The sequence below is a fragment of the Euwallacea fornicatus genome, chromosome 26, assembly GCF_040115645.1.
Source record: "Euwallacea fornicatus isolate EFF26 chromosome 26, ASM4011564v1, whole genome shotgun sequence".
In the NCBI taxonomy this organism is placed as follows: Eukaryota; Metazoa; Arthropoda; class Insecta; order Coleoptera; family Curculionidae; genus Euwallacea; species Euwallacea fornicatus.
The window spans coordinates 1,255,993-1,313,243 of NC_089566.1; the positions used below are offsets into that span (position 1 = coordinate 1,255,993).

At 34.9% G+C, this 57,251-nt stretch overlaps 1 protein-coding gene and 1 long non-coding RNA gene across 3 annotated transcripts; one reads left to right on the top strand and one right to left on the bottom strand.

Annotated features, from left to right (window-relative positions):
* Positions 1–3,625: 3,625 nt before the first annotated feature.
* On the top strand, positions 3,626–34,974 carry LOC136347136 (REST corepressor 1-like). 2 transcript variants are annotated; one of them, XM_066296858.1, is made up of 10 exons: positions 3,626–3,965; positions 7,634–7,777; positions 7,876–8,090; positions 8,151–8,324; positions 8,823–8,906; positions 17,105–17,202; positions 21,048–21,246; positions 21,844–21,978; positions 23,207–23,343; positions 24,311–34,974. In XM_066296858.1, exons 1-10 carry the CDS (start codon positions 3,857–3,859, stop codon positions 24,447–24,449), a joined length of 1,434 nt encoding a protein of 477 aa, XP_066152955.1. In that variant the 5' UTR covers positions 3,626–3,856; the 3' UTR covers positions 24,450–34,974. The 2 variants fall into 2 exon arrangements, with proteins under 2 accessions (XP_066152955.1, XP_066152956.1); XM_066296859.1 differs by lacking the exon at positions 8,823–8,906 and having other exon boundaries at positions 3,627–3,965.
* LOC136347145 (uncharacterized) lies at positions 16,808–17,466 on the bottom strand. Its single transcript, XR_010733452.1, has 2 exons — positions 17,345–17,466; positions 16,808–17,220 (listed from the first exon to the last, which is right to left on the bottom strand). It is a non-coding gene; the product is annotated as an uncharacterized lncRNA (long non-coding RNA).
* Positions 34,975–57,251: the final 22,277 nt, after the last annotated feature.

Sequence of the window (57,251 nt, forward strand, 5' to 3'; positions counted from 1 at the left end):
CTGCGGCCATGGAGAAGCAATTTTAGGAACCTTTATTTTATAACATTCTCATAATTGTAAAAACTTAGTATTAATCTGACTCCATATCGCGGAAGCCAAAAGAGATGTTAAGATTTATGTAATATCATAAAGCACTTCTAAAGAATTAATTTGAGCTACTTTTTAAGGAAGTTTCTCTGCAAACTTCCGAAATATCGCAGTTTAAAATTTGAAAAGTGGCAAAAGGTAAGTACTTTCCTCCTCTGAAAATTTTTAGTAAAATGAAGGAGAAGATCAAACAGTGGAAATAATCATATTCCAGTTGATTACAGCAATGTGTTAAAAAGTTCGTTAACAATTTGAAAACTGATAGAAGTACTTTAAATTGTATTATAAACGTTGGTATTAAAACGAACAAAAATTATTTGAATAACATATCTATAAAGGAAAGAGCACATAAGGCCAAAATATATGTTTCAATGAAGAAGACAATTCAAAACATTATTTTAATTATATCTGCAAGAAAGGTGATCATGGTAAACTTTCGTAGTCACACCCTTGAAGGATTAAACGCATTCTGTATGTAAACCATTTCAACGTTTACTAAATGGTGTTACAGTATCAAATTCGAATGCAAAAAATCCCACAACGAAAAATATCTATGAGACTGCCGAACATTTAATTTAAGATAACGCGATTGCTTAGCAAATTTGTTAAAAACCCAGAATTTGCGAATAAGCTGTATATCATTGAATTTATGTACGAGTATAGAAACGTTGCTCAGATTACAAGTCGTGTCAAATTTCTATAAGAGGTCGGTCCGTCGAAACTTCTTCAATGAAAATAAAAATTCTTTCTGGTAGTTCCAAGTTGATGAACAAGTACGGTCGTCAAGAACCAAATGTTTTGTGCACCAAAACCTAGAATACCAATAATTTCAGATAATATTTCTCGAAATCGCTATTCCTTGCTGTGTTCACGAGACAAACTTATAGAAGATCAGAACATTTTGAAAGCCAAAATTTTGGAAAGTTCGATACGTGTTGAATATTGCGGGTCTAAATAAAAAGGTCCAAGAAGAAAGACACCAGATTTGGGAAAAAACAGGCTTAAACGCAATTTTTTCAGTTTTTATAGCAGTTTATAAAGAAACGATAATGTTGCAGTTATTTCATATAAAAGTGAAATTTATGAAATGATGAGTATCAAAAATGTGTGTCAAGATCAGCTTTTTTATTAGGACGAGCAATATGGAAGAAAGGTATTAAGGCCGATGGGATAAACACATGGCTAATTATTGATGGGGTATCATACGTGAGTATGTGAAAGAACCCCACTTGAAGGAATTACTGAAAGGATTTCTGTCAAGTAGATCTACGTACGTAAATTTATAAAAACGTACACCATTCAAACCACCATAGTGAATATTTTCAAAAACGGTGTCGGTTTTTTCGGCTCCAATTCCATTGTTATTCTGTTTATACATACTCCAGTAGACCATGTTATGAAATATTCTGATTTTATTCCAGACTTGTTTGAATATTTTGAATAAAACAGTTTAGAGAGATATGTCATTCTACAACAGTTTATTCGGACTTTTGGAGTGAGAGAGGTAACAAATTGTTTCTTGTGCCAAAAACGTAAAGAGCTTTATAATATTTTCAGTGTATTATTTCGAGTTAACGTTAACAATTGGAACCCCCTTAACGTTATGACCCCTATCTAATCAACGCTAAACATTGTATCAACACGAATTACTTCGATGTGGACCTTTACAAGTTTTATTTACAGAAGTAACAGGACCGTAGGTAAAAACGAGTATATAAAAATATCCCCTATCATTCTTTCATACGGCCTGTGGCCGCATAAATAAGTGTCAAAGGCGGGATTTGGCACGTGGACCATAGTTTGGGGTCTCTTGATCTATGGCCACATTTATTTGTTACATTTTTACACGCGTTATATTTGAGTTAACGTACAGTACATTTATAAGATCTCTAACTCACTTCAACCGTCTAATATGACAGGACGGACTACTTGTTGACAGTCCTCATATATTTTGTCTTTTGTTTTAGAGAGCCACATTATGGTGGGATTTTTACACGTTGGAACATGGGGCCCTTTTATTTAGGAATAAAGTGTCGTTAGAACAATTTCAGATGAATGACAATTCATTGAAAGATTTTCAACTTGGCACAAATACGCTTCTCCCTTAAACGGTCCTTTTCACATAATGGAAAAGGTGCTATGTTCATTCTGACAGATCAGTTCTCTTATATGTATGAACTGCCCGATCTTATTTATAAATTCTTGCGACTACATTAATATGACAATGTTACACGCAGTTTATTAATTCATAGAGCCAAAAAAATACGATTTACTTCAAATTTCGATATTTATTATCTTTTTATGAATTTTTTTCATTATCAATCAAATTTTCAGTATTAAATTAAAATTTATTGCATTTACAAAAATATAAAAATACAAGTATCGCATATTTGATGTCTCACAATAAGAATAAAATTCGTACAGCGTATGTTACAGATTTTGACAAATGGTTTAAGAGAGAAATAAATTATGAATATCAAAATATTGTATATTTTCTGTGAAAGAAAATGAAAATTTTAAATATTCCATATAAACAGGGTTGCAAAGTCATTTTCTAAATTTCTAATTTACCAATTTCGCTTCATAGGCATGAATTTATACATTTAAACAAAGTAAAGACATATATTTAATTGGTGCTGCATAAAATATGAAAAAGGTGAGTACATTTTGATCCTTTTGGCTCGTAAATACATTTAAAGACTGCAGTCAACTCGAAATTATTTTTGTTTTTGATGAAAATTAAAATATTTTTGTTCGAAACCGTATTTCCTGGTTTTGTAGGTAAAATTAAAAAACACATTGTTTTCTTTCATTTCACCCCCTTGAAGAGTGAAAATTGATTATACAGCACGGTTCAAAATATGTGTACATAAATGAAATATGTAATTCCTTGGCTCATTATGAGAAAAATAAGTTCTTGTAGATATTGACCTGCAAGCGGATCGCTTTAGAGGTACAGTGTGATTAAAATAGTTTTTTTTTAGTTCTTTTTTATAATATTTTAGAAACTGTTTGAAGTACAGAACTGAGCTTTAGTACACATATTATCGTTAGTATTAGCAAGTTTTAAGCTCTAATTCATTTTTTTAGAGCAGTCACGCACATTGTATTGTTTGTGTTAAATTTGTAATAATAGACAACAATTCATGTTGATATTATTGTTATTATTTTCGGAGGGGACATACGAGTGTAAAAGGTTAACTTCCTACGTATATATCATGGTAATTAAAAGTGTAAATTGTAAATTTGCAACATGATAAATTTCACTTAATGAACTTATTAATATCAGCCTCACTATTAGTTATGCCCTAAATATTACTCCCGTTCAGTGGTGAGAACGTCGACGTTGCTATTAGAGTCCACGTAGCACGTTACAACATAAACGCTGTTCTGACGTAACTCTGACAATATTTCAAAATATCGATATCGATATGAGTCTTTGATATTGTTCATATCAAGCCTCGATGTCATACGTCAAATTGTGCGCCATCTATGCCAGATTATCCGCAGTTGAATAATAACGACGGTCTTTCGATGTAAAAATTTTAGTTACAGCGCCAAATGACAGCAGAAAATATTGTCCCTATTTCTCTATCCTCTTATCCTCATCCTCTATCGGCATCCACTATTCACAGACCGTCGACGTTTCCGTTGTATTACGGAGGTTTTTGTTGTTGTTTTGTGCTCACTTGTGATGTTAGTTTTATTTTCAAATTAATTTGTGGAACCCTTAGTTAACCAAAAATTCAGGAATAACTTACTTATTATCATGGTGTTAGCCGAAAAGAATGAGAACTCCAGGAATGGGCGCAGGAGTCGGGGGCCCAGTCCCAATGGGCATGTACACGCCGAATCTACCAGCGAGGATGAAAGCACTGGTAATTTATTTTTTTTTTAACTAAATTGTTTAGTTAAATTGGAATCAGATTTTGCTCCCTTATCACGTTGTGGAAAGGGGCGTGTTGGTACCCCAAAGCCATACCCCAAAAAAGCAACTTTATAGTCGCGTTTGGGGACTGTTTGTGTGGAAACAAGCTTTGTTTTAACCAGAATGTTCAGCTAACTCCCACATGCTACCACAGTATTAACCCTTAATTGATTCAATTTCATGATATATAGAGCATGGTCCGAACCCCAAATGAGCACCAAACTACCACATGTCACCAAAATATTAACCTCTAACGGGTCCCACCTAACAGTACATAAAGCCCAAGCCAAACTTCCTTCTCAAAAGAAAACACTTTAAACTTGAATTCGAAGGTTATTTGTCTCAAAATAAGTATTTTTGCAATTAATATGTACTGTAAACCCTATATAAATATAATAAATCATTGGGTATACATAAAGCTTCTAGTTAGCTTTAAAAGTTGTCTTAATACAGTATCGATAATATTTTCCACTGTCAATTACAATTTTGCAAACTTTTAATTTAAAAATTGATAAATTACTTAAAAAACATAATCGACTTGAAATTGTTTGTGTGAACAGTTTGCTTTCGCAATTTTTTAACCATATAAAATTATTTCATAAATTAAGTCTTTCTATGTAACATGGTGTACATGTTGATAGTTAAATGAAATTTCCAATGCTATTAGTTTTTAAATTTTCTGCGCAGTGTGCAGAAGCTATCCGCAGTCAAAGAAACTTAAAAGTTTAATGAATTTCTAAACAAATACAGATTATTGTTTTAGCAAGGCTGATGTATTTAATTACAATATTAAGAGGTAGGTAAGGTTGAATTTTATTTGCCTCCAAAACATCACTGTTTTGAAAGTTTAAATTAGAAGTTGGTCAAATTAGAGTAAATGTGTCTAACTTAGGGCTCAGTCAAAATTCATAAACAGTGGTTGCTAATTTGTTTTTATTTACCCAGATACTGGAAAAAATCTCAAAAACGCCAAAATTTAATTTTTAAAATAAACAGAAAACTAAACATTTTTCAAAAAAACGTTTCATATAAAAATTTAACAGTTTTTTCAGATCTTGACGCGTGCGATTTTCAAGATTTTATATAAGATCTAGTTTTTGATACACTGACCTCAATTTAATATTTTTAAATACAGACCTTGATAAATTTTGGCATATTTTGAAAGTGTTCATTAAGGGCTTTTCAATGATATATCACATGCTAACATTTTCTAGCTTCTTGGTTTAAAAGAGACAATCATTACTTTTTTTATAATTGTGAACATTAACCAGTAAATGACAAATATAAAGCCTTAAAATAATAATAAGTTTCGTAATTTAACATGTGTTCAAAGTGTCCACTGTTTTCCCTAACACAAAGATTTCTTCATAAATTAATTTCATCTAGTGCTATTTGTATAGTGAGCTTTGGAGCAGTTTCGAAAGACATTTCCAACTTATTAACACAAACGTTTGACACTCTTTTTTACATACTACATATGTACTCTCTTTAGCGCATTTTGCAAACATATTTACAATGAAAAAAAAACCAAACGTGTACGACATTAACATTCGTGGTTATAGAAATTCTGTTTTGGCATCTCAGAATTATAAAAATCTATCCGGAAAGATAGCAACCTCACCGGACCATGTTTGCTAGAGTTTCAAGGAATTTAACTTTCATTGGAGCATTCAGGACATTACGAGGATCGTATCGAAAACAAATTAGTATTAATTAAATCCATGTGTTAACATTAGTCGCGATGAGTCTAGAAACTTACAGTAGACAAATTGACGAAGAATGCGGTATTCATTATTCTATTGTGAAGAAAATTATTAAAAACAAGTATTATGGACTATAAATTCAAACTCGTTCAAACGCCTCATCAAAGTGATAATGATAGAAGATTGGTGTTTTGCGATAGGTTTTGTCAAAAAATTCAACAAGATCAATATTTTGCCCGAAAAATTCTATCAAGGGATGAGTGTGCTTTCACTAACGTAGGAATGTTTGATAGAAGGAATTGCCATATATATAACTGTTATATTGTTCCCCTGAACACTGTTAAAATTACAATTGATAATTTTAGGTATGTAAAAGTAATGCAGATAAAGCTAATGAGAATTTTCTAAATTTTATTACATTTCAATTTCAAAATCTCAAACAGTATTTTACTGGTAAAAACGGAGTGTCTAAGAATTCGATAAACAAACAAGTAGTAAATGATCAAATTTCGATTGTCGATTAGAATTCCTGCTGATATGTTTTATTTCAAAAAATTGTTCTTTCGTTATTGTATGTTCGAGCTTAAGTTAGTGATTGTTCCCTGTGGCTAAAACTACAGACCTCAGACTCAAGAAACGAGTTGAAATCTCGTGTTTACGCGAAGGAGGGAAATCTTACGGAGTTATTGCGAAGAAGCTGAAATATTCAATTGTCACTGTTTTTATACCTTAAGACGTCTTTAAAAATATGGTACACAAAAGAACAGAAATCGAAATCAGGCCGCAAAAGGCTTACTACTCTTCGGGATGATCGCCATTTGATTCAAATGTCTTTGAGAAATCGTCAAAAAACATCTTCAGAGTTAGCGCTCAACGTTTCGGAACACGTTGTACGTACTGCATGGATCGGGATGATGAGAAGGTTAAACCAAGCAGGCCTGCGAGATTGTGAAGCCAGGAGACATCTCTGGCTTTCTAAAAAAAATCGGAAAGCAAGGTTTGGAATGGGTTCAAAAACATAAAAATTGGATAATTGCACATTGCAAAAATATCCTTTGGTCTGATGAATCAAGTTTTGAGATACGTTAATTAAATGTTGTAACTTATTTTTTCAATCTATTTTGATTTTTTATGTGGTTGAAAAAATAATTACAAGGCATTTTTTGTAAAGGCGGTTTTCTCATTTTTGAAGATTTTTTCAATTCCGGATGCCACGTTTGTTCGTCGACGAGTTAATGAAGAATTTCACTTCGAATGCATGGTTAGAATTGTTAAACAGGGAGGAGGAAGTATTATGATCGGGAGGGTGCATAGCTGTCAGTGACGTCGGGGATTTTTTTTTTATAAGGACATATGAATAGCGTGACAAACGTAAAAACTCTCGAAGCGACGCTTCAACTATCGTTCACGAAACTTTTTGATGACATCAATACGGAAGGTGTATAATTTCAACTGGATAACGAAACTGGTCGTAAATTGAAAGCCACTGTGAGGTGTCTGCAAGAATACAACATTCAATGTCTTCCATAGTTTATCCAATCACTAGATCGCAACCCTATTGAACATTTGTTGTTACATTTGAAGAAATGCATGCAGAAAATAAAGTAACTTTTAAACAAACTTTTTTTTTTGAAGTTTTGGAAGTAGAGTGAAAAAAGTTTCCCTAGAAATATGTTGCAAACTTGTAGTATCGATGCATCGAGGAAAGGACAACAAAATATTGATTTGCATTAATAAAAATAGTAATTTGTTCTGACGTTTCTTAGGTTTTATTTTAAATTGACATTTTATAGCGTTTTTATCAAATTCTTGAGGTGTTGAAATACTTTTGGCCAAGGCTGTATATCTTTATTTAATTTTATATTTACACTTCTTTCAGTATTAAAGATATTTACAATTTAACATTTTTTTGCAGTACCTGTTGATAAAATTCGAGTTGGTAGGGATTTTCAAGCTACATGTCCAGAACTCCAACCAGAAGCTCAAAGGAAACCAGAACTTTTGGCTGATAGAGCCTTACTTGTGTGGTCTCCTACAGAGGCAATAGCCGATTCAAAACGTAGGTTTTATACCACTGCATAATATAATGCCTGTCTTTTCATTAAAAAATTGGTAGGAAGCTGTTTTCAATTTGTAACCTGAGATTTTTTGATTTAGTGGAAGACTACATAGTGTTGGCGAAAGACAAATATGGTTACAATGGAGAACAGGCCCTGGGGATGCTTTTCTGGCATAAACACGACCTTGACAGGGCGGTGTTGGATCTTGCAAATTTCACTCCATTTCCTGATGAATGGTCTGTCGAGGATAAAGTGTTGTTTGAACAAGCTTTTCAATTTCATGGGAAGAGCTTCCATAGAATACGACAAATGGTAAGAGCAATTCACATTTGAGAAGTTTCAAGCAGTTGTAAATAAGTTTTTTTCTTTTAGTTACCAGATAAAAGTATAGCCAGCCTTGTAAAATATTACTACAGTTGGAAAAAAACTAGATCACGAACCAGCTTGATGGACAAGCAGGCTCGAAAGCTGAATGCCCCAAAAGAGGATGGAGCTGAGGAGGGTGAAGAACATGGTTCAAATGAAGAGTCAGATCATGATGAAAAGGTAAATTTTAGCGGGTGATAATTATTTAATTTATTTTTAAAGATGCGTTTTTATATTATTGCAATTATGGAATGTGGAACAGAAACAATTAGAGCTTTGAAAAAGTAGCCTCTATATAAAAAGACAAAAGAATGGAAAAGCCACGAAAGTATAATTTTGTTTCATTTCAGAACTCTAAGTTGTCTTCAATATAGCTTTCCTTCTCTCTCTCTTTTGTCTGTTCAGGTTAAATTGTTTTAGGGTGTGCCAATAGAGAGTTATTTCATTTAGTATTATAAAACACAAAAACTTTCCTATTCATAAAATACACAAAATTTTTTGTTTGAGAAAGCATGGAGGTGATACTCAAGGGCGTATTTTGAAATATAAAAGAAAATTGGGGTCGATTAACTCGATTAATGAAATTTTGATGATTATCCTATTAGCACACCTATATTTTTCCCCATCATGTGGATGCATATATTGGTTATGTTAAACATAATCAAAGATTTTTGACAGAGATGGACTTTTCACCGAGGAATAAATCGTAAAAGCGGCACTTCTAGTAGAGCAGGTCAATCTAGCCGAGATTCGGGCAACCAGGTAGATTTTCAAACCGTAAACCAAATACATAGTCGCAATGCACGAGACTCATTGTACAAGGTGGTTCATAAGTAACAGTAAACAAATTGGGAATTACGATTTCTGGATTAAAATATTGCGATTTAGTCGAACTTGCCTAATACGAAAATTGTAAAATTAATGACACCTGCAAGCTTTAAAAGAAGTAACACTAATATCTCGCTTGTTAACGAAGATGCACACTCATATCAAGAGATGTTACTTTTTTTTGTGTAACGATGATATGGCGGTATTAAGAGATCTGTTGGGGCTTTCTTTGTCCATGTAGAGGACCTTAAAACATGACTTTTTTTAGTATCCCGGTGCAGTGGGTTGCGTTGTCGTAAGAATGGGGTTGACACCATCCCGGCCTTTCCCATTGGTGCCTTAATGGCGGCATCTATTCGCTCATCCACATTACCATTTTCATCTCTAAATATATCGGCAAAAACCTGCGTAATATTGGGTAACTGCTCATTATCCATTTTTATTCAAGAATAAATACAGGTTGAATGAGTAGTTTGGTTAATTTATTTGATAAAGACAAATATTCTTTATAAATTATCACCAAGGGGTACCGCCTAGATTTTGTAAGTCTTTTGATGATTACTGTACGGATTAACATAGTAAACTTAAAAATTGTTTTTCTTTACAAGAACTTGAAACTAGTTACAAAACTCATAAAAATACAATTTCTTAATACTACCTAACTTAAACTAAAAACTAACCTTAATTGTCTTTTTCGTTGTCCTGGACGTAGTACTAATACGAGGTCTGTTCAAAAAATACGCGGACTGACGTCACAAAACAAAATGTAATTTATTTAGAAGTTAGATATCTGGGACCCTTTCGAAGTATTCTACTCCTCGACGCACCTATGGTGTTTTTATTTGTTAAAACAGTCCTAATATGCTTTTTTCGGAATATCCTTTAACTCCTTCGTCGCACTTGCCTTAATCTCGGGAATCGTCTTAAATCTTCCTTTCAAGGGTCTTAAGTTTGGGGAACAAAAAAAAATCATAAGGTAGAAGTTCAGGTCAGTAAGTGGGATGGGGAAAAAACAGTGATTGATTGTTTGACCAGAAACTGATGAGTTTTAATGGCTGAATGGGTTGAAGCGTTGTCGTGATGGAAAAACCAGTCGTTACTCCTCCACATTTCTAGCCTTTTGCTATGAATGGTGTCCCTCAGCCGTTTCAAAAGTTCAATGTAGTAAGTCAGATTCACGGTAGAGCCATGGGAGAGGTACTTGTGGTGAAAAATAGCCTTAGCATCAAAGAACACCGTCAGCATCACCTTGACATTGGATCGAACTTGGCGAGCTTTTTTCGGTCTGGGGGACGTTTTACCCACCCCCTACGACAATTGGACCTTTGTGTTAATGTCATAACCGTAAACCCATAATTCGTAGTTACTAGTTATGATCATTGACAAGAAGTTTTTATCTTGTTTTGAATGATTATGCAGTTCCTGCCAAACTGCACGCGATGCGCTTTTTGGTCGTCCGTTATCAGGCGCGGCACAAATTTCGCAGCAAGGCCGTGTATCTCAAGTTTTTCGCTCAAAACTTTGTGTTAAGATCCAACACTCTTCAGCAAGCTCCCTGATGGTCAGGCGACGATTTGTCTGTATCAGGGTGTTGATTTCGGCAACGTGAGGGTCGTCAGTTGACTTGCAAGGAAGTCCAGGCCGCTCGTCTTCAATCAACTGCTGACTATGCTTAAAACATTCATGTTACTTAAAACATGCTGTACGTTTCATAGCAACATTGCCGTAAGTAGTGTTGAACGTAGCAAATGTTTCAATCGCAGATTTTCCCAATTTTACACAAAACTTCACAGCAACTAGTTGCTTCTTTAGATAATTTATTTTGAAATCATCCAAACGAAAAAATTGCATTTCACTAAATACCCGGTAGCTACTCAATAAATGAAGATATGTATCTGCAATCGGGAAACGGCGTTATAATGAGCTGATATGTATGAACATAACGACACCAAGCACATTTCCCTGGAAGCAACCGAGCCCGCGGAATTTAAACAGTTCGCGTTTGAAATGAACAGACCTTGCATTTTTGGAACTTAACTGGAAGATTTTTTTTGACCACATACAGCTGGATTGTGTCTCTTTGTCCCGGATGTAGCAGTAGCACATCCAGGACTAGATTGGAAGGTGTTTCGGTTTTCTGCAGGTTGAGGTTTGGGTGGAAACACTCAATGGGAAACTGTGTCGTTAACTTTACCTACTGTTTAATATTAGAGTGGGGGTTGTGAATAGACCGGTGAAATGCTCACAATTTGCACTTGGAGTTACACTTTATACGTTTTTATATGTGAAGGACATTACATTAATATCCCTTTAATTACTAGAACCCTTGACAGTAACCTTTAGCCAATATGTTTCCTTTAACTAGCGGATTCAAATGAAAGATGGGTGTCCCTTTGACGAACTTCGAAAATTGTAATATCGCTTTATAGCAGAACTAACTTGAAAAGTAATTTCTCACGAGTGGGTGTTCTCGGGAAATTTTATTAAGCCCTCTGCAAAATACGACAGGTCTGAAAGGTTACTAAAAACTGTTGTTCGCTCGAAAAGTAGAGTTTTTATAGCTGTGCTGCAATGAAATCTAATAGAAATTGGCTGCTTTAAAATATTCGTTACGTAAATCAGAGAGATGTGAATAGATAAATAGACGCGACTTTTTCTATCACATTATGGGATTTTACTTTCAAGGCTCTATTTAGATGAAAGTAATTTTTGTATCGCGGCAGATTTTTAATATTTATAAATTTTGGATTATCGAGCATTGAATCATCGTATTTTGTTTATATAGGGTGTCTTAGATAATAAATATGTTCCTTTCTTTCTGTTTAAATACACACAAATGTGTGAGCAGATTTTGCTTTTTTTTTTTTTTTTTTAATCTCGAGTTAGTGAAAGATTGGCCTTCACAATTATGCTGCGAAACTTCGTTTACCCACAATGGGGTATCACCGCATTTCAGAATGGATGTTCGAGAATTTTTAAATTAAGTTTGCGCAAATAGATGGATAAATCATCGAAATAATTATACTCAAGGCTGATCACTACGATCGCCAAACTTAAATATACTTGTATGAGTTTCTTTCTCTGGTGATCTTTACAAGAATTTTTTGTATTTGTCACCGGTGCAAGTTGAGGCACATCTCTCAATTCCCGTTTTTGTTACCTTTCAATGCTCAAATATTGATAGAGTTAATCAGAATTTACTATTGAAAAAGTAAATTGTTTGTTTCTGCCCGATTTTATTGATTTTGACAAAACTTAATAAAGTAATTAAGTTTTTCGGTTATTCTAAATTGATGCATCAGTGGAACACTGAGTTTTATTAATTTTTTAAATATACGAGGCATGCTCACAAACTAAGTTCCGAGCGTAAACGTAAATATGTTTTAAGCATGTGATATTGAAGCAAATCTCGTGGGAAAAGCTTTTTTGACGAATTAAGAAGGCTTTGGAAAACAAATGACTCGTATGACTTTGACAGTAATCTTATTAGGTGCTGTCAACATGAACGAAGTTATAGATAATCTGTCCAGTGGGGAATGCGATCGGTGATTAAGGTTTAAACGCCAAAAATATTCGACGGGTGGGGACTATTCGAGAAATTTGTGATGTTAATGGCGAACACAATGACAAGTGAAGGTACGGTAAAAGGTGGTGTCGATAGTTCAACCACAGCAGGACAAACCTGCACGATGAAGAGTGAAGTGGGAGGTCATCTTGAGTCACGGAAAATTTGGGTTAATAGTGAACGAAAAAATTTGCGAGAACAGAAGGTTTACATCTATACAATTCCAATTTCGGAATTTGTTATTCGTTTTACACAAATTTGAAGGTCTGTCTTGCATCAAGTTATAAGAGAAACATTGCATTATCGCAAATTGTGGGCAAGAGCATAAGCTAAGGCGACTGATAGCGGTAATAACGTTTTTGGAGCGCCACTACGACGCTGGTGATAAATTCTTGAACCATGTCGTGAATGATGACGAAATCAGGATTGCTCATGTCAAAGAGTGGCGGCATAGTGGATCTCCAAAACCAAAGAAATTCAAACAGACGTTGTTCAACGGGAAGGTCATATGTACGGTTTTGGGATAGACACGGCATTTTGCTCGCATATTTCATGGAGCAACGAAAAACAATAAGCACAGCTATCTACTGTGTTATACTACAAAGGCTACTAAGGGCCGTAAAAAATAATCGTCCAAATTTTATTTTCGGAATTGTTTTGCTGCATGATTATGCACGATCGATTATGGAAGAAATTTACACGAGACGTTTTTGATCGTCCACCCTACAGCCCCGTTCTAGCGCCCATTGATTATCGTCCTTTCCTCTAGCTGAAATAATTTTTAGCAAGCCATCGATACAACACGGATAATGAAGTAAAACCAATGTTTACGTACTGGTTGAATACGTTGAACGCAAATTTTCTACATAGCGGAATACAAAAGCTCGTTACGCGCTACGAGAAACGTTTGAATCAAAATGGTGATTATGTTGAGAAATAGTTTAAGATATGTTTAAGTGAATTTCAATAAAGAAGGTAACACGAAAGATGTCTTGTAGTTGTTTTGACAAATCGGAAGTTAGTTTGAGGACATGCCTCGTAGCTTAAACCAATATATGAGTATTACACACATCTGGAAAATTCATTTAAAAATCGAAATGTTTTGACGTCCTCTACACGGATCCTTTTCTTGCATTGATTGTGTTGCGAATATATTTAGATTTTCTTTTTGACCATTTGAGCTTTGTGTCGCCTCCATAAATCGACGGTCTTTCAGATACGAAAAAAAGTGTTGAAACGGCAAGATCGCCTAAATATCGTAAAAATTTTAATTATGAAAAAGTAATATTACTTTGTACAATTACATATGGTTCCCTTGTATGCTTATTCACGCCACAGGTTTTGGTTACTTTTTCTGTTTATTTTAATTCTTATTTTGTCAGATCATTGTTAGACTTAGCATCGTATTATTTTGCCCATATTTTGCAATTTGCTGAATATTTTCCTACTTTTAGGTACTGGTTTTTAAAAGCATTTCAGTCGATACATCTGTAATCGAATAAATAATGATATTTCTGCGAAAATATAAGTTCTTTGAGCGATTTATTAAGTAAACTTGCGTTGTTCTTTTATAGACTCATCATCATCATTTGTCTCAATGTAGGTTTTCTAGTTTGCAGAATTATCGTTATCTTCTATCTGTTATAATTTAATTTATGCCACCAAATGCTTTGCAACTAATAGTGCTGATTAACAATTTAACTTATTCTGGAATATTCACTCTATCTACCTCGACCTTGTAGGGGTCATGCATGTTGCTCTACATCGACTATGTTTTCGTGAGGTATTGAACTCGAATTTAAACGCGAATCATCCTAGAAAGTTGAAATGAATTCCATCCCCGTGCTCATGGAATGTTGGACTTGGAAAGGTGAAATCAAAACTCAATACATCATGAAAACACGGTAGTTATTCATGTACCTAGAGAGGTTAAGTCAATGTATTTATCGTCGGTATGATTTGATTGGCAGATTTGTCCAATTTGTTGTTTCCTTGTAATAGTAGGTAATTAAGACTACGTACCTATTTACAAATGACCAGTTTCGAGAAGGTATTACGGCGCTTTGTGTCTCGTTAATCCTTAAATTATGTGAATTTTTCGCGTCCTCTACGAAACAAAGATACAAGATGAAATTGAGGAATTCATTCTAACAATCTGAGTCTATTCAGTAAGGTAACAGTTCACACATTGTCGGAGGACACGATCCCCAATCTTTGAACACTGAACAGTGTTAGGCACTCTTGAAAGTCAATTCTTATTATGGATTGACAATAACATTGGATCATGCACAGGCGAAGGAGAACGAAACGGCTGAACTTGAGTCAGCCTGGTAATGTCGCCCTTTCGGTTTTATGAAGGGTATTCCATAATTCACGCAAGATTTGAATTTCGCACCATTTATTCAATAAAACGTAAAAATAAACGAAAATGGATAGGTGACAGGTTGCGATTATTAAAAATGAAGCCACGTTCGAAGGAACAACGCATTTTTTTATTGTCGAGCGATATTTTAAAAATAATGAAGGTTTGCCAGCTTCAGTTCGCAATTTTCACAGAAAATATGATCGAAATAGTGATTTAAATTCATTAACTGTGAAGAGATTAATTTAAAAAAAAAAATAGGGAAGCTGGATCAATTAGTGATGGTAGACTCTGGCCGTCCTTCAACAAGTCGTTCGGCACAGAACATCGACGCAGTTCATGAAAGTGTTGCTCAGACTCCGGGAACTTCAATTCAACACCGTTGCCAATAATGGAACATTTCCAGAAACTCCGTACCGCGCATACTCGCGAGAGATTTGCATCTTCGTGCACACAAAGTTCAATTAACTCAAACCTCCAGATCACGCAGCGTGATGATAATTCGTAGGATGGATTATCTAACTTCCATAAGTGAATGTTGATACATCGAACAAAACCATTTTCATCCTGATGGCTTTATTAATCGCCAAAATTGTCGCATTTGGGGTTGAGAGGATCCGCGCGTTATTGCTGGAAGAAAAATACTTCCACAACGTGTTTGTTCGGTGCGCCTTTTGGCCCGGAGGTATCATCGGACCATTCTTCGTCGAAAACGCGGCTGATCAGAGGCAATAACTGTTATTAGTGCTGCCTATCGCGACATGGTAGTCCAGTTTGTAATGCCTAAATTGCAAAGTATGGATGTGGCTGGCATGTGATACCTTCAAGACGGGCCTACATGTCATACAGTCCGCGACAGAATTCGATTATTGCACGAGTCACTTCCGGGTTGTGTAACTTCCCAATTAGGCGATAAGAATTAATCGCCACGGTCACGTGGCTTAACACCCCCTGGACTTTTTCCTTTAGGTTTTTTTTGAAATCTACGCTCTATGCCAATAAGCCCACAACGACCCACGCATTGAAGGAGGGAATTAAGAGCGGTATCAAAGAAATTCAGCCACGTTCATGTAGAACGGTAATGGAAAATTTCATCAAAATAGTGCGCATGTGCCGTCAAAGCTGTGGAAGTCACTTACCCAATGTGGTATTCCCTACATAATCCTATCGAGCATATTTTGTGAATCAATTAACAATAGTCATGAATTAAAAACCAGTGTTTTCTAGCAAAATTACTTCTTGCGTGAATTTTGAGACGCTTGCTTGCTGAGACCCAAATTTTCTCCTGGACAATTATCAGAAAGAAGTTCAAAGATGATTGTATGTAGCTGATTGGAGGGCTAAAAATTGAAATTAAAGTCTCTGATACATAAATTGAATTTTAGCATATAGATCACTCTTTACAGTCTACACTATTACAGTTTAAAATGTAAAAAATAGTAATTTCACAATAGTCGACGATAGCATTGGGAAAACCTTTCTTTTTAACTTCAATGATTACTTAAATGCATTCACGCAAACTACACTTAAGTAGATGTAGATACCCTCTACATTCGGAAGTATCATACGAGTTTATTAAAAATGTGTCGGTATTTCAGGTTTTACTACAATAACAAACAATTTCGATTGTGATTCATAATAATAAACTTTATTACTTCTGTTGTAGTTTCATATTTAAATGTGATTATGGGAAAAACCGTTGAATTTAGTCAACAAACAATGTTAAATGAAAAATACTCAGAATTCGATGCATAATATGAATTTAATTTAAAAAATCAGCCATTCCGTTTTCAAAACTGGGTTTCACTGGGCAACTTTATATCGAACAACCGGGTGTGTGTGTGTGTGTGTGTGTGTGTGTGTGGGGGGGGGGTTCCTCTGTCGAATACTTAACTTGCTGCCAGAGCGAAAGAGTCAACAATGATTTTATTTCTGAAGATACTCACACTCCCATTTACAAACTGTCACTGGCCATTATACATAGGAAAAACATCTGCTTTACATAACGATACGAAATTATTTAATACATAAAAGTTGTAATAACACATAAATTGGACAAATTACCGTTGACAAGAATTCCGTCGGTAATACAATTTACTATGCCTTTCTAAATTTCATTATTCTTGGTGCTACAATTGTAACAGTTATTAACCTCACGGACGTGAATTTTTCTTGGTGTATGACGGTTTTAACGTGTGTATGCAGGGAGAGGGTGGCTCGTGCTCGAATTGCGGCGTTTTTTGCTCCATCACACACAGGAATCCAAAAGGACATCTGTGTACCAGCTGCTACCAGCACTGGAGGTAATAACTTGTGTCCATCTAAATTGATATTTTAAACTAAACTCTGGACAAATCAAACAAGACAAACGTTAGTTCATGAACTTCTACGTATTGTCGCTTAAAGTTATCCACACAAATACAGTTTCAGAAAATATTTCACTACCTCGTAACGGGGTGCCTCATAGACATCCGGGTATTCGTTGAAATCTCAAAACTTATAAGAGGTACAGAGCCGGTTAAATTGTGAAAAACAACATTCTCAGTGGCTTTTCAGATATCCAAAAAACGTTCTTGTGAAGTACAATAGATCCTTAACTTCGCGAGACCGAAAAATGTAAAATAACATGTCGATAGGACTGCAAACCTTCGGATTGAATCGTATATGAAGTGAAACCATGATTGAATGGTTTCTCTTAAGCATAAACGGTCCTTTAACGTACAAAAGCATAACGACGAAAAATCTGATCTCGAATAATCTTTTCGTCCATGTTGGCTCTAGATTAAATGCAATATATACAGGATGTCTCTAAAAAGTCTTTTCAACGCTCTACAATAGGTAGTTGAAGTCAAAATAAAACGATTTAACGATTTTAGCCTTAGTCCAAAAGGTGATAATAACCGAGCTACAGGGTGCCAAAGTTGAAATATAAAATTCAATTTTTAGCCATAATTATTAAATGCCAGGAGGAAGTCTTGAAATTTTCTACAAGGGGATTTTTCGGAATGAGGAATTCATATCTGCAAACGAAGTTTATGTAAATTGTAGAGGGCGCTATATACGGATTAGGTACTTGTTTAGGCTCTTCAAGTTTTTTTTGTTTACAACAGTAACCCGCTTTTTGGTGAAAAAACGTATTTGCGCGGTGTTTTTGCTTTAAAAAAAAAGTATACTTTAACCAAATATACAGGGTGAGTCGGGAGGAGCGTGTCGTACATGAAAAATAAATGTAAAAAAACTCAAATGTTGTTATCCGATTTTCGTTTGTTTACAAGTTATAGCGTAAATAAAATTAAAACATATATGTTGTATTATATATACATACACATACACATATATATACATATATGTGTATATGTTCAAATGTAAGCCATTTTAGTTGAGTAAGTTCGCCGTAATCATAAAATCGAATTTGTTATGTAAAATTGCTATTTTTTGTGTTTGATGACAAAAAAATGCCCACTGCTGTTTCAATTCACATGACTGTACACAATAAGTTTTTCGCTTTCATGAATAATATAAATAAATGTCAACAAAATGCGTGTCATTATGTATGTATACATGTACATACGTATAAGTTTAAAAGCCTTTGGCCGTCACCCAACGAATTGAATAAAAACATATATTATTTATGCTTTAAGATCGTTTAAAAGTAAATTATCAACAATTTTACACTTCTTTGATAGTTTTGTTTGCATAGACGCGGTATTGTCACCAGTTCACTATCTGTTATCTATAGTGTTTGAAATAATGCTCTCCAACCTATACATACATTATGTTCTGCCATGCACTTTACAGATACGAACAATAAATAGCAATAACAATGACTTTTAGATCCTTATAACAAAAAATAAAACCTACACAGTGAAATAAGAACAAACACATCTGGCATGGCATTTGAACTGCCTTGAGGCAAAGTGACGGGATTGGCGGGAAATCAGTGACTCGAGAACATTGAGCGATCTTTCTATGCAAGATGTCGGTTTATGGAGGTTAACCATAGGGACCTCTAGCCATGAAACATGCGAAATCGGTTAAACTGGAAAATTATTGCCCAATTTGGAGTTTAAAAATATAAAATTTGAAACATCCCAATGACTTACAGGTATTGGAAAGAAGTCAAATTTTGAGACGTGTTTAAAACAAATTTTTAGTTTACTTGGCGAGACAATTCAAGCTGATTAACACTTCATTGCCGCTCTCCTTTTCTGCACTAGCGATATCACATTTGAAATCCGACATTTAAATTTTTGGACTGACTATTGACAACTTTGTTTTTTCTTATGAGTGTCATATTAGATTGTCATAATTTGGATTCAGCTTTTTGGTAAAACGGATTTTGTTTCTTGATTTTGATTTTTTTTTTCATTGAAATTTTAAATTTAATCGAGAATTAAATTCATTGTCGTTTGTTGTTTTGCGGAGATTTGAAGATTTTGCTCATCGCCTGCAAAATTTTCACTTCGTTCTCATTTGGTCTAGAAACACTTTTTTTTGGCTTAAAAAATTCAGTGAAATTAGGTAAGTTTCTCAGAAGGAATGAAAAATAGTTTTGAGCTGGTGCTTTTTGCCTTTCAGGGTACCGCTGTAGACATGTTTACCGAGTACATGTTACCACGTGTATTTCGATGCGAAGAGTAATAAATTTTCGGCATATCTCGTTTTTCTTCTCTCGAAAAAAGCGTTTTTAATTTCTTAATAAATCTATATTAATTCTTTAATTGTAGGTGAAGTTGAGTTCAATTCAGTTTAATTGTTAAAAACGTCTTTGACATCGCATGTTTTATGGTTAGTGAGGTCCTCATAGTTGAACTACAGAAACGAACATTCTGTTTACAGGGTGTTTCCTAACTATGTGTAAAAAATTTAAAGGCGTAATACTCTACTGGTTTTGAGTCAAAAATGTCTAATAAACATATGTCCGCAAATGCCTTGTTTCCAAGATACAGGGTGTTGAAATGTGACAAGAAAAAGAGATTTTATTTCCAAAATTACTCAATTTGGGTGTTTGAATTTTAGAAAAGACAATTTTTTGGGGGAATGCTTTAATGATTAATCATAAGAATTGCTGAAAATGACCACCATTACTCATAATGCACGCTTCCATCCTTCTTGTTAATGATTGTCTCAAAACTGAGGTATAATCTGATTTTTGGGACACAGAACTAAATTCTTTCACTTTAGAGAGTAAAACACCAAAATAACACTGAATTTCTTGTTTATAGTAGTGGAAGTAGCAAAAAAACTAACAATAAACAAATTAGTAAATACCACCAAACCTTTAGAAACCTTTAAAACCTTTTTCAACGTCTTTCAGTCAACACCCTGTATCTTGGATACAAGGCATTTGCGGACATATGTTTATTAGACATTTTTGACTCAAAATCAGTCGAGGATTACGCCTTTAAATTTTTTACACGTAGTTAGGAAACACCCTGTATATCAAATATATTTTGGTGAAGGCGCCCGTTAATGATCAGGAAGGGATAGATACATTCCAACATCACGGACGTTGAATTGTATGCATCCTTTTCTGATCTGTTAAGGGAGCTAGGGCTCTAGGCCACATATTTTGGCTGCTGAATTGTTTCTGCTATAATTACGCATCAGTGCCGTAATTTACCGATTGCGTACTGTACCTCTTCTAGTTTGCTTGATCCCAATCGGAAACCGGAATGTCGAGATCACAGTCTGCGCTAGATGAATAATTCATCATTTTTAAGCACATCTTTTAAAAATCATCCGGGAATATGTTTGTTCACCTTTGATTTGTCGACCAGTTCAGTCTAGGAGTTATGAAAAGGGCATTACGCCTTTTCAGTACTGTTATGCATTGCATTTTACTTAACCTATAAAAATTAAGTGCATGGTGGTTATATGCCGCTCAAAAGATGAATTTCATTTTCTCCCTTAATTTCCTAGTTTTGATAGGTGTGATAGGTATGACACGCAATGAAAGATGATAGTCTTCGAGGTGTTGTATAAAATAGACATTCTCAGACCACGCCTAGAATTGCACGAGCAATTTAGAAAACAAAATTCTGAATTTAATTCGATATACCGTTGAGAGAAATTCATCTGAGTTAATACCGCCCTCCCTCTACCGCACCAAACGGTAATTAAACCCTGTTTTTGGGGGTTGTAATAGACGAACAGGAACTACTCGCCCTACGTCGGGTCCGATGGGAGGGAAGCGCGGTTTGGGACCTGGAGGATCCCGAGCCAAGGGCCGCCCTCCAAAAGGAATGCATATTAATCACGACGACCTGGCAACCATGGCCTCGGGAAATGCAGGAACTTTGCTAATGAAATCCATGGAGAGAGAATTAAACTCTTTACAGAGACAAGTGAGTAGATATTGTGGCCTCTGCCTAGTCACCTGCGCTGCCGCACCAATATCGTAGGCGAGGAGGAGGGGGACGAAAGACAGAGAGAGAGGGAGAAAGCGATTTTTTTAATTTTCTTTGCTTATGTATCTTTTTTTATAGTTGGTTTAATTATTGTGCAGCAGAGCTAACAGAAGGAAAAAGGGATGGAGGTTTAAAGGCTTGTGTTTTATTATAATTTTGATCTTGTATTGGTGTGTCAATACTTGCGTTGAAGAGGCATTCTCTGTCTTTGTCCCTCCTCTCTGTGGTTAGCTTTTGCTTTATAGCAGTCGTTGTTACTTATTACTTTTGTTGTTTAGTTATAAGCTATTACGATATAAATTGGTGAAGACCAGTAGTGATCCAAACCCCTTCGTTGTCCTTTAGTTATTCATGTCGTAGATAAAAGAAAAAGTTAGACGAACTGCAGAAGGACAATTCGTGCGAGCTTTGCCGCCGCCGCGCCTTCGAAAATTTAAATTTAAATTTTCAATTTATGTACTCGACCCTTTTCCGGTGTTTGTTCTAAATCGAATAAGCATGGCAGTTTGCTCAGGTGGTATATTCTTGTTGCAGATCCAACAGAATAAGCAGAATATCAGCTCCTTGAAGCGAAAACAGTCGGATTCGATAGATGATCTACGCCCGGGTGAAGACAAACATCGATCAAATCCTCGGTGGTCCAACGATGAATTAATGTTAGCGATCCAGGTAAGAAGTGACTTCATTTAATTTCACTTTTTGCATGTAATTGCGTTTGGGCTGAAGTGATTTACTTAAAAGGAGGAAACTACTTTTTACATTTATATTTTAATGTTCATGCCATAATACAAGGTGTGTCAAAAAAAAATGGGCAAAGGTATAAGTCATTTATTCATGAGTAGATATTGATGAACTAAATACTAAATAAAACGATATTTTTCAAACTACCAAGTGACGCCAAAGTTGATTTTTTTAAAATCAATTTCTTCTGCTTTAGGTATCAACTTCGTAATTTCGAATTAAACACCCATATTTCTTTTACATTTTTTGATAGAAAATATTTTTCTGAATTTGATGATATATCACAGGTTAATGTTAAAACAATTTTTAACGGAAAAATTTGAACGTAATGATTTATAGAGTAATCTGTGTCATAAATTTGCACATTATGAGTTTTGTAACCGTCTGTATCTCCTTGGAGCCATCTGTGATCATCTACATTTCATTCTATCTTATCCTATTGTATCATCTTGTACAAAGACGCCTGGCGCCATGGACAAGTGGCGCCTATGTGATACTCAGGGAGAAAAAGGACAAGATAAAGCCGCGCTTAACTATTGGAACCATCTTATTCTGTTTCATAAAATTATGAGGAAGGACGATTTCGTTCCAATAGTTAAGGGCGGCTTTATCTTGTCCCTTCTCGCTGGGTATCATAAGGGCGCCATTTGTCTATAGCGCCAGGCGTGTTAGTGCAAGATCATAGAATGAAATGAAGAGGATAACAAAAAAACGCGGATGGTCTCATAACGATACAAACGGTTACATAACTCATTGTTCAAATTGTTCAATTTTGTTTTCAGTTAAAAATTGCTTTGCATCTTTAAATTCAGAAAAAGATTTTCTATCAAAAAATGTAAAAGAAATGGAATTCTACTTGAAATTCTGAAGTTGATACCTGAAGCAGAAGTGGAATTAAAAAAATGACGTCATTTAGTAGTCCGAAAATTATTATTTTACTTGGTTTTTAGTTCATCAAAATTCTTTCATAAACAATTGAGTTATAATTTAGTTCGTTTTTTTTTTGACACTGTAGTTTCTGTACAACATATCGGACACTGGATATGTATATTTAAATCGGTTGCTTTGGTTTATTTGGTGCTGGTTTTATAACTTGTGCAAGTAGTTATTCAAAAATAGCTCGTGTATTTTATTTTAATGTTATTAATGTTTTTAGGGTTTCCGAAAATACGGGAAGGACTTCAAAGCAATCGCTGAAATGCTCGGCAACAAAACAGAGCATTACGTACGCACCTTTTTCGTAAACTACCGTAAAAGGTACAATTTGGATCAAGTCATTAAAGAGTGGGAACGGTAGGTATCACATAACTACTTTTTTTATACCTGGTTTATACCGTGCGTTTAAAAAAAATTCTGGTCAAGTAGTCTTTGGAGTTATTAGGCACCGGGTCCGTATGTCTTTGATATGTTCTACGTAATCTCGAATGTACACAAATAAACCTAATTTCACTTGAATACGATTCCGTTTACCTTTATTATCTATTGACTTTTATTAAGGTGAATGTTTTTCAAGGCTCCACGGACTTGTGTGTTAGTTAAAGTTTTCTAAGTGCGAAAAATGGTGTTTATATTCAGGCAAAAAGCCTGTATAGTTGAGTCTTATTTTCGGAATGGACAATTCATACATGGAGAATGATCCGTTGAAATTCGACCTGTCTTTTTAGCATTTGTTGTAAATGGGGTAACTAAATAAATATTAATTAGATATATTTGTTTCATTTTTGCTCGACCCTCTAGTAAGGATTAAAATGAAAAGTAAAGTTAGGTTTGTTTGTTTATGTTCGAAATTACGTAGGATATATCAAAGACATACGGGCTTAGTGTCAAATAATTGCAAAGCCTATTTGACCAGATTTTTTTTTGAAAAGCACGATATTGGCGGTGAATGTTTTACTGCACGCATCTTAATCGTGTCGGCTGGTGGCTGTCTGATCACAAACATTTTTACAGGAATACATGTTCTTTCGTATGGCGCAAGGTATTGAATTGTATGCAATACTTCCTGCGAACTTACCGTACCGGTTTGTGAGCCGAAAGTAGTACCGACAACATTTTTTATCATAAATAACGTAGTATATGTTAATGCAGAAATGTTTGTGGGCAATCAGATAATCGTGGCAGTTTACTTGCATGAGGCAAAACATTTTATCGCTTGTGTTGGTGTGCAACTGCAACGCACGTGTGATCAAATATTACTTTTTATAATTGTTAGATAAATAAGTATTGCAAATGGGCCCCAGTCACTCTTTACTCTTTCTAGGGAGCATGGACCAGTAAATGATAACACAGACGCCAACGGCGATGAAGATGATGTCATTTGTTTGTCTCCTAGCCCACCAAGCAAGAAAGAAAGTTTGAAGAACGGTGGTAAAGTTGGAACTCAACTAAGCACGAAATGATTTCGTTTCCTAGCAATACCGGAATGTCGTTTTTGACAGAACTATCGTGTTTCTACGTTTTCGGAATCTCCCCGTTATTTTATTACCACATAGTTTATAAGTGAATTTATGCCACTTCCGAGCGGTTCCATATCCTTGGAATATTGAACAATCCGTTAAATGAGTTAAAACGAGTTCTGTCAGAAACATCTCTGGCTGAATTCATAGTTCTTAATCTCATAAAATAATATAAATTAGCCAATTTTGCATTAATAATAACTTTTATATGCGTTAGATAGTTGAAAGCGTCGCAGTTAAGAGCTCTCTCATTCAGGGTTTACTTAAGCTTGAGCTAAAGACGATATTACATTATGCAAGACTACGAATACGACGATTACGACGAATTTTGTAGAATATTCCAAAAGGTTATCGAAATGATAACTTAATATGTTCGATTTATTTTAATGAAATAACTATTTTCCTTAATATCTGAAAAACTAAATACTATCTGGCAGAGCTGTAGACGTATTAAAGTTTCAAAAAATAAACGTGTTTGGATTCAAAAAAGTTACAATACGTTTTTTCTTTCATTTCAATAAAATTTAATTTTACGTAAAGGATCAAAAACTTATTTTATTTGCTAGTGTATTGGCAATTCAACACATCTGCAGACTATTGGAGATTCCCAACAATAAATTAAGGGCACGTTTATCAGTTACCATTTCCCAGGATTCTAAAACTGGGCACTAATTAAATTTTAGGACTCGGCACTTCGCTCGACGTCAATTTTCATTTGCTCCCCATATTTTCCGTGGAAGTTAAGTCCGGAAAAAAATACCTGTGTTAAAATACTTTTATTATGACGTGTTGATATATTTTTATTATGATATGGTATTTTAGAGACCTCAAGTTACCGTATTGTTAACCAAAGCATCTATTGCACTTACAAAACTCGTTATCAGTAAAATTTGAAAAACAATCCAAATGCTTTGTATTACTTTATACAACGCCATCGGCAATGCCAGTAGATGTTATTTCATATATATACTTCTATTTTTTTGCTTCCCTTCTTTTAATTCTTAATTTCGTCTAAAAAAAAGCCAGCACTCTTCTGATGCTGACGAACAAACATTAACTTCAATGTCTTTCCAGAGCTGAGTCAAACATTCGCCTCATCGTGTGTGAATGAAAGTTTGATTCAACGTTGTATCGAACGTTCGACGCATCAAGTAGTGCCGGCTTAAAATAATGAAACTCATAGGTATTAAGTTTAACAGTTGATTATGGAAAATTCATAGATAGTGCAGTGACTAACTGCTCATGCTTTGATATGTAAAAATCGTCAGTTATTTTTAAAGTCGAACGTGGCTCGCAGTATGTAGATGTATGTATCGCAAAACTTCGACCACCTACAAAATTTTCATATCCAATTTTGAAGGTTCATTCCCGACTTAATGCGAAGGATTGATGTTACCCGTATATTTCTGATCACTATATGCAGGTTAAAGGGCTCTAAAATTCGTAACTTTTTTCTAACTTAACCGACTTCGTACTTATGCAACTCTTACGGTTTCGGTTATCTTACGGATTAGAGCCTCATTGCATTTGGACCACCATGTATTAGGCCGAATGACGTATGGACATTGTAAATATAGGTGCGTTCGCTACTATGGAATGGAGTCGCGTGCCGCTCTTCTTTCAAAAAAGGGCTTGAATAAATCGTAACTACATATTAAGTAATTTAGTGTCTATGTTCTTATATTCTCCGATCTCAATGCAGTCTATGAATTGCTCGCATATTGCAGTCTCCTAATGTAATATTTTGCCTTAGCAATTCGCACCACGGTGTAAATAGAGAATTATATTTGATATGAAGTAATACTTTAGTCCCAACTAACGTCACGAAGATTAAATTTTGACGATATTTGTAATGTTTATCAATGCACATAAATCTGCATGTTGTAAGATACTCGGCTGACAAATTTGCACACATATACGTAATCTTAAAATGCAAATAGATAACATAAAATAGAAAGTGTATAAGATTGGTTAGACAAAAATGAATTGAGTTACAAATCTTCAAATGAAAATGCAATATTTGTTTTTGAATGTAATCACATGCCTTGCCATAAGCTTGTGCATTGAATCACTGGAGAAATCACGTGGTTTTTCTGAGGCCCGAGTGGTCGCAGTTTTCCTCACTTTATCGTCGGTGGTGTAATTATGATTACCTTCAACATACTTTTTGAGGCGAGAGAAGTAGAACTCGTGTGGAATCAAATCTGGATTGTATGGCGAATGGAAGATAATTTGAAAATTTAGCAAATTCAATACCCGCCTGATTTCACTTTTAAATAGCGAACAATTTCTCTACGATTCACATTTCTTTTTATTAAAAATTTGTTTATTGCACGCTGCTTTAGCCACACATGTCAGCGATGTGTCTTTGTGTTTTTATGGCTGGTTAAAAGGGTTATCAGGTTAACAAAATTCAATGCATTTACTGCAATTAAAATAAATGATTCTAACTGTCAGATGACAGTACGCTCAACTGTATAGCAATCTTTATTTCCATGTAATGCGCTAGCGTGTAAAGTTTAACAGCCGAGTCTTTTGCATATGTACACCAAATAATTCAACGGGGCGAACTAGTTTTGCTCTTTAAGTTTTATAGCCTTTAAAGTAAGGCTCAGTTTAACTTATCCAAAGTGTGAAAAATTCGTGCAAGAGTAATGTAAATATAAGTAAAAGTTTTTTTTATTGGAAACATGTATATAGCAAATTTTATTCCCACCATTAATTACAAATCAGGAGTTAGAAATAGGTTTTCTACTGGTGGTCAATACGTAGCGAAAAATTTCACATTCGATGTCGATACTATTTTGTATCATAGTCTTGTGATGCATAATATGATTTTTCCGTTTCACTGATTTTTGCATTTGTGACCATTCTAATATTTCGCTTATTAAGTTTTTACTTCTAAGTTGAAATCTTCCAGTATAAACGGAAGTGCCGTAATCTTGAGAACATTTTAGAAGTATTGCCCGTATCAACCAACCTTCACATTGAGCTAAATTTTTCAAATTTTTAGTTTTTCCTTAATTGATTAATACAATTTCCAGAGGATTACCCATATACATGATGTTTTTTTAATATCATGTATATATCTTTTCGAATAAGTCCGGTTTCCATGGGGTACTGTAATATTTATTTAGAAAGATATTCAAACCCTATAAATGTAAATGGTTTCTATTTTTATTTTTTTTTTAAGAAAATGTCATATTGAAGAAAATGTAATTGAAAATACTGAATTTCGTTTTTTTAAATAGAATACCTTTTATTTTTTAAATATTCGAAAATAACGTATTTCTAGGGAGCAAGGGAATGTCGGAAGTTGTAGGAGGCGCAAGTAGAACCGCCACACAAAGTTCTTTGGTAAAGTGTAATATCTTTCATACCGCTTTAAACCTGCCTTACTTTATAAATTGCATTTTTTACACAAAATCGAATAGAGATTAACATTTGCTCTTTAAAATGTCAAGCCATCGATGATACAAAAAAATTAATGAGTTTGAACGGTTAAAGTGCACTGTAGGCAGCGCCTTCTAGGCGATATCACAAAAACGATGCCATATTATGATTTTTCATTAAAAAAACACATCTGTTTCGAATTTCATTAAAATCCATCAATTACTTTTCGACACATTAAAAAAAATAATTTAGAAATGGAAGTTTGACACCCTGTGGTTTTTTCAATGTCGACTTTTCGAAAAAAACTTTCCATGAACCAGTGTACTTATTTTTACGTCTACTATTTGGATCCGAGAGATCGTCCACATATTCCGAAACACCCCGTATAACTTTATATTTGCTTCAAGAAATAGACATACATGATCTCCTCAAAAGGTGTTGCCTATACCACAAACGGACCAAATTTTATATTTTACATCAAAAAGTCACTCTTCATAAAAGTTCCTGCTTGCTCCAAAAGCTCCTTTCATCCCGAGAAAAAATGATTTTCTTATATGGGGAGCTCGCAATCTTTCAAAACACGGTTTTGACTTAAGAGTAAACTAACTTTATTTGTAATTTTTTTAGCAAAATGTTACTTAAAGAAGTTGCTTGGAATTACTTTAATAGTCAAAATCCAAAATCTCAGTTGTTTTTATTTTGAAGTTGATAAATAACTCTTAAGTCAACTAAAGAAGATACTGTTACTGCTAAGAATAATAGATACTGCAACTGTCTATTGCACTTAGACGCCTCCGTCTTTAACACATTTTTCCAAAAGTGTTTTTAATTTTTCGTATAAATTATATACCGTTTATAATGGTGCAAAGCAAATTAATGGCGATATTTAACAAACAACTAGTTTAGTAGAAAAAAGACAAGCAGTGAAAAGGAAATGAAATTTTTCAAAAATCTTCTATGTAGTCCCCTCTAACTTCCCAACACTTGCGTAATTTCTGCTTAACTTTTCTATTTCTCCATTTTCTTAAAATATCTTTAAATAGGTTTTGACACGTAACTTTGATTTTTTCCATTAAATGTTTTATGTTTCGAGATGGCATTTCGTAGTCTCCATTCTTTAAAGTACCTCAGAGAAAAGTCACAAAGAGTAAGGTTTGGAGATTTGAGATACCGTCGCGTTAGCGCATTTATCCCTACCCACCTCTCTTCAAAAGTGGCAGCTAGGTATTCTTGGATAGTTCGCGTTTTGTGTGCAGGAGCGCCGTCATGTTGGTACTATAAAGAAGCGCGCATTTGCTGAAGAGGCCCTGGTAGGTTTTCTTACAGAAATTGCAAATAACGCTTATCATCCAGAATATATTCAAACAAGTACGTATCTATTAAATGACCTCCAATAATTCGACACCAGACAATATCCCAGAATGGCCTTGGTTGTTTATATCACTTACGCAACGTGGGTTTTCTGGGTAGATTCACTATTACTAACAGACCGATTTTCATCTGTCCAAAGAATATGCTGGAAAATTCTATGATCGATAACTTCCATATTGATAGTTAATGAGGTGTAAAATTCGTTCGTTTTTCTCTGTGCTGTGCAGACAGACATTGATTTTTTTATTATTTATTTTTCACAATATTTTTTGAACGTTAACCAATAGAAAAAAAACTTTGATACAAAATTTGCTCAGAACAACTTAACTCTTTCACAATACCAGGACAAAAGTACGCCGCTGAAAAAAGTTATTCGTGGCGTCATATCCATCATTTGGAAAAGTCGCATGCCATTATTTTCCATCAAAATCTAGGCCGTAGGGGAGATCACCCTTCTGAGCCAATAATACAGATTAAAATTTTACTTGCTATTTCTTGAAAAAAGGCGGAGAACGCTGAGTTTCACATGCCCTGTACGTTTCCACGGTGCACGTGAAATCAGTTTCAAATAAAACAACGTAAAAACAAAAATGTTGAATTTGCATTTCAAGAAACGGTGTGAGCCTCAACCCAACTGATGTTTTGGTTCCTGGGCCAAGTTACAAGTCAGATATTAAAAGTAAATTATTGATATTTAAGAAAATTAAGTCGCATTTCTATGCTGGTCCGATTAAAAGGAAAGCAATTGCTGACTCAGTTTGTCACGCAAAAATTCGTTTTAAAAGTCACTTAGTTTAATTAAAATTAATCTAATTGAGATTTAACGCCCAAGTTGACAACACGCGGATGCGAGAAGAAAATTCTTCAAATTCATATTCGACATGTGTAAATTTCAATATGGTGCCCCAATTAATGATGTAATTGCTATAAGATATTATACAGACTGTATTTATGTAATAGAAGCACGTTCACTCCATAGCTCAGCTAACAAATAGGACCAGCAACAAAAGTGATTGTTATAGTTTCACAGATGTGGGACACAGCTTGAACGTTAAAATTTATGCAGTTTTGGGAAGTTTAGGAAATGCTATTTTGTATCACTTGTGTCACATTGCAGGACCTCGCTTTACTCATCCCGCAGGTATGAAAGTATATTCTTAGTTATGCAGGGCGTAACTGAATGCCTTGGCCAAACTTCATCGACTTGATCTATGAAACCAAAAGGTAAATAAAGTTCCTATAAACGGAGGATCGCAGCGCCTCCCTTTAAGAGACTCAGAGTGTTGAATTAAAATTTTTTTACTTGGTTTTTCTTGAATATTTTTGGACAACAATCTAAGAATCGGACAAAATTTAGTACACAGGGGTGTTTTATGACGTAAAACCTAAATATTGTCATAATTTTTTTTATTGCTGACAGAGGGCGCTACATACAAGAGAAACATCTTAAAAATACACTTGCTTGGGCAAACCATTTTAATTGAGGTTTATACATATCATTTGTCCCAGCCCCACGTTTTTCCCATTTAAGTACCTTTGTTGGCCCCCTCTTATAAATGCTTCGAATATTTTTTATTTTATTTTTCAGTTCATTAATAGGAAGCTCTAGTTTTTCTAAATCACGAATCATTGCTTTCGCTGCAGCACTTCTTTCTTGACTATTTCTATAAGTATTGTCTTTAGTATTCGACAAACACTGGTGATTTCTATGGAGGTCAAGGAATAAACTCATATCATTATTCAACGATTTAGTAGACGCTGTATTGAGTATGTATTATCGTTTTTTAATTATTACGAGTGATGATAAAATAAACCATCGAACTACCAAGTCGACCCGTGCAAGCGCGCTTTAGCTGACGTCATGTTACCAATGGAACGTTTTCTATTAAGGAAAGATAATTTTCAAGAAAATATCTGTAATTTTACCTATTTAACCTGTTTGGTAAAAACATCCCTTCTAGCAAATCAGCACCAACAATGCCGGTCCAAATGTTACGTGAAAAAGTTTGTTGGTGTTTTGATTGCCTAATTGCATGAGGCTTCTATTCGACCTATTGACGGTCATTGTGGAAATTTATTATGGCCTTCCTTGGAAAATTCGTATTGATGCACTGCTGCAAAAACCAGTTAAAAAATACTCTCCTTTGTTCAAAATCAGTGTCAATAACACCTTACACTTGTAAGTGGCATGGGTAAAGTGAATGAAAAAATTCCATATGGTCATATGCGAAATATTTAAATCTAAGGATAATTTGCAATTAGGATTATTTGCAATTTTCTTCAGTGCCTTTTCTTCAATCACTGGCGTTTTAATACTTCTTTGAAACCAACAATTTGCAGTATTGAATTTAAAAGTCCTGTCTCACGAAGTCGCTGACGGATTGCTATAAAAGTTCCTTTAGATGAACATCTCCAATTTGGAAATGTTTCTTGCTGTTTCCGTTCACAAGTCCATACGTGCAATATCCCTATGTCTGCCATTTTTCGCTGGTAAAATTATTTTGCAATTACAAATTGAGAATTTCTTTTACTGTCATTAATTGCATTTAACTCAGCATTTTCCTTGCTGCCACTGAGTTGTTAAGAAACGAATAAACACAACAGAATCTTTTGGACTTTTGTCAAAAATACTTGTTAATGAAAAACGTTCGATTAATGCCAATTCCGTTCAACACGCATCATTAGTGTTAGATGCGTTTCTACCGGAAACCCTTGTTTCTAGCGACATCGATAGGGTATGTCTTTCTGAAGCAGAAAGGGTGGAAAAAAGATATTTCCAGCCGAAAGTGACATACAGCGTGAGATAAAAAAAAAGTTAGGGCCAATTAAAACGTGATGGAGCCCCGTATGTGGCGCCCTCTGTCAACAATAAAAAAAAATGACAGTATTTGGGTTTTGCGTTGTAAAAATCCCCGTATGCCAAATTTTGTCCGATACTTAGGTCTTCGACCGAATAAAAAAATTCAGTTTCAACACCCCGTATCTCTTAAACGAAGGTGTTGCTGACCTACGTCCATAGGACGTCTTTTACGGCTAGATTTTATAGATCAGGCTGGTGAAGTTTGGCCAAGATATTCAGTTACACCCCGTATTTCAGGCACTCCATTGAAACAAACACGACTTGCGCGATAACACTGCATTTTTGATAACTTTTCTTTAATTTGACATTTTCTTAGAAAATTCTAATTGAAAGGACCAACACCCATTTGCAGTTACAACTTTTTGGTACAGTTCCAAATTGACTTTGTACCCTTTGGGTACGGGACTGCTCTTCGTGGTAAAAAATATTTTCTGTATCATAGAAAAAACCCTTGCGAATACTCAATAATTCACAGAATTAGCGAAGAGAAAATTGGTATGTAGTTCAGGTTGAAAACAGTATTTAAACAATTAAAAAAAATTGACAAAAATTGGAAACCGCTCTATATCTTAGTAGCAGTAAAAATATGGGGATTTGGTCTCGACTAATCGTTTCTCACAGTTCGATCCTATAGTTTTTTCCTTTCTATTTTGGAAATACAAATGTCTTGTCAAATCGGTCTAAATCTGACCACCCTGTAAAAGGTTTTGAAAATGTGCAATTTGTTGAAACTGGAATAAATTTTTTCTAGACGTTCTTGTTGCGTTTCGACGTTCAATTCTTGTTTTTTCCTCAAAACACAAATTCTTGTGAACTGTAGTCGTCTCGTCAACGGTGTTTTGCGATTGATTTCTTGATGTAAACCCCCAAAGTCTTTTCATGTAAATAAGTTGATTTAATACACCTACGTACCTACATGGTTAGGTCAAATTGTAATCATGAAGCTGTCCATCAGCCTTCTAATTGTAAGTTGGTCTAATTAACGGAAATTACGAATCCTCGCAAATCTAAAACAAACTACGAAAAATTACCACTAAGAGTTCGGAATGGAAAATAAGCGTCCAATGGAATCACTACACGCTTATTTGGTCGTAATATGTAGTTGCAATTTCTAATAATAAGAACTGGTAAATTGTATAGAAAATTAGACATAGCAGTTAACGAAATTCCTTTTTCTTCACGTTATAATAATTTTTTCCTCAATTTAATTCAGTCTTTTTTTCTATGATTAATCGATTCCAGCAAGTATAACGTTACGGCAGTGTGAATGTCCTTTACGGTGAAATAAAGGCCATTGTTTACATCCGATATATTTATTTTTTCTACCTTAGATAAGTTACTAATATTTAGTGTATGGCATTGTTAGGCTTTGATTCTGCGGCGGTTCCGTTGTTGTATTCTCCGTTTTTAAACGTTTTTGATGTTTTGTATATGCTGTTTCTTGCACGTTACCGCCTTCTCAGATATTTCCCACCAAGTCTACATGGTGTTTCGGACACATGTTGCCAAACTTCAGGAGGTTATAAAGGGCGATAAGTTAAGTCATTTTGCCTCATAAACACACATCTGGGAACGAGTCGTTAAGGCACTAGACAAAAAAATTGTTAAAAACGTTAAAGAATGCACATGTTTTCGTATTTACGCCTTTTTGTCTTTTAAAGTAATTATTAGAAAAAAAAAAACAATAAGGTACTACGAGAGTTGTTCAAAATTGCGGCCACCAACTTGCCGACGTGCGGTCGTACGCCGAACCACTCGAAAAAGAACATGTGGATCTTTCAGAATAAAGTGACTTGCAGCCATCACTCTTCCAAGTCACTCTTCTTCTGTTGTTATGGGTGTTTGATGAACTAGTAATTTGGGGTAACCCCAAAAAAAGAAATCGAGAGGTATTAGATCTGGATTCCGGGTCGGCCAGTTAACAGGTCGACCCCGTCCAATCTAACTCTTAGAATATTATAAGTTTAAGTGGTTCCATACGTCGCAAGTAAAGTGTGCCGGAGTTTCGTCATGCTGAGACTACATCCTTTGACGGATATTCAACAGAACGTTTTCGAGCAACTCACGAAGTACTGTCCAATACCTCTACTAGTCAAACCAATATCAGTTCTCCACTAAAGTGTGGGGCGGCATAATTTCCTATTATGCCAACCCACGTGTTGGTAGAGAACTGATAGTGGTTAAGACTTCTTAAATGTTTTATGAGGATTTTAGTCGCCCCAAATATGACTACTACGGCTATAAAGTAACCTTCGATGAAATGCGAAACCATGAACATTGTTTAACATTTTTAACAATTTTTTTGTCCTGTGCCTTTACGACTCATTTCCGGATATACGTTTATGAAATGGCTTAACTTATCACCCTTTATAACCTCCTAAAGTTTGGCAACATGTTCCTGGAACTCCCGGTAGGTGGCACCACATGCCGTCGCCGACATGTTTATTGTAGGTTTTGATTGAGTCGTAATCGCAACCAGTACGGCAGCATTGCATGCGGCAACGCTGCAACTTTTACAAGTAAGATTAATTATCTTTTTTTTATTTCCTTTGATATTTTTGTTGTGAAGGCATCACTTTGAGTCGTAATTTCCTTTAATTGTAAAAACACTCAAAAAATGTTAGTTTCATAAGCGTCTTTCGTCAAGTGCGTTTATTTATCGTTATTGTTTGATTTGTCGAGAACAATGTAATTATAATCATTTAAGCGCTTTTTACTAAGTGCCACAGACGGAGTGCCGCGGGCAACCGCCCGTATCAGTTTTGAGTCGCAACCGCCGTAGGGTTAAAGTTGATATCACTAGGTTAGAGTTTGTTCGATTTAATATAATTCCTTATTATAATACTTTATGAATTTTATTTGAAATGTGACCAAATTAATAACGATAAGTACCGGGTAACCCGTTAAGGTTTCTGTTAGCGCATTGAAGATAAGTAGAAACTAAATCCATCGTGAGAAGTACTACCCTAACAACTCTATAACGGGGCAAACCAAAATTCTACAATATTTACATACTTTAACGGTTAATTTACTGTATAATTATTTTTTATTATTCAGTCACGTTAAGTTAGTAAATGAACAATAATTTCAATGAAAAACATTCCAAGGAACAAAATACTTTTCCTAAGTTCCTTCCATTATCCATAAAAATAAAACCTCATTTCCTTTTTCAACTTTGACACCCTGTAGCTCCGTTATTATCAACTTTTGTACTAAGGCAAATCTAGTTAAATCGACTTATTATGAGTTGTACTATATCTGATAGAGCGTTGTACATGAAGTATCCGGACACCCTGTATAGTTGTTAGGGTGGTACGTTAAGATCTACTGCCATCCCGATATAATGGCGAGGGAACGCTTTCCCGGCCTATTGTTTAGGTATAGTTCAGCTTACATCGCTGCTCCGTTAAAGGGGCCGATATCTCGAAAATCGATTTTACTCGTGAGTAATTAACGAACAGTGAAAGTGATCGAATTTGACTAATGGCTACTTTCCCAATTTAATAATTATTCAAGGCAATTGCCACGTGCCTCGTGAAATTTGGTATTTGTTAAATCTCTAGGCTCGGCCATTTGGGAAATCGGCATTGCCGAGTATTTATTTAAAATATTTTAAATGGCGACGTTAAAAACCCGCACCGTCGAGGCTTGTCGCATCCCCGAAAATCCCAAATTATGCAAAATTTTAAATTACGCGTACAGGGTGCGTCAACTCGTTTCGTGACGTAAGAAAAATTTTACGTAAAGAAGGAAGTAGACAGACCTAAAACGTCCAACAACCTCTGTTAGTCCTTATTTCAACAAATTCACGTTTCATTTGGAGCATGTCATAAGCTTGTGCGAAAAGACCTGCAGCTGCTCATGTTATGAAACCGTTATCGTCGGGTTGTAATTGACGAGTACAGTTCTGCCAGTGATACCTTAATCATAGTGCCAACTGCAATGCAGTTACTGAAAAAAACGTCTTGCATTAATGACTCCTGGTTTCGTACTTTCAGCTTTGTAAATTCGCAGAGTAAGAAAATTTGGGTACCGGAGGATCCTCGTGTAATCATGGAGAAGGCCGTACATCCAGGGAAGGTAGAATCGAAGAATTATTGGTTCAATTTCTTTTTAAAACTCCTAGTTAGTGTGTTTTTTGTGACATTGTGGAAAAACTGGAGTATTCATTTTTTTTTCAGGAATACTCACACGGAACGTTTTCGAAATGAAGTGCCAACTCCACTCCTTAAACAAAGTTGTAGTGATGAATTGCAAACCTCGTACAGTAGCGGACAAAAATTTGGAAATAGAATGATTTTTTCAAAAATGTTTGATGAAACGATCTTAAAATAAATTAATTCTCTTAATATTTCCATTAGTTTATTTAATTCATTTCCTTAACATTCCGTTTCCGTTCCTCTTAATTTTCCATATCCATTAGCCCTTGATGCAGCAATGTATCTGCCACTCATAGAATCGACTAGTTCTTCACAAACTTTTTGCGGAATATTTTTCACTGCACTAAATAATTCATTTTTATTTCTTGTAAACTCAACTGTCTTTGATACGGTCCCAGAGGCGCTCTATCGGACTAAGATCCGGGGACTAAGGTGGTCATTTTAGAACGTTGACATTTTTCGACTGGAACCACTCCCGTACAAGTTTTGGGCAGTGCTTCGTTATCTTGCTGAAATGACCATCGAAGAGGCGTTTCCTCTTCTGCAAACGGAAGCATATTAAGTTCAAGTATGTCCTTGTACATAAACCTATCTATCTTCCCCTGAATATGTACCAATGGACCGAACCCAGGAAATCTGCTCCAAACTAATATGTTTCCACCACCGTGTTTGGTGGTTGGTAATTGATACTTTATGTCGAATCTTCTTCTTATAGGACGTCGAACATACACAATTCCGTCGGATCCTAACAAGTTTACCTTAGTTTCATCACTCTATAAAACGGTTCCCCATTTTTCTCTCGTCCAGGTTAAGTGCACAAACGCAGTTTCCAAATTAGCAAACTCAAGTAGGGCCTTTCTCTTTTTTTCAGATATCAAGGGTTTTTTTTCACGGGACGCCTTCCGAATAGCCCTGCGTCATTTAAACTTCCTTGGATAGTACGCACAGAGACATTATCCTCTCCTCGAACTGTTATTTCCCTCCATATATCAGTTGCTCTTAATCGACGACTTTTATTTGATAAACGTTTTATGTATCTCTCAACGACACTATTCGTTTTGTGGGATCTTCCGCTTCTTGGTCCAGTGGCGGTAGCACCGTGCACTTTACTTTTGGCAATCTTGAACGTAGCTCCTCGATACATTTGCAACCTCTTTGCAACGTCAATTTGCTTCACACCATCATTAAATAACTCAATAACTTTATTTCTCAAATCTTGTGAATATTGTTTGACCTCACCCATTCTGACTTTGGGAGTTAGATGAAACGTCACAAGAGTACTAACACAAATATCACAGATAAGGAAAATCTGTACTGCAATATACGTTATTTCCAAACTTTTGTCGCCATGAAAATCGCACACCTATAGAAATATTATTGTTATTCTTTCTTGTGTTGTTTTTTGACACAAATGCCTTCATATTCGTAAAGGGGCTTAACTGGTGCAAATATCAAAAATTTGTTGTAAATATTTAACCTACGAGGGCGCCATTAAAACATGCACTTTTTAAGATTTAGGAACGTTTCCTAAACGTTCATAAATTCATTCACCAATTCATGTGAAGAATGTTTCCAAACTTTTGTCCGCTACTGTATGTTCACTAAGATGGCACAACTGTTCATTCTGCTGAGCAAACTTTGAATTTATCGTAGACCAAGTTCGGGTGAATTGATTTTTTACAATTTCTCACTATGATCACACATGAAAAATTTTATTCTCGAGACAAAATCTATCAGCTACTATTGTGTTGAACAGTGTTATGGGGATAACACACGTACACTTACAATAACGTTGGATGAAACAATGCATTTCAACAATTTTGGTAACTTGTGCACTATTATTTAGTTATTTAACATTCGTGTCGAATTATACATTAATAAAAAAAAAACACATTGTTCTTAGTGAGAACAATAACTAACAGTGACGTATTGTGTTCACACGTGAGATTGCAGCTAGTCAGTACTGTGTTGAGCACAGCATTCGAATTTCAAACTTATATGTGTCATTCTTCCTTAATTCAATGAATTAAATGAAGAGAAGAACATATTAGCTCAAGTTGCCAATCGCTGACCGAATTCTTTGAGCTCTGGTCGTTTCCGAACAATAGTTATAATCTTGTGAACTATCTTATGTATATTCTCGGATCATTAACACATAAAATATGACATTGACAAAGCTAACAATGAATGGCGAGTTTATCCAAGACGTGCTTTTGATATTCAGTGCCCTACAGATGTTTTTTAATGAATTTTTTTGCGACGTCGGTCGCACTGCAACGTCACTTGGAGTACCCTCTATCGTTTTTGCGGTCCTAACATTAAGGGGAGATACAAAGCACTTCAGATAGAAAATAACGGTTTAAGTCTTTCTATATCGTTTTTGGGATATTTGTTGCAATATGTAAGAAAAAAATCTTAAAAATTTTTATTTTTTTTTGAAAACCTGGAAGTTATGTTGTTTACTAGATCTTGCGAGACTAAGAAAGGAAAGCTAAAACCGCGAGATTCCGTCTCATCAAATAGCTTACTAAAAGTAATAAAAGTTGTAGCTGAAAAATCATGTTTTCGTAAAACAATAAAACATTCTTTTGGGAGTTATAGGGCTGCCACGTTGTTCTAACTTAAATTTCAACTTCGTAATTAAAAACAAAGACCAATGGGTACGATGGTTTTTGCGAAAACTTAACCTTACAATTTTATTGGATGCGTGTGAAGCAGAAAAGAAAAATATAGTGAAGTTCACCGTTTCGGATTTCCCATATGCAAAATTATTTGTTAGTACTCGGATTTTCGGTACCAACATTTTTGCTAAATCAGGAATTAAACGTGTGTTAATTTCGGTCTTGCACCATCCTAACAACTATACAGGATGTCAATGCAAATAAAATATTTGCGAATCAGTAATTTCATTTCGAAAATTAAGAATTGCCACAAACAAAATAGTTAATGTGAGATTTACGTCGGAGACCCCCTGTATGTGATGGCCCTGACTAAAATATTCAATTAGTAGCACAAAGAAAGATTTCCCATTCTATCTTACTAAAAAACGCCGATTTTTAAAATTTTAACAGAAACCGTTTCGAAAATATTGCGAAAAAAACATTTTCAGAGCTCCTTCTTTGAAGGGTTCTAGCCCCTTTAAGAAGAATTTTTTGGGGTATGTTTCTAAGAACTTTTTTTATTATTTTAGCCTCTAGAATCACCTCCTAAAATATTTCAAGGTCATTTCCGGGCACCCTGTATAATAAATTAATCGTTAAAATATGTAAATAATGTAGAATTTTGGTTTGTCCCGTTATAGAGCTGTCAGGGTAGTAAATACGCATGTTCGTTTAATTACTTTCTTAAGGCTTTGAAATTACTTAAATATGCCATAAGAACGTGCTGCAATATGGGGATTTAAATTTTGGTTTATTTAAAATTAGAGGAATTAGGTAGGTGCTTGCCGCAGCAATTTCAGATAACTAACTGAATACTGTGTGTGTTGCAATACACCTAAAACTTACACCTCACTTCTGTCTGTTAAAAACTTGCGAAAGGCAATTTAAAAAATTCGAGTTTTCAACTTTAGTTAGACAAGTTTGACATAAATGATTCAAACAAATATATTAATTTTTTAACAACTTTAATCTATAAAAGTTGTAGGAACATTATTTATCCTTCCTTGCTTAGTAAGTGGTGCGTCTAGAGGAGCAAAAAGGTTAATTACGTAAACTCAATCAGGTATATTTAAGTAACTTGCATTTAGCTATTTCACCAAATTTACCAATTTAAAATTGAAGCGATATTGGCAATTTTTGATATTAGACACTTACACCGGCATTGAACTGTGGCGATTAGGTAGCAATCAGATCAATAAGGTTTGTTAACCGAAATTGTGCAATGAAGTCGTTGTATGCACATGAGACTTAATACTTGAAAGATTAGGAAACTTTTCACTCATTAATTTTATTCATACGTGAAAAACTTCCGGAATTCTTTCAAGCTGCCACAGGAAAGCAGCACCCGTCAAACATCTTATTGGTAAAAGATTAAAAGCGTGAAATTTCCTGTCCTCATATAAAGATGTGACTCGTCGGGTAATCACAGTGTGCGATAATTGCTTATTATGGTCCCGCAGAAAAATATTCGAGTAACAGTTGTCCGCGCCTCATTTACTTAATTCGAACTGCGGACTCACTATGAGCTTCATTTACCAGAGGCGTAGAGGCGTAGCACTGCCTACCTCTTAAATAGTCGTTCGAACTTTCTTCGCAAGCATTCAATTGCCTTCATGTGGGCTTTATAGGGCCATAAAATCATGTAAGTGTCGTTTTGTTGATTTCTCCTTTAAAGGAGATTTCAAAGTATTAATTGAACGTAAAACGTATTGATTATTACCTGTGTCCGACAAAACAAAAATTTTAGGGATCGCAGATTCTTTGGATGGGAAAAACCATCTTCTTGCAGGCTCTTATATATGTATATATATATATATATATATATATATATATATATATATATATATTTGATTGTTAAAGGATACATACCCATGAATAGAATATACGTGGTTTATATTATCAATTTCTGGTAATCTGATACATTTGTCTTGAATATGGGCTGAGTTGAGAGCCACGAACAATAAACCAATTAATTACAGAGTCTACGCCCCTTCAAAATGGTTCTGCTTGGATGACAGTCTTAGCTATGTAGTAATCTATCTGCTTTATCTAACAAAGGAAAACGTTGCCTGCTTTGCATTAATCGCACTTTTACTGACTATACTCGTATACTTGCTACACTCTTATGCATATGTGGTACATACACGTCTGATACAAATTATCCGAATTACCTAATTACGACATATGTACATACCTACACATCACCGTACTGTTAGTTACTTGTGCGTAGCGCCACAACACACGTCTGTCGAAGCTGTCAGTGCTTTAGAAACACTGACAGCCTTACTCAGCGCTTTACTTATTTAAATACCTTGTTCTGACGGAGGAGTATTTACATAAGTACTGAAAAGTGTACAGGGTGTCCATTCGCTGTCCCTCGAACTCTGATGAGTTTATTTGTAATTTCGTAAAAAATCAATTATGAGGATGTACTATGTGAGCCTAATTGAGGTAAATCTTAAAATTAGTGACAAGCACATACAGGGTGTCCCAAAAGAGCGGGGCGTCATAGAGTGAAATTTTTTTAATGGACCATGCTGTCCTCTAAATGGCGCCATCTGCATTTTTTTACGCGATAGAATATTCTCCTAATCGAAGATCGATCATTGAAGTGCAGTGACTCTATGACCTTTTAGAAGAGATTTTAGATACTTGCGGTGCCTCATAAAAAATTAATGTCGCATTTAGTTTAAGTTATATTTTGACAATTTTAGGATGGATTCTCATGTAAGATCCTCTTAGGAGGCAGCAACGCTTATTTAGCCAAAAATACGCGTAGAGGGTTCCCAATAACAACTTGAACTTTCACCTTTTCAATTTAAATTTTCTTGGTTTGTTCAAATAAAGATAGTGTTTTTCATTCCGCAAAGGAAAAGAAAATCAAATTTCCTTCATTTCAGTATGAAATAATGCCAAATTTATGTTAAATGTTAATGGAAATATTATATCTGGGAAACTTGCATTCATGGCGAAGTGCCTTACTGATAATCATGCGTTGCCATGGTTTTTCATGGCTTAAAACGAAAGAAAATTCAATTTTTTTAATTTGGGTATAATAAAATAATGTAATTTTTATCTTAAGCGTTAATGGAATTGTTAATTATTTCAGGAAAATCTATAGTTACGGTTAAGTGTCTGAAGGTTTGGCATGTACTTTCCTGGTTTCCACGTTTTTTTTTTAACTTTTGCTCATTGAACTCTTGACTAATTTCCCTTACAGAAATGCTTGAGTTTTCTACTACTGATAAAATGATGTCCAGTTCACTCTCCGCCCCTTTGACCCTCTCGTTTCGACTTTTCTTTTTATAATTGACTCTCCCTGTTCGTTCAAAAACGCTTTTTTAGAGTTTTTAGCCTTTTTACATTAGGACGTTCTCTAGTAAGGAATCGTTGCGCAGAGATGTTGCTAAACAATTACCATCACATTAATAAATTACCAAAATCATACAAATAAATTTTTGTTGGGTTTGTTGGGTGATGGTCAGTTTGAAAATGGACAGTTTTCTAAGGACCAAAAAACCGTAAATGAACTGTCAAAGCTTAAAACAAAAAAAAAACATCGAAACCATGGCTATGAATGTGAAACACTCGGGCACTTAGCCATGAATGCAGGTTTTCTCTAAATAATTGACAACTCCATTAATATTAAAATAATATCATATGAAGATAAACATGACGTTGTATCATACTAAAAACAATAAAAATCGAGTTGAAAATTAAAGTTGTTATTGTGAGCATGTATTTTTGACTAAATGGCTATTTGTGCCTGCTAATGCAATCTTATATGAAAAACTATCCTAAAATGATCAAAATCTTACTTAAATCAACTGTGATATTAATTTTGTTTGAGGCACTACAAACACCTAAAACTTCTTCTCAAACGGCATTGATTCGAGTCACTGCATCTGAGGGTAACAGAAAACAGGACTTCACGCAGGATCAAAAGAAGATTATATGACGCGAAAACAAATATAGATAGTCCCATTAAGAAAAAAGCACTTTGTGACGCCCCGCTTTTTGGGAGACACCCTGCAGAGTTTCCATTAATTTTAAAATTCGCCTTCGTTAGCACCTATCCATCTCCATGAATGATTTTTTTATGTAGTCACAAATGAACTCATAGAAGCCCGAGGAGCTGCTACATCGATACCCTGTAAACAAACATATATGTAGGTGATCTATTACGGATTTGTACAAACTTTAGAGAGTGAAAGTTCGGTTAATTTTAGGATAAACGTGGCACCCTCCGACAAGAAACAAAAAAGTAAGTAAATATTTCAGCTTCCCATCACTGATACTCCCAGTATTGAGAATTTCGTTAAATTGACATGTTACTAAACAAAAATACAATCAAAATCTCAAACATTTTTTTTTTAACCCTGCACCTCAAGAACCAAGCTGATACGAACCAATGTTCACATGGACTTTTTATATTGCAATTACTCAAAGATTCGCTCTTTAAAGTTTGTGCAAATACTTAATGAACACCCTTTATACAAGCACAAGATACGAGGAAAAAGGTGAAACCCCTTTTTGTCTCGCATTTATTGAGCGCTGGGGGGGGGGGGATGCTGGCTTTGTATTATTTATTATATTTTTCGACTGTTTTTTTTTTGTTTTATTTTATCCCACCCAGTACCCCTATTTACGATGCTTACGTCTTGCTTGCATGTACCTATATAGAAAACAATGGGAATCGCATTTTTTTTTAAAGAATCACATATTATGATATCAGAGAAGTCATCGTTTCAAAGAAGACACCATTAATTTTTGGCGGGTTAAAGTGATAAATCACCGAAAAAACTACTGACAAACGACGACTTAATTGCTATGGAAACAATATGGAAAAATCAGAGGGAGCTACCTTTGCAGTTCTCTAAATCGATTCAACCCTCTTTGAGGGACCATATTTGGTTTCTCAAAAAATGTGACCTTGCTGTCATAGATATATACATATCACACACCTCAAGAAAAAAGGAAAACATTGTTATTTTCATCACTTCACCATGACGATAACATTGGTGGTGTTGCAGGCAAATTTGAGATTTTTACGCATAATAATAAAACGAGAGGTAGAATGGATACTGTGGGTTGCACGTGTACCAATTACGATGTAGTCAGATACATCATAAGGCGGTCCATAGTGATTTTTTAGGGCTCCCCAAAACCAATGCGGAAAATTAGCAGCGGAGATGCAGAAAGTTCGCAACGATATTCGTTGCGGAAACCTTATGGATCTTCACATCAAAATGAATTTGATTGTATCATAACTGCTCACAGAAAATTATGAGAAAAAATAATGTGGTTCCCATACCTAAGCATGGCTCTATATCTTGTGCGTTCTCACTGGGTATTATATGTTCATGGCATCATGCGTCTTTGTGCAAGATGATACAATAGAATGAGATGGAATGAAATCCAACTGTTCACGAAATATCACGCAGGTTTTATGACGATCCAGATGACTACGTAACTCATATTGTTCACATTAAAAAAAAATTAGTTTAGTTTACAATTGTTTTAACATTAATTTTTCATATATCAAAAATATTTTCTATCAAAAAATGTAAAAATAAAGGAAATCATAAAGTTGACACCCGAAGTAAAAGAGCTTGAGTAAAAAAAATTACTTTGGCGTTCCTTAATGCCTGAAAAATATCATTTCATTTGATTTTCAGTTCATCAAAATTCGTTCATAAATAATTTAGTTACAGCTCGCCAATTTTTCCGAGACATCCTGTATTTGATTTGGAACAACAATAAAATGTATCGATAAACTGTTCCACCTCACAGCAAATGATGTTCTAAAATCAGATGCGAGTGATCGTGAGGGTATTTCGCTCGAAGAACCATTAGTCATATGATTAAAGCGAGATTAAAAATTGTTATTATGGTTTAAATGGCGTAAGGTGACGAGAACCTGGTGATTCTTTTGAAGCGGATTGGTTCGTGTCATTGGGGAATGTAATAGACAGGGTGTTAAAGAAATAACTTTCGTAAATTTCATCAACGATTAAGAACTTCATTTTGAACAAAAAAAAAGTTGCGAACAACAGGGATCGCAAATACACCCATTTCTTCGGAAAGCAAAAAAAAACATCTTTTGAGAATTGGCAACGTTGCGTCATATTTATTTAATTTCGATATGTCCCTAAGGATTTGCATGAACTAGGTACGCATTTTTATAAGGGTTTTGGATTCCTGTGAGCTGCCGATCCAATGCTTTATCGCTTTACTCGCGAAGTTAGCTTGGGCGACCCTTCGAAGGGTCAGGTTAGTTCAGGGTTCAATGCGGCATTGCCGCTTAAGTTTACTTTTACCGGCTAACTTACGTTATTATTTATTAAGTTCTAAATTGCCTTTAGCAATCATATTGTTGAATGACTTTTTTTTACACATCAAACAGTTGAAATCTGTCGTGTACGTTTTCCGACATTTAAATAAAATTTTAAGTTTATCATAGTTATTCGGTTGCTAACTTTAACATGTTTTTTTTTACTATTAGGTTTTCGCCCTTCGTTCCAAGGAACTTATTTGTTCAAAATCGTATTTTTAACCATTGGTCAAATTTACGAAAGCTGTTTCCCTAATAACCCGTATGGTTCAAATCACGTAACTTTCCATGGACGTCACAGGCTTCGTGTCGGTAGTGACGCTACATCATTTTTAAATTAATATGTGGCGGGAATTTGTCAGGTATTAGTGCGACGCTATCAGTATTTATCATTTTTGCACTAAGTAGAAATAAGAGTTTGTTGATACTCAATTCCAAAATATAAAAATTCTATTTACCTTTCTAACTGAATTCAATGGTAACAAGGGTCCATTATTTTCCAATTCCTTTCAAAATAATTGATAAGAGACGCTCTAAGCTCGTTACACCAACTGTTTGAGGACTCGGGCATTATACTAACAACAATAATAACAACAACGATAATAAATAATTAGCGCCATTGTCGTGCTCAAAAGAACACATTTTTCCGTCAAAGTTGATGAGCAAAACGTCAAAAAAATGGACGGCGGCCATGCAGAGAAATAGGGTTATGTTTCGCGATTTAAATATATCTTTATCCTTTTTTAGCGCATTAAATTTATATGAATTGCCGCTTTACGTAAGGCCACTTACGTCATATACTCTCAATAGTTGCATTTTGTGACGTAAAAAAGAGTTACGTGATTTGAAGTGGTGTAGACTTCGGAGGTTTCCAATTTTCTGGAGAATGTAGTATTGATTGGAGAACATAGTGATGCATTTCAAATGCTTCCGACTGGAGAAAGGTTTTCATAAGTATCTGCTCTTTTAGATCTAGATTGGTTGCTGTTTCATCTCTCCTCCAATTGGAGAAAATCCTGTCCTATGATGATCTGCGCAATTTTCATTTTCTTTTTCTCAATTTATTCCTCGGAGAGGAAGTTTTTGTTGTACACATGTGGGTGAAAAAAAATTGTTCAGATGCATCATACGCGATTTTCTTTTTACTTTCAAAATATGTGACGGTATCGTTCACAGAAGTCGATCGCTCAGAATTGCAGCTTCTCTTTCCTTTAGGAATAACTGGAGTTTACGAAGCTGTAACTTCAGAAGCAGCACTTGCAGGCACCGATGTTGGAATTTTCGTACTAGACGTTTCGGAATCGTTATTATTTGTTTGTTCTGGTTCGGTTGCAAAATATTTCTACGCTTTCATAGAGTTACATATGTGTTAACGCTCTAATTCCTTGTAGACATTTGACGTAGCTTCGGCATAATACATATACCGTTCGAATGATTTCATGGGAGGTATCCATATCCATTAGTCTGCATTAATTGCCGCTTGTCATGTTTTGGTTTTGTCGGTCTTAATGTATTTAGCATAAGTGTCTCGTAAATTCGTTTATTTTTTTAAAAATCTCTTCCCCTAAAAAAATATTGTTTTGGGGCAACTGGGTACTGGAGAGACGTTTTATACAATTAGTCATAGTTTTAGAGTTTTTACCAGCGAGTGTCATACTTACAGAGGTTTGTGACGCTTGATGTAGACACTTGCAACATACACAGAGTGTCTCAGCAACTCTGTTGCGAGGCATTGTCTCCGTCATGGTTAGGGATACTCGAAAATGTTTTGGGCGACAAATTGTTTGGGTTAAGAAGACGCATTATGTGGTACGACTTTACTGTTTCCGCCACTTTGTTTATACCGAATGTTAATTTCAATCTCCTTATATCAAACAGAACATCCTGTATATTTTCGCATTTTTAGATTCCACAAATTAAAATAACTCAGTAATTATTGGGTTGACGAAGAATTAACAACGATTTTTTTCATTGAATTTTAGTCAACAAAAATAACAAAAAAAATTCACAAAAACTGGTTAAAATAATTATTTTGGTCACCAAACCAAGTAAGTTCGTTAAGTATCTGGGTATCACTTTAGACTCTAAAATGAAATTTACAAAACACTTACAAAACATGAGAGCAGAAATGACCAAGAGAGCAAAACACTTTAGAGTGCTGACTTACAAGGACAAAGGAATCAGCACTAACACAGCATCCAAGATATATAAGTCCATTTGTAGACCACTACTGGACTACGGTAACATAATTATGGCAAACGCAACTAACAAAACAAAAAAATACATACAAACTACAGAGCAAATAACTTTAAGACTAATTACAAAACTTCGTCACCCGGATAATCCACTGTACAACCCTTCCAACGAAGCGCTTTAGGAAAAAACTAACATGACAAAAATTTCAGACAGACTATTACAAATACAAAAAAAGTGGAAAGACAAAGAGAAAAACTGGGTCATCGTTGTTGGACTGTGCATTGACCGACAGACTAGGAACTCACGTTACCTCACACCGGGCGTAACTCTGATTGAACTCTACCAAGACATAGACTAGATGTGGGATGTTTAGTGTGCCTGATGTGCTGGTGGTTCTGGGGTGATGTTGTGGATGATACTATTTTTGAGACTACATTTACTATCATTATACCACTGTAAATACCAACATGGGCAAAAAGGCCACGTAGGCCGATAGCCTCTTTTTATTTAAGAAGGAATTGTATTTTTTTGTTTTTTTAAATTATTTTGGAGCATATCGACTTCGATAACTGCTTCCTATTTGCTTGGTACCCAACTAATTCTACGGACAAAGAAATCACGATTCTTGGAGGCAATTTACGGTTTGTCACCAGCCACCAAGTCATCCAAACCGTAAATGTTGTTCTTTGACAGTTTCTTAGCGATCGATTGAAGTGTTAGTCCTTAAGGACTTCGGTCGGTGAATAGGACGGACGTGGAATAGATCGCAACTTTCATTCGTGACAAATTCGACGACACAACGTTCAACATGTGCAGGTGCATTATTGTGGTGCAAGACGACATGGTTCTTCTTGCGCAGCGTGTCATCATTGGAGAACCTGAAGGCGGTCAAGTAGAGCAAGGTGGACGTCGCTGTTGATGTTCAATGACCGTTTGCTATTAATGTTCAATAGTCGTTTGCTATTGTTGTTCAATGGCCGTTGCTGTTTTTGTCCAAAATCCGCTACTGTTGTCCCCTATCCTCGTCGTTCCATCAATAAGAAATTCCGTTTGAAATTATCTCCGAGTGGATAATTCGGTTTCCGTCCCACCAGACAAACCAAATGAGCTTTTTACAGTGGACGTCTTTTAGTATTTCTTTGTGTAACACATCCGACGATACGCAAACCTTCTTAGTTTTGACGTTTTTGAACAACAACCATGGTTCATCACCTCTGACGAAATTCTTCATAAACGAAGTTTGTTCATTTTGTTGCAATAAATCGGTGATAATGCGGGCACGTTCGGCTTTGTTGTTGTCAGGAAGTTCATGCGGAATCCATCTAGCTAATTTCCACACTTTTCCGAGACGGCGTTCGATCGTGGATTGATCGACGTTGAAGTCGTCTGCTGATAAGGCTCTGTTCCTCTTCTACGGCAGTCGAAATTGCTTGATCGTCGAAATCCGATGGCGGGCCTCTTCCATCTTCATCTGTCGCCTAATCTGAACTTACTGAACCATCTTTCCATTTACTTTTAGCTGATTGTTCCTACGCCAAGAAGTTTGTCGAGATCGCGAAAGGGCTGCGCTGCCTTTAATCGCTTCTCGAAGTGGTGCAGCATAATATAGCGAATATGGAAACGATTTTCAATACGCATTTTTGTCACTAAAATAGAGAAGATTGTTTTTTTTTTTTTTTAAGTAAACAGAACGCCAATTTTTGTAAGACGAAAAGCGCGAAAAAGGTCGTCGTTAATTTTGCATGAACCTAATATTGGGTCTCCCTATTTGAACAATGCCTCGTTTTCGAAATTCAACGAAATTAATTAATTGCATGCTGAAAAATCGAATATTTTGATAAATACAATGTTGGAAAGTTAAAAAAAAATGGAAACTTTGCAGCAAAGTCATTTCCGAAATGGTGAAAGAAAGACAGAGGTGGTAACGCTCCTTACAAACAGCACGATTCTCTGAATCGTAGTATTCCAAAACAAGCACAAATCTAAAGGACAAAAAGGGGTAACTTTTTCAGCTCTTTTCCGAATTAAATCAACAATAGTGCTGGCTAAAATGAAGACTAAATTCAGCAGCAACTTAGAGGAAAAATCCGTGCACGGGGTACAGATGGGGTAGGCACAATTTGCGATCATTTCCCAATATGAACCCAGGCGTTGCACAATTGGAACGTGTCATCGTGATGTTAAAAAAACAAGATTCTGGTACTTGGAAGGTGGTCGCAGAAACTGCAAGCAGGGGGAAAATAGTTACGCATTTCTCCAACGATTCCAAATCGAAATAAACATCGCATAGTGTGAAAATTAAACGAACACACTGAAACCTCCATCGTCGCCGATGTTTCATCCCACGGGACAGTTCGGAGGTTCTTTAGTGGGTAGGCGAATTACATACTATCCAGGCGACGGGACAACAGGCTGAGTATTTTTTGAATATTTTCCTCGAGAAAAAAATATTCCTAGATCTTACGTTTACGTGCCATATGCGTTTTTGCAATGAAGCATCTTTGGGATATAGTATATACAGGATGAGTCGGGAGAATCGTGCCAAACTTCAGGAGCGTGTTGTACATGAAAAATAAATGTAAAAAAACTCAAATGTTGTTATCCGATTTTCTTTTGTTTACAAGTTATAGCGTAAGAAAAATTAAAACATAAAATTTAAAAAATTTATAAATTTCATAAGAAATTCCATAAATGAACGTTTGGATATCATAGTAAATGTTCAAAAATATTGCCATTAACTTCTAAACATTTTCAGTTTCGTCTATGAAGAGCATTCGTTGCGCTCCTGATTGTTTCATGTCTTTCTTTAATGGCAGCTGCAGCATTTCTAATGCGTTGAATTAGTGCATCTTGAGTGTCCACTTTTACTCTGTACACTTCAGTTTTAAACCAACCCCACAAACAATAGTCTAGTGGTGTGAGGTCTGGAGACCTTGGAGGCCAACTAATAGGGCCACCATGACCAATCCAACGTCCAGGAAACGTTTCGTCTAAATGTTGCTTAACCTTTATGTTTTAATTTTGTTTACGCTATAACTTGTAAACAAACGAAAATCGGATAACAACATTTGAGTTTTTTTACATTTATTTTTCATGTATAATACGCTCCTGAAGTTTGGCACGATCCTCCCGACTCACCCTGTATAACAAAATTACCTTCATTTTATCAGTAGGATACGCTCCCGAAGTCATGTACCGTACTTAGGAAACACCCTGTGTAATAAAATTGATTTTCTTCAAATCGTTGTCCCACGTCACGTGACATTTCAACTGTAATTTGGTAGCGTTCGTTAATTATACTATTAGGGGTAAAGCTCACCCCCGTTTGAGGCTTCAGTGGTATCTCACTTTTATAGGTCTTCCTACCTTTACTTTCAATTCTGCGCATCTTATTGTGATATTGAGTTATTAACTAACAGACTTTTCCCCGCAAATTTTGACAAGCTGTCACGTAAATGGAGATGGTGGTTCTGGCTCCAAACTTGGAGATTATGATAAGGGTGCAACTATTTTTAAAATGGGAAATCACTCGACACCCGTTCCTATTAAAAATTTGGCGGGTAACTGTCACCCCCGTTCAGGGGTTGAAGTTGAAGGGTTGAAAATCCAATACGAAATTGTCTTCCTCGAATCAAAAATCGACGAGTCCGGGGTTTCTCTTTAAATACGGCAAATCGAAGTGGAAAGTTCTCGTTGCACCTGTATAATGGCGATGTGTGAAGATTGTTATCGCATGACACAATAGGTAAGATGAATTGCATCTACGTCGTTGAAGATGGGACTTTATTTATTTATGAAATAACGTTGATTTTTGGCTTTTTAGATTGCTTTTAATTGTTGTTTTAATTTAAAAAAAAATTAACTGATCCATAATTTTTACTTAAAAAACTTTAGACATTAATTCCAAACAAATATTCATATCAACTTTTAAAGGATTCTTCAGCATTTTTAGATTGAAACTTGGGACTGACGGGGTTCCCGATGTGAAAATATTTTGCGCGTCTTCTGTAGGGTTAAATGAATTATTACTTAACATTTTCGGTTTAAATCGGACATCCTGTGTATTGCTATTAGATTCGACGCGATTCCTTTGGCTGATTGGGGAAAAAGTAAGCTTCATATTACCTCTAACCAGTTTCTCATAAATACAGGCTTGTGCTTCATATGAGTAATGAGTGAGATAAAGAGATAAAAGAGATAAAAATCAAAGTTTTTATCAAACTCGTTTTCTTTGGAAAGCTCTTCAAAAAACCACCCTTTTTTTGCGAAAAAAACAGTTAAAACAAATGGCCTTCTCAGCAACTCAGCAACAGTTCTGTGCACCCACATATGTTTAATGGATTTCCCATTCAACTTTAACGGTTAACCTCAGGGCTTATATTTGAAAAGATACTGAAGACTCATTTTCTTTTTTTAACAGGCGATGAAGGTATTTCATCAAGAACACAAAATGTTGTATGTAATGCGTAAATAATGAGGTTTTATCCGACTCATCCATTGACGGACTCGTTTGCAAACTGGTTTGGCCTTAAACTCATTCATGTCATAAAACTTCATATTATGTAGTTCTTACATGAATAACTAGTAAATGATGATTAGGGTGTTGCGAAGGAATTTTCGGTGTGGCATCAAAGTAAAATTATTACTCAATTAATGAGAAATCAGACATAAAACATCATATGTAACTCGTACATAATAAGATTGTGTTCCACTCATCTATTTTGAGCTTGCTCGTAAGCTCGCTCGGCGATAAGCTGACTCGTCTCATAAAATTTTACGTTATGCACTTATTATACTGCGTGTCCGCTCAAATTGGAATCGTATGGGAAACTTTTTTATTATTGGCTTCAGAGAAAAAAGTTTATACTTGGAAAAAGGTTTGCATTGTCTTAAATCTAAAAAAATAAAATAATCAGACGTGACGTTATTTGAGCGATATACCAGTTTTCTTAAAACTATGAATTTTGCCCAAGAACATTGTATTATTGTTAATTGCAATAAGGCACATTTGTCTCCACTTTATTGAAAAGATTATTACTTTTCGAGTCTTAATGTGTTTTGCTAACAATTGGACGATTTAAATTTTTAATTAATGCAAAACAATAATTCGGTTTGTTAATAGAAAAAGACAAAAAATTAATTATTTATGCAATTATGTAGGGTTATTTACTTTATTTTTAAGTCATTCCAATAGTGCCTTGACACAGTCAGCCCTCTTTTTCAAAACATTTCATTATTTTTTTTCCAAATTCTCTTAATACCTCCATTATCATACCTGTAGTAATTTGCTGACATGCTCATGAAATGATCCTTTCTAAATTATTAACATTTTTCAACGGCTTCTACTGGTAGACCTTCTGTTTTATGCAATCTCATAAGAAATAACACTGCTTTACAAAATTTAGCTTTTTCTCTGTTGCCTGAAATTTTACAGCTGATAAAACTTATTTGTAACATGCTCTTTTTGAATTTTTGAACCTTCTGTTTGTGCACCTCGAGTTTCTCCAATTTTGTTTGTATTTATTTTTATCTATTTGCTTGTAACGTGCAGGTTTTAAGCAAAATCACCGTGTTACAGCCATAAGCAAAGTTTTGGCATTAAAGGTGTTGTTTAAACAACAAAAACAATTTTCGTTAGATATACGGTGAATGTGTGTTTAAAAATTCTAGAAAAACTATCACTCGGTAGATTAAAAATACCTATTTGCTATACAGGGTGTCCAACGAATATGGACCACTATGCGTATCTTCGAAACTATGGCTAGGAAAAAGTTTAAACTTGGGCATCATACTAAAGTGAGGGTGATCTATTGATTGAAAATATTTTCATGAAAATACTACATCCGGTTATACCGGAAATAAATGTCAACTCGCTTATTTTAAATGGAACACCCTATATATTATAACAAATTTCGATTTTGTGGAATATTATGAATATTTTTCGTGTATAATGATCTATATCTAATTTTGACGGTTTTCGAGATATTTAGAATTTTCCAAATAAAATTAGATTTTCAGCCATGAATGTATGGTATTTTCTAATCATTCGAAAATGGCTAAGAATTTTGCAATGGAATTCTACGCTATTGTACAAAATATTTCACAGTCCTTGGATCAGTGATTTAAATCATTTTTTTTAATAAAGGGTTGTCAAAATTATCGTTAAAAAATTGTAAAAAACTCAAATTTTTTCAATAGAAACCCCCTATTTTTTCAACGAATACATATTTAACACCAAAAATAGGTACTACTTTCGATTCAATTGTCTATATCGAAATCTAATCGTTTTTATTTTATTAAAAAAAACAGTTTTCAATGTTCGGTACCTAACAATTCATTTTAAATAATGTCTAGACGCCACCTAGTAACGTCTAGAGTTACTAGGTGGCGCAACAATCGTCAATGATAGGCTTTTTTCTTCTGTAAGATACTTTGATAGATCTGCTCGTTTTAAAATGATCTATTATGCGTTTGAGGAATTTTCGTGACCGCTTCGGTTTTTCTGCATATCGAATACCAAATGTATGACACGTTCTGGTTAATACTTTGTTACATTCACCGTAGATAATAAACATATTGAGATAACCTTCGTTCAAAAATTAGCCGCCATACTTAAGTTCTGGCGAGCAGCGCCACCTAGTAACTCTAGACGTTGCAAAATACTTAGCCATTTTCGGATTATTCAAAAATGCATTAATGGCGGAAACTTTAGTTTTTTTTGTAAAATTCTAAATATCTCGAAAACCGTAAAAATTAGGTATAGAACACTGTACACGAAAAATATTCATAACGTTTCGCAGAATCGAAATTTGTTATAATATATAGGGTGTTCCATTTAAAATAAGCGAGATGACATTTATGTCCGGTATAATCGGATGTGGTATTTTCATGAAAATATTTTTAATCATGGGCTGAAAGACCATATAGGTCGATGGCCCCTGTCCACTGGAAATAAATGGTATATATATTTTGTTTTTAATCAGTAGATCACCTTCACTTTAGTATGACGCCCAAGTTTCAACTTTTTCCTGGTCATAGTTTCGAAGATACGCATAGTGGCCCATATTCGTTGGACACCCTGTATTTTGGCTTGACATTGGATAAAAGTGAAAACTCCGGAGCTCCTCACTGTGTTCACAAATCGTGTATTGACTACTTAAGATTATGGAAAAGCGAAAAAAGGAGTGCGTTTAGCCTTGGAATCCCAACTATTTGGCAAAAACCAAAAAATCATCTGTACAATTGTTATTTTTATAGTGGGAATATAAAAGATGTGATCAGTAGAAATCAAATTAAATGGCAGTATCCAAATACTACATCTCTGCACCGTACCATGCGATATTCGATTGAAGTTCCAATTCCTTCAGTTACTGAAAATGTATCTGAACATGAAATATAAGAAACCGTAGGTTTTGCATCAACAGAAACTGATACTGATTTTGCAAGTTAATCAGACGGAAAACCTCAACACTTTCCGCAAGACGAATTAGATGATCTTGTGAGAGATCTAAAGTTTTCTGAACAATTATCGGCATCACGGTTAAAAGAGAAAAACTTACTTGCTCAAGACGCAAAAATTACTTTTTTCAGGGAAAGAGAGGAATGCCTGACCAAGATGATAAAATTCTATTCTGTTTAGATATCAACAGTTTGTTGATAAAAATGGGTTTAACGCAATATGAACCAAGTGAATGGTGTTTGTTCATTGACAGCTTAAAACGTACCCGTAAATGCACTTTGTTACATAATGGAAATAAATACGCTGGGATACCTATGGCGCACGGTACAAAATCGAAGAAAGAATATTGTAAAGTTCCGTTAATTTTGGAAAAATTGAAGTATCACGGACATCAATGGGTGATTTGTGTCGATTTGAAAATGATCAACATTCTTCCTGGCCGGCAAAGTGGGCACGCTAAGCTCCCACGTTTGATCCGTCTCTGGGTCAGCAGGGCCAAAGTTGATCATCGAGTAAGAAAAAATTGGCCTTTGAGAGAATATACGACACCTGGTAAGCAAAATGTGATTCACAGTCCATTGGTATCCCTTGGTAAAATCATCCCGCCACCATCACATATAAATCTGGGCATCACGAAATATTTTTTCAATGTCTTGATAAAAAGCGGGAGGTTTCTCATGCATTTGCCGAAAATCGTTAAAACAAGGTACTTTTGAGGGTCCTCAGATCAAACAGCTTACGCAAGATACCACCTTCATAGATTCGATAACTGATATGGAATCGAATGCTTGGAATATCTTTGTTTTAGTGATGCAAATTTTTTTAGGTAATAGAAGATCAGAGAATTACGTTCAACTAGCAGAAGATCTACTGCTATGATTGAAAAATATTGAATGTAGTGTGAGTATAAAAATTCACTTTCTTCACAGTCATCTTGACGAGTTTCTTAACAACCTAGGGGATCTGAGTGAAGGGCAAGGAGAAGGTATCAATCGAGATTTACTTGGCATTGAGGAGCGTTACCAGGGTTTTTAGGACACGCGTGTGATGTCCAACCATTGCTGGTCTCTGATACGTTATTTTTCCAACACTAAACGGGACAGAAAGGATTTAAAACGCAGCTTTTCAAAAGCCAACAATCGATACTATTTTAATAAAATATATTTTTTTAAACTAGAAATTTGTTATTTCTTTTCTCAATTTTAATTACCTTCAAATCGAAAACAAGATCTAATTAAAAAAAAAATTACTTGCATTTTTGAATTGAACATGTCACTAATAACCCTCAAAAATTCAAATATTTGAGGCAACAGACGTTGTGTAAACCAATGTAATCCATAGGAGTTGAGTCAGGAGATTTAGAATGCTAAAAAAAGACTTGGATGGATGACTGTGAATTATTTTTCAATTGAAAATATAATACTTTGAACCAATTTTGTTAACGTTCATGTAAAAATTGAATATTCCAAAACACATGAAAATTCACTGTTAAGGACGCGGTAAAATATTTTAAAAAGCTCTGTCGAGGCACTAGTGAAATAATTTAAAACTAAAGCAAGCAGCTTTTCATAGTTACACAAATTATTAACTTTTTGCATTTGCCTATTAGCAAAATAAATTGCTTTTACGCATTAATTACGTATTTAAATTGCTCAATTGTTATGAAAACATGTGAAGGGTCGAAAATTCATCGAGTTTTCAATAAACAAGAGATAAATGTGCCTCGTTAAAACTAAAAATAAGACAATTTTCTTGAGCAAAATTCATATTTTTGAAAGGGTTCCAAGAATTTGATGTGTGATTATTTCATTTCAGGTTTAAGATCAGGCAGCACTTTTGATGAAAAATAGCTCTTTTTCGTAAAATTAATGATTAAAAAACCGTCTCATATGGTTGCAACTTAATTAGACACACTGTATACATAACTATTATTTCCATTGTTTCATTGGGTGGTTTTAACTGGAGACATTATTATGCTTTAGCGTTAGTAAAGCAACAGAGGTCACTATCATTATTATTATTATTATTATTATTATTATTATATTATTATTATTATTATTATTATTATTATTATTATTATTATTATTATATTATATTATTATATTATTAGAATCTAGCAATGGAGATTAATTTTAATTTTAATAGTTATTTCAATTTTCACACCACAGACACCATGTATACAGAGCTTTTAAATAGCATTGCAACACGCTTACTACTTTCTTAAACCTGTTATTTTTGTAAAAATGCTCAAATTCGTATAATTTTGTTTAAAAAAAGGCGTCTAATGCATTGTTTTCGCTGTTCAAATTTCT

Bases quoted from the DNA above. Each gene is read 5' to 3' on its own strand.
- LOC136347136 (XM_066296858.1), top strand. From the start codon at position 3,857: ATGGTGTTAGCCGAAAAGAATGAGAACTCCAGGAATGGGCGCAGGAGT. The intron at 21,979-23,206 runs GTAAGAAGTGAC...TAATGTTTTTAG, and splicing joins AATTAATGTTAGCGATCCAG to GGTTTCCGAAAATACGGGAA. The intron at 23,344-24,310 runs GTAGGTATCACA...TACTCTTTCTAG, and splicing joins GTCATTAAAGAGTGGGAACG to GGAGCATGGACCAGTAAATG.